General features: G+C 46.7%; 2 non-coding genes across 2 annotated transcripts; one reads left to right on the top strand and one right to left on the bottom strand.

Moving 5' to 3' along the window:
- The first annotated feature begins 27169 nt into the window (after positions 1-27169).
- On the top strand, positions 27170-27358 carry LOC119432089 (U2 spliceosomal RNA). The gene has a single exon (XR_005188145.1). It is a non-coding gene; the product is annotated as a U2 spliceosomal RNA (small nuclear RNA).
- An 11348-nt stretch (positions 27359-38706) lies between these two features.
- On the bottom strand, positions 38707-38778 carry Trnat-cgu (transfer RNA threonine (anticodon CGU)). The gene has a single exon. It is a non-coding gene; the product is annotated as a tRNA-Thr (tRNA).
- Between the last annotated feature and the right edge of the window lie 33311 nt (positions 38779-72089).

Raw genomic sequence — 72089 nt, 5'->3', positions numbered from 1 at the left:
CGACATGCACTCATTTCCACTCACAGTCACTGGCACTCACTCGAACTCACACTCACACTCGCACTCACACTCGCTCACACACTCACACTCACTCGCACTCACACTCACTCGCACTCACTCGCACTCACCTCCACTCACACTCACTGACACTCACTCGCACTCACCTGCACTCACTCACTGGCACTCACTCGCACTCGCACTTACCTCCACTCACACTCACAGGCACTCACTCGCACTTGCACTCACCTGCACTCACATTCACTGGCACTCACTCGCACTCGTACTCACCTGCACTCACACTCACTGGCACTCACTCGCACTCGCACTCACCTCCACTCACACTCACTGGCACTCACTCGCACTCACCTGCACTCAGACTCACTGGCCTATGCTACCATGCCTTGGTAGCATACGCCTCACCCTGTCCACAGCCAATACCGAGGCCATGCTGGTTCATCCACTGGCCTCAGCTCGATGCTACACAAAGCAGCTGAAGATTGCTGGCCGTGCCCTGCCTTGGAAGCAAATGGTGATGTTACCTGGGGCTCGCCATTGACCACCGGCTCACGTGGATTCCTGTAGCCAAGGCTGCCACTAGCAAGGTGCGCCGGGTGCGGGGAGCTGTCAGCAAGCTGCAGCAGCATGGCCGTGGCTGCTCCACAAAGGAGGCGCTGCGGCTGAACTAGGCCGCAGCAACGTCTGTGCTCTTGTATGCCCTTCCACTGGTCAACCTCACACCGGCCAGGAGAGAGCTGCTGGAGAGTGCTGGAGAGTCTGCAGAGAGGTGCTATTAGGAGCATCCTGGTGCTCCCAAAGCATTCACCGGTCGCTGCAACACTGGCAGAGGCTGGTGAATGGCCGCTCTCGCTGAGGATGCTCGAACGCGCCCTGGGGCACATTGACCGTCTTCATCGTGCTCCGGATGGCAGAGGCCTGCTGGCTAGACTTCGCAGCCAGCCGTCCTCACGGATGGGAGGTCTGTGCCTGCTGTACGTGCAGGTGATCACGGACTCCCCTGTGACAATCGCGCTGCCTCCACCACTCCATCGACCAGCGGATGTCCCCCTCTCGCTAAATGAAGCGACTAAACGACAGACACCAGTTGCTGAGCACTGCAACAGGCTGCAGCATGCAAAGTACACAAGGAGCTGGAAGGAAGTCTGCTGGTCTACACAGATGGATCAGTCCTGGCGAACGGATCGGCCACTGCAGCCTGCACCATCCCGGCTAGCGCGGTGAACAGACAATGCCGGATCCCTTTCGCCGCGAGCTCAACCGTGGCAGAATTAGCGGGGCTCCACCTAGCCGCCGATGTGCTGGCTGAGGACCCTCCTGGGCAACCGGTGGCAGTGCTCTGCGATTCAAACTCGCGCTCCAGAGCCTCATCAACCACCGCCGATCACGGCTTACGGGGGCCTTGCTCAGCTCGAAGTTCCCTGTATTGACTGCCGCCGGGCTCACCATCTCGTTTCACTGGCTACCTTCCCATGTGGGAATAGCCGGTAATGAAGAAGCGGACACCCTCGCCAAAACCGCCCACCATCCTGAAGTGCCGCACACTCGAGCAGTCGCTTCCTCTGATTTTTCGAGGCAGCGCCTGAAGAAACTGCTCGCAACCGTTCACCCGGATGCCAGAGTGGGAAAGGGCAAGGGTCCCAGGCTACTTCCAGAGGGTGGCCTTACCAGGAGGGAACACGCAACGTTGCTAAGTTGCTTCGACTGCGCGTGGGCTGTATCTGGACGGCGGCGCGGCTGCACGCCAAGGGATGCTCCGGCTCACGGGCCTGCGAACGTTGCACCGACCCCGAGACCCTCGACCACCTTCTCTGTGCTTGCCCAGCACTGGCACAGGACCGCTCAAGGGTTTTACCTGCCTACAGGCAACAGGGTCTACCTGCTACGACAACCAGCGACCTCCTGTTCACGTCGCCTCCCCACCTCCGAGCCACTTCGGAGAGCCACTAACTCCAAGTGGCATAGCCACTTGGAGTTAGTGGAGTCGAACGGGATCACCACCCATCGCTAAGCGCTCGCCCCCGCAGGCCATCGCCTTCATCACCGGCCTCCTCCATGATCGGATGAGAGTACTGCTGCTTCTCGTTCTCTTCCCTTCCTCACATCTTTATCTCCCACTTCCCCTTCCCCTGAAGCTGCGCCATGTTCCCTATTGGGCAGCAGAAATAGGCGTCATTTTCCTTAATAAACCACTACTACTACTATTCTGCGCCGTGCGTTTGCTCCCATATATTGTATATGGCCAATGAAATTTTTTTTTTCTACTGTCGGACGCGACGATCGAAAGGTGAGCCCTGCACAGCTTCGCTGTAAAATGTCGGAGGCAGGACCAGGACGAAGGCTGCGCTCCGCTACCACTCTGCTCGCCACTGAAATTGAACCACAGAAAACCTGATGGAATGAACTCCGACAGAAGCCATCGTCGAAGAAAGAACTTGACTGTCAAGAACGGGGACAGTTGGTTGCTCAATTATGACCAAGCTTCGTACGACACCAAAAGGTGCCAAATAAGGCAAACAGTTAGCGCTTGTGAGTGGATTTTCTTTGTGCTTTCTTGCTCTTCTAACTAACGACGACTTTCGAAATTGCCCAAGAAAACGCCGAGCTTCTGTCGAATTGACACAAAAAAATAATCCTCGTCCATTGGTTCCCCGGCATCTTTTAAACGTTTTTGTATCTGCATTCGGTATTGTTTCTCGTGGGGAATCTGTGCACTGTTTTGACAGTGTACCAGCGCGCAAGAGCGGAACGTGTTCGTGAATATGCGTTTTGCGTGCTCCATTAATATATACGCTGTCGTTTGCAATTTTTCTTGCTTGCGTTCTTTTTTTTACAATTTCAACTTGCGCAACGGGGAGTAGTCCTGCATGCTCGTCCCATTATTTAATTTCTTGGGAAGTATTTAGGTTTTTTGAGAAGTATTGTTGTGTCTTGGGAAGTATTCGTTTGCTGTGTCAACGCCATGGTGGTGATTTACAGACCGTTCATCTTCATCAAACTTGTCTACGTATGTACCGCCAAAATATAAGCTCGACAGCTGCTTTAATGGCTTCATGTAGTTTTGCAGCGAAGCTGTATACGAGTACCCTCAAGTCCATTTGTCGTGTCCGTGGGCAAACATGTGGTCCCATCCCGGAGGTAGTTCAGTACAGGGCCGGCCTGCGGCGGAGGTGAAGAAGGCTTCAAGCACTCCGCCCCTAATCATTACGATAAACAATACAAATAAACAAAATAAATAAATCAGAATTTCCTTGTATTTTTCTTCTGTGTGCGTCCACAATAAAAAAGATAAGCGTGGGCCGATGTCGGAGATAGCGCAATACCAGGCCGGCTTTCGGTGGAGGTGAAGCAGGCTTCAAGCACTCCGCCCCTAATAATTATAATGAAAAATACAAAAAATGAAATTATAAACCAGGATTTTCATGTATTTTTGAGCGTGTGGGTCCCCATAAAATATTTTCGCAGTTTCACCCGAAAGGCGAAGCATCAATTTCGATAGCAAATTAGTAGGAAGCTATACGGTGTAAGGATAGTACTGTTATTGTGATAGCAATGATATCGACACTCCAAAGCGGATTTCTGCCGTCGTCGTTACCGCCGCCATCGCGGTGAGGTTCCGTATGACGTCAACGGCGATGAAACCGTCGCCGCGCTCCGGACGCTGTATGTGAGAGTGAAACGGCGCGAGGGACGCGCGCTTTCACGGGGAGCGAACGCACGTCGGAGAGCAAACGCGCGTTCTGCGCCGTGCTCCCAGGAGAGCTGCAGAATTAAGCGTCTCTTTCCTCCTTTATAATCACCATATGAAGAGAGCAAACGCGACTTCTTTCGTCGCGCGAAAGGCCGTGGGGGGACGGTAGGGAGGGAGGGGAGGCGACGTTTACCTGCGGCACCAAATACGTATTTATATAAAAAAAAATCACAGCATATCCACGAAGTGAATGATGATGAGTGGGGAAGCACCGGGGGATCATTCGGATAAACCACAGCTACGGACGAGAGATAAAGAGAGCGCGCGTCTGGAACGAACGCCCTTGTGCAATGCAGCGCCCCTAGCTACGGACGAGAAAGAGAGCGCGCGTCGGGAACGAACGCCCTTGTGCAATGCAGCGCACCTAGCTACGGACGAGAGAGAAAAACGCCGGAAGCGTTCTCCGGAGCCGGAAGCGGAACCGGAAGTGGAAACGGAAGCGGAAGTCGGCTTCCGGTTATACTATACATATACATATATATGTATATATGCGTATACATACATGCATAGCGGTCTCCATGCCAACCAGAGCTACGGACTTCTAGTGAACATTTCATAAAACTACATGCGGCGTCTCTTTCACGTACGGACACACAACGCCATCTATTGAGCAATTCATAAAGTAGATGTGGCTACATACTACTACTACTACTACTACTACTACTACTACTACTACTACTACGACAGAGGAGGGAACGACCCACACCCTAAGGAGCTTCGTCCCTAAAACGTTGCGAAGGGAGAAGGTGGGTAAGATTTCCGACGCCGCTCGACGAGTGTCCCATTCCGATCTCGTAGAAAACCTCCGAGCCGCCCCCAGAGGCACCGGCAGCAGTTACCAACGCCGCGCGCGTTCGGTGCGAACGCGCGCGGTACCTCATCACATTTCCTAGCGCATCACGAGTAATGCGATGCGCCAGCATGTACATGTAGCGCATCACCCCTGGTGCGCTGGTGGTGGCACACGCACATCGAACGCAAAGCAGCGGTTGCAGACGCTTCCGGCGTCACACCACGATGCAGCTCAGCGAGCGCCCAGCAGATCCACAGCAAATTGCGTTCCCTATAATTCCTAATGCGATGCGATCGCGTTTACATGCACTGCGAAAGTTGACTTACGCATTTCAATCCACCCCTGCTTGGCGCATTATAGTGACGCGCTTTCCTAGCTCATTAGCCCTGTTTACATGGATGCGATGCGCTAGCAAGTTGATGTGATGCGATGCGATGCGCCAGTTGTCGCATTCATGTAAACGCGGCTATAGAGTTACGCCGATTGCATCGCCCCGGCTCGGCTTCGTCGCAGTTGTTGATGTCCCAGATTCCCGGACTTGAGCTCTTTCAGTGGTCATTGATTCCACCCAGGAAAGTTCCAGCCAATTGGTGAACTTTCTTGGTGAAATTCTTGGTGAAATTGGGAATTGGTGAAATTGGTGAAGGCTTCTTGGTGAACTCCTATGGGCGCACCGGTGCCTTACTGGGGGCTTGCCGAGTTTGTTGGCATACTTGGCAGGCAGCTACCACGCGTTCGATGTGACTGTCGATGCCCGGTCACCACACTGTGCTGCGTGCAAGACCTTTCATCTGTACTATCCCGGTTGTGTTGTGTGTAATGTGTCCAGAACTGAACACGACAGTTCAATCAGAGTTCAAGAGTGAAAGTTCGATGAGGTTAGCGATGAGCTCCGTGCTGATGGTAAATCTCGCACGAGACAGAGATGACCTCGCTCACGGTCAACTTCTTTAGGGTAGGACCGTGAGCAGATGATTACCAGCAATTTGGGACATCGCCGAACAGCGCCTCTAGCGGCCGCCTCTGAAAAAATGCTCGCTTTCTATGGTAGACCGTAGTTTTTCCCAAATAACTAATCATAGAAGCCATCTTTCAAAATATTCCCGTAGAAATAGGCTCTTGGCGCTTAGCCCGACGTCTCATCTCAGCGGTACCATTTGTTACGGCAAAAAACCCGTTCCGAATTGCGAGCGAAGTTTGAAGTATGGGAGTCTATGGAAAAGGCCAAATTTTGGAGGCTGTTTTGGCCAGTAAAAAGCAATTTGCGATGAACCTATTGCATCAATTTACGTATTCCCGGCTACTTATCAGCTTCAATAACTTCTTTCGTTTCTTCTACTGTACCAAGGTCTTCCTAAAAGATAGCTGGCTGGTTTCGTGAACATGCGAACATGCTTCCGAACTTCTCTTGCACTTTAGGTGTAATGTATTTTACACAATAACTCCAGATGACGTGTTTTTAAAGTTCATTTCATTCTTAAGGCGAATATGTATGAAGGCATTACTAAGAAATATTTTGCCTCATCAGTTATGTCATGGGTAAGGCGTGTTTGTGCGACTCTTGTGCAGCTTGAAACGTACCACAAAAATAAATTGTGTCCAGCGTTTCCGAAGCCCGGCAAAGCTCCATACCTGCCCAACCTCAGACCGATTTCCCTTACATCCTGTGTAGGAAAGGTAGCGGAACACGTAATTCACAATCGCATTACTAAGCAAGTCGAACGGAGCGGTCTCCTGCCCTACAACATGGTGGGCTTCAGACCAGGCCTCTCGACACAAGATGCAATGAAACTATTCGAGACTGAAATCATAGACCAAGATACGAGAGACCTGCGGGTCATTCTCAGGCTTGACCTAGAGAAGGCCTTCGACAGCATATCACACCGACGTATTCTGGAATCCATCTCGGATCTTAACTTAGGACAAGCCTTTCACGGTTACGTAAGATCATTCCTGGAGAACCGCAAAGCCGCGTAAAGCTTAGAGACCACAAATCAGAAGGGTATTCACTCGGACCCAAAGGCACGCCTCAGGGGACAGTGCTATCGCCCTTGTTGTTCAACCTAGCCTTCAGGCAACTGTCGGTATCCCTGTCGGGGATCCAAAGAGTTCTACACACAATATACGCCGATGACATCACCATCCGTTGCACCGGCGGCAGCGAAAGGGAAATGGAATCGAGCCTACAAGAAGCAGTCGAACGTACTGAAACCTTCCTCGATGGCACAGGCCTACGATGCTCGACAAACAAGTCTGAGCTACTTCTCCACAGACCGGTCAGCAAAGGTGATAAACCCAGGGGTTGGAAGCCCCTGGCCGAAGTCGACATAGAACTACACACCAAAAGCGGGGCAAGCATTCCTAGGGTCGACACCCTAAAGGTGCTGGGAATGTTCATCGAGTCTACCGGAGGTAACATCATGACGCTCAGAAAAATTACGACCAAGACCGAGTGTATGATTGAATTATTGAATAGAATCTCCAACAAGAGAAGCGGTCTAAAGGAGGACAATCTCCTACGGCTATTCCACGCATTCTTAATGAGTCACTTAATTTACGTGGCTGCAATGCACAAGTGGTATGCTTTTGAAAGGCACAAGCTTGACAGGCTCACCCGTAAAAGCATCAAAAGAGTGATAGGAGTACCAATAAACGCCAACACGGGCCGCCTTCTTCAACTAGGTGTACATAATACTCTCAACGAAATCATCGAAGCTCAGGAAACGGTTCAAGTATCACGACTCTCTAGCACCCCTGCGGGGAGGCAGATTCTCTTGGTCTTAGGATTCGGCTCCATTGTAGCGATGGAACGTACATGTAAAATGTCAGATTACCTACGGGACAACATTATGGTTGCTCCTTTTCCCAAAAACGTGCATCCACAACACAATGAAATCAGGCGGAAAGTTAGGGCTGTGGCATTGCTCCGGAGAATAAAAGCCTGGCCTCACACGGTCACTTTCTTTGACGCGGCCCAGTGCACACATCGGACTTCGTCGCAACGGTAGTTAATCACGACGGACACGTCACTTGTGCGGCCTCCATCAGAGACAGCATGCCGGCTAGGGCACAGCAGGCTGCGATCGCTTTGGCACTTCTCGACGATGACAGAGCTGAAATATTTACTGACACAAGGGCGGCGGTTTGGGCATTTGCCTCTGGTACCATCGCCGAGGAAGCTCATCGAATTCTCAAAGGCAAAGTCATCCAGCCACATACAATCACATGGTTCCCGGCACATCTCGAACCCCAACTCGACTCCCTCCCCAACCTCAATGACATCGCATACGTCTAAGCTCGCGAACTAACCCTCCGTGCTGATGCCACTGCGCGTCGAGGCTCCATCGATTCTAGGCTCGTCGAGTTCCTTGGCACTCTCTCCACATTTAACGAGGTTACCAAGCACTACTACCTTGGTAGGAGACTATACCCTCCCCCACACGGCACACTAACCAGACTTCTAGCTGTCACACTATGCATGCTTCATACGGGATCATATCCCAACCTGAATATATTTCACTACATCAATCCAGACTACTTTAGTCCAAACTGCCCTAGCTGCGGAATACGTAGTACTTTAGACCACATGCTCTGGGGATGCCCCTCGTTACAGAGGGGCCCGCATCGATGCACTGCAGAGGAGTGGAGCTCTGCTTTTCGGAGCTCCGACCAGTCACGCCAATTTTGAGCTGTCCAGAGAGCCCACGATGCGGTGCTGGACTCGGTCTCCCCGTCCCAACGTGGGTGCGGCCCGCGGCTTCGTCGCCTCCCTGAGACGGGGCAACGGAGCTTCTCAGGACCTTCATTAAAGTTCTTTGTCTGTCTGTCTGTCTGTCTGTCTGTTTGTCTGTCTGTCTGTCTGTCTGTCTGTCTGTCTGTCTGTCTGTCTGTCTGTCTGTCTGTCTGTCTGTCTGTCTGTCTGTCTGTCTGTCTGTCTGTCTGTCTGTGTCCAGCGTGTGCAATTAAAAGACACAGAAATAGAACAGTTGGCTGCAGCCCCAAACGTAGTATTCTTACAAAGGAATACCGTTGAAGCTATTTTACGTAGTATATTTGCATTATATGAAAGCAGGACTTTTGCGTACCGGGTCTTCGGTGCAAATGAAGGCTGTCGGAATTATTGCACAAACTTGTTTGCTTAGTACAAGCCGGTACCTTGAAACGGAAACAATCTATCCTCAATATGCAGCGCACGTGTCTTATCACTTGAACAATTCCCATATACCTTCACGAAATTCCAGAAATACTAAAGGTCTTCATATCCTTTTACCACGACGTACGCAGAGAAGTTTTGGAAATTATACGAAAAGACACCGGGACGTGTTAATGTAGCCTGTCGAGCAAAAATAGAGAACGATTCCTATCACAGACCACACCCTTTTTGAGTTATTCCCACAAAGTTGTGCAAGACATTGTTTTCGGCTACAATCACCAAAGTTGCTATAGCATTCTGCTGGTCTGTTCTTGACTAACTCTATTGCTGAATCAGGTCGCAGCACCATGATATAGTTACTGGTGCAATTCTTCAGTAATTTTCTGAGAATATTCTCCGTCTTCTTCTTCTTTCTGGGGTTTTTCGTACAAAACCTGTTCTGACTATAAGGCACGTCGTAGTGGAGGGCTCCGGTAAAATTTTGGACCACCTGGGGTTCTTTAACATGCACTACATCGCAAGAACATCGGCGTTTTTGCATTTCGCCTCCATCTAAATGCGGCCGGCGTGGCCGGGATTGGATGCGGCGATCTCGTGCTCAGTAGCGCAACAAGAAGAGAATATTCTCCTACCCTAAATTTAACGTGTTTGAGCAATTGCAGAAACATGAGAAAGGACCGTGAGGGTTTGCAGAAATGTTTCCTTATTAGAATCGTTTATGACCCATATCAGTACGCGGTGGGTTTGTCATGATCACGCCAGCGTCCACTGACACCATTTATTACTTTGACTACTGCTTGTAACTAAATATACAAAAGCGTTGTTCCTTGTGCGTGTGTAGCACAATGGCAGTTGAACCTTTCACATGGTCCCACTAAGCCACACCTTCCCTTTTCTGCCATGGTGCCACAGGACATGTCAATTTCACCCCTGAATTTAACCCTTTCAATTTCCTAGAAAGCATACGGACGTATACACAAGACGAACAGGTGAAGTTTTGAAGTAGTCCTGAGATTTGAGTAAAATTTCATAAGCAGTGTTATTATCCTTTATTTGTTTGCACACGAGGGGTGCCTGAAAAGTTCGCAGCCCACCCGTGAAATATTTTGCAATGCAATATGTTATTGAGTTATTTGAGTGGTCTCCTGAGCAATCTGGATTTATTTTGATTTGATTGGTTTCGGGTACAGCGGCAGTACAGCGGCAGTACAGCAAAGTGTGAAGCTGAAATATGAAAAGGCAGAAATTCGCAAAGCGAGCAGTCTATAAATACGTTATAAAAAAAGGGCTGATACCACAATAAAGTCACAAGGACATGCTGTGGACATTAAGGGACAATGCTCCTTCTTATGCTATGGTGAAAAGTGGATTGCCGATTCCAAGCGAGGCCAGACATCAATTGAAGACTCTGCGCGCAGTGGTCGTCCCTCAACAGTATGCACAGATGAAAATGTCCAAATCATGTAAGACATTGTAATGACTGATTGACGTATCACACAGCGGCACATTGCGGAATGTGTGGGCATATCAGTGGAGAGGTTTGGCCGTAACCTAACACATCTCCTTAACATGCACAAAGTTTCTGCACGATATGTGCCCATACTTTTGACATTAGAGAACAAACGTCTGAGAGAACTTCACTCTGCATAAAACCTGCAACTGTTTGAAGCTGATAATAGTCTTTTTCTGCAAAAATTCTTTACAATGGATGAAACTTGGGTGCATCACTTTTGTCCTGAGTCAAAAGAAGAAGCCTCGAAACAATGGAAACACCCAACCTCCACCCGCCCCACAAAGGCAAAGGTGGCAAGGTTATGGCATGAGCATTCCGGGCTCGCAAGGTTATCATTGTCCTGGAATTCCCTTCGAAAGGTCAAACCATCAACGGGGAATACTATGCAGCTCAAATTCTTCGTCTGAGGTCGGCAAATAAGAAAAAGGTCGAGGGATTCTCCGGAAAGGGGTGCTGTTTCACCAGGACAATGTGCCAGTTCACACATCGGCTGTTGCGATGGCTGCAATTCACTCCTGTGGTTTCCAACTGCTTTAGCACCCGCCCTATTCACCTGATTTCGCTCCCTCGGACTACCACCTATTCCCACAGATGAAAAAGCACCTTGGTGGAAGTCGTTTTCCTTCTGATGAAGCCGTCATGGACATCGTAAAATACTTTTTTGGAAGTGCAGGAGGAAATGTTCTACCAAAGTGGAATAATGAAACTCCAAGAGTGATGACATACATGTGTAGCCCTCAAGGGAGACTATGTCGTGAACTGACTGCAAAATTTTGACCCACGGTCACTACGTTCGGGTCAGGCCACGAACTTTTCAGGCGCCCCTCGTATGTACTACACCGCACTGGTGATAAGAATGACGTACTACATAAAAGTTGAGTTCTTATACTTAATACATCATGCCTGATACCCGCCGCGGTGGCTCAGTTAGCTAAGGCGTTGCGCTGCTGACCACGAGGTCGCGGGATCGAACTCCGGCCGCGGCGGCCGCATTTCGATGGAGGCGAAATGAAAAAACGCCCGTGTGCTTGCCTTGTAGTGCACGTTAAGGAACCCCAGGTGGTCAACATAATCCGGAGCTCTCCACTACGGCGTGCCTCATAATCAGAACGCGTTTTGGCATGTGAAACCCCAGAAAGAAGACGAAGAATCATGTCTGAGACGGCTGTCCTGAAAATTAACCAGGAGTAAGCACTGCATAATGTAGCATTAAAAAAACATTTGTGTGCAGAATAAAGAAAATATAGGTGTTCAATGGCACAGTTGCCGTCAAAAGTTTACGCGGCCGAGGTTCTACGTATAAGTTCATTTTCAACGCAGCTACGTGCGCAGCCAGTAAAATTATGCAAAACTTTTGTTTACTCTAGACCAGTATACGCAGTAAATCCGAATACCACGATGCATGCCTAAGGTGTAGAAATATAAATATGTTTTCAGCTTCCGGCATCCGAAAGCTTTTGACGCTGACTATACGTTCCGAAGGCGAGGCTGCTTTTTAGCTTATAGGTGATGGCAAGCGCCGAGCTCTTGATGATGGAATAGTGGAACGTAGAATTGTAGAACTTGTGCAAGGTCAGGCGACTTCACGACGCAAACCAAGCGATAGGAACTCAGTATTTTTTTAATAACACTGATGATAAATGAATAGTCAGAGTAAATTAATGGTACTGTCCGATTCTGGACAGACTCGAGTAATGCATACGTTCTATATCACTGAAGGTTCCATACTAATTCGCTACTGCGCATTCCCATTCAAATTTTGGCCTGTCTTACGCCTACGGAGTCTTTAGCAATGAGAAGAGGTAGGCAATTCCTTTTTGGATGTAGTCGAGGCCATGGTAGATGTGATTAGTAAAGCGGTATATGTGAGTAGGCTGCCTGGGATGATTACATGAAGTACGCCAACATACCTACGTTAAGTAACGGTGAAAATTACAGTCCTTTATTGTATGTGTACATACGTATATATATATATATATATATATATATATATATATATATATATCAAGTTTATCTGAGAGTGTTTCTGCTAAAACGTTAAATTTATATCAGGATTGATTAGCTTTTGTTAAGCTGTTGGGACAAAAACCGTGTACGAAGTTCTATTGTGGTTTAAATTACAACGTTATCAGCGCTTTCAAACGAAAGTGACTATACAAGTCCATCTTTCTCGGGCGTACATTTAACTTAGGTACCATCGCCTGACTCATGCCCTTTATAATGGTAAATCTGCCCCGATGACGTAAGTTACGTTGGGGAACAAAAATAAATACCCTTTCTAAAGAATGAACCATCACAGCTTCCCGACAAAGCGCGGTACGTTGGCGCAAGTCGTCATTTGTGATCAGGATAAGAACGACAGCCCGTCGTTAAAGATGGCTTTTCACTCCCCAGTCTTTATATTTTTATCAAGGACGCAACTAACCCGCAGAAAGGTAATCCCGACCTTGGCATGATGCTTGCGACCTTTCTGGTTCCGGACAAGCGCGTTCTTTGGGTAAATCTGAGGCGCTTGGCATAGAAAGGCTTAAACCTTTAAACAGCGAAAGGCTTTTACGGTCACTTCGGTAGCTGCACGGAAAGCGCGGACAATCAGTCCACTTTCAGCACACGCGCTCTGATCCAAGACACATATTTGTGAGAAAGGGGCTCCTATACTACCCTTAGCGAGAAATGTATCCACAAGTTACACCTCATTATCCCGATGTATTTATGAGCCGCACTCTGCTGCCTGTTCTCCGTATTATGACAAAAATATAGTTTCTGCAGTGTCAGTACCTAAACGTAAAACAGAAAATTGAAGTCATCACATCAACTCTCATATATCATAAATTGCAAGAAACTGTACTGAAACTGTACTTCATAATACTCGCAATGCAAACTTTGATGCATGTGAATCATTTCAATTTCCTATCTGTTCCAGGGCAGAAATATACTCTTCAGATGATATACACAGTTTATTTAGCAAAATTTGATAAGAATTTTGTCCTTTAACATGTGCTCCTATTCGTCATGCACATTTCTCTCTATCAAATATATGGTCTAAACATCACTAAGTCGAATCGTGAATCATTTAAAACTTAAACTGGCTTCTCCACATGTACGGGAAATGCCGTAGGCATTTGAGAATTTAATTATACACAATCATTTGTTTGCATAAGCTTCCTGACTATAGACATGTAATGAAAAGCTCGAATGTATTGCACGGCTTTGAATTTTCGCAGCAAATTCATCCACTGCACTTATAAAACAATGCACTTTTTTTTAGTGAATGAGTCCAAAAATACATATCAACTTATTTAACATAGCGACATAAGTTTCAAGAGCTCGTTGATTAGCTTGTCATTTGAGCAAAGAAGACGAGAGACGTTCGTGCACAGAAAAAATAAGAGGCTAAGAGCGACAACTGTTGTTATTTCAGAAGGAAAAACTGAGTTTAGCTATGCAGTGTTAAACTATGTAGCTTTAAATAACGCGCATATTTTATAGGTCGCCGGACAGGGATCTTTAGAGATAGCTGGGAGAGGCCTTCGTCCTGCCAAGGGCATAAAAATAGGCTGATAATGGTGATGATGATGATGAAACATTGCAGGAGGTGATCGACCCTCATGCAAGAAATATTTTTCACAGTTTAATAATTTATTTATGTGCGCCGTGAGCACTCGAAGGCACTACGGAAGGGAGTGGGTTTAGCAGGCTAAACAGATAACGCAATAATAAAATGTAACTTTCTATTCATATAGTTTTAGCTGGTGGTAAGTGGAAAAAAAAACTTCAGTGCCCACCAGGAAGGCAGCTTTACAATTATACCATATTACTTAACATTTCAAAGAATTATAAGCATAAGTAATTAACAAATAATTAACTTTCGTTTATTAGTACTCTATAGGATTTCTTTGGGGCGGCGATTCCATTCAAGGGCGGTGCGAGGCCAGAAAGAGCTTAAACAAGTTAATGTGGCTAAATCTGATACGTATTTTGTACAGCTTATCATTACGATGCTATATATGTTGTGACGGGGATACAGTCGGACCCGGATATATCAAACCAACTTATAACGAATTATTCTGTATATCGAACAGCTGTAAAATCCCTTTGAAAATCCTATCGCTGGTGCACGCGTATATCGAACGCCCGTTCATCAGCACATTCGATATATCGGACGCGGCGCCAGGAAGAAGACCTCATAGTGCAATTATTTGTGCACTTTGAGGTGTTCTGGCACCTGGGAGAAGAGAATGTGCAGTCAGGTTGAGCCCCGTGTAGCTGTTCGTCTAGCCCGCATGCTACCTCGAACGTCAACATTTCTTCTATCCGATTTTAGAGGCATCGTCGTGTGGGTTGAGTGCCTATTCGTGAGTTAATTTTCCGCAAGCGATGACAGCTGCAAGTGTAAAGAAAACAGCCAGCTTGGACTTTGCAATGAAGTTGAAAGTGATCCAGCAATATTTTTTTGCGGGTAAATAAAGTGTGCTTGCTTTTTTTCCCCCGAGTTGCGTGCAGTAAGTTAGCGGCTCTCGGACGCACCAATCGGTAAGCCACCGTTTGCAAGGGCCTAATATTTTATATATCGAATTACCTATAAACGAATTTTTGTGATACCCTTCAGATTTGATACATTCGCATTCTACTGTATTACTTCAGGGGTTACAAATTCAAGTTTAGTTTTATTTGAGGTTAGAGTAGCTATTCGATCATAAGTTGAACATATAAAACGAGTGGAGTAATTTTGCGTTCTAGTGAGGTAATAAATATAATAGAATTTCACACGTTGGATACATACAAAAATTTTCCTCCTATTAGCGTTTTCAATAGTAGTAACTTGAGAGAGGATGGTGGCATATTATAAATCTAGCGGAGCAAATAACCCAACGTTCGATCCGCATTGCTACTAATGTCGATATATCAGGTGAGTTTAGCGGCAATAGGTTGACCAGGTAAGATTAACGGTATAATGAACACGTAAATACCTTTATGAATATACAGCCTCGAACTCCATGTTGTTAAGTAAGTACGTCGAATAGCTGTTTTGAAGGGGAGTTGCTCCGTGTTGGGACCGATTTTTGTTTCTTTTTTAATTTGAAAACATTGTATGCCCCATTACGCGAAAATCCGACGTTGTAGTGGGCGGCATGACCAAATGACGGTACCAAAAATGGCTGACGGCAAAGAGTGAAAAAAACGCGTCAAAAATGCTCGAATTGGCGACAAATCTAGCAGGGAGGTTCCTGTAAACAGCGTCACCAAGCTGCGATTCTTCCAGCCAGCACCGCCGTGGTCATCAACGCCCCCCTTGCTCACTTTGGCAGCGGCGGCGGCAGAAAGCGCACGCATCAAAACGCTCTTTTTCTACTCGTTGCAGGTTGGTCTTTTTAACTTGTCCTAGTCCTCTCAGGCGTACTTTAATCTGCTGCCGCTCCCTGCCAAAGTGCTGCATGCTTGACTGTTGTGGTGGTGTCCGTTTTTGAGCTTGAAAATGTCGGTATCTGATAAGTGCATGAAAACTGTGTCTGACAGCCGCCTTGTCATGAAATGCTCGGTATGCGATAAATCGTATCACCTTGGGCAAATGTTCAGGTGTTACGGAAGCGGCGGCTAAGAATAAGACAGAAGCATTCTTTGCCACGTGGAACTGTCCTCAGTGTTACTCATCCCGTTTGAGAGGCTCAGGCAACGACCGAACTGACGGTGACATTTTTGCAGTGCTAATTGCTATCCAAGCTAACTACAGAAGATGGAAAGCCTCCCAGAGAAAGTAGACAACATTGAGAAGTCGATTACGTTGATGTCGGACAAGTATGATGAGGTGTTGAATGTCATGTCGCGACATGACAGCATAACTGAAAGAGCTGCGGAAACGCGTTGAGGCTGTTGAATCCCGCAGTGACACTGAGGAAGTTGAAGTCCTGAAAAGGACTGTTAATGACTTGGAGTATAGAAGCCGCAGGCAAAATATAGTTATTCATGGCGTCACAGAATCCCAAAATGAGGACTTGCTTTGCAAAGTCAATGAGGTTGCCCAGTCTGTTGGCCTACCGGACCTACTTCCAAGTGATGTTTCCGCTATGCACAGACTTCCCTGTATACCAAACAAAACCCCAGCTATCATAGTACGCTTTGTTCGCCAGGATATGCGAGACAATTGGCTGCAGAAAAATAAGGACCTAAGAAAACTGAAATCTAAAGTAGCAGTAACAGAAAACCTGACTCTGTTAAACCGGCAGCTACTGCAAACTGCCAAAAAATGGGTGGAGCATTCTGGGTATCAGTATGTGTGGTGTCGAAATGGCAAGGTTCTAGTGAGAAAGAAAACTGGAGAAACTGCACATCTGATTCAAAGCAATGAGGACTTGAGAACGCTAGCCGAGTAAAGTGCTCCCTTTAGAAATGGCTTGTAAGAGTATGACTGAGATAAACTTCACGCCTGACGACCTAAACAAGCTATTGGCTGGTGGTTCTGACTGCTTATCTTTGCTGAATATAAATGCCCAGTCAATCCGTGGAAAACTTGATATTTTTCACGTGTTCCTACAAAAATTCACATTTGACTTCACGGGAATTATGTTAACAGAAACGTGCATTTCTAATGACTCTGAGTGTTTTAGTTTGCCTGGTTATAGTTCATTTTTTCTCAATCGTGTAAATAGACGTGGAGGTGGTGTGTGTTTGTTCGCAACAGTTTGCACTGCGAATATGTTGATCGATTCAATATTCTTACTGCTGATTATGAGGGGTTGTGTTTGTCAAATAACAAATTCCTATTCATTGTGGTGTATCGTCCGCCGCAAGGTTGTGTCCAATCATTTTTTCATTATCTAGAGGAAATTTTTCAGTTTGCGAATGTTAATAATTACCATGTACTACTCGGTGGTGACTTTAATATCGATATTAAGGAGACGTGAAATAGAACTAATGAATTATTTGTTCTTCTTGAATCGTATCTTCTGACTAATGTAGTGAATGTTCCCACCCGTGTCACACCTACATCAGAAACAGTTCTTGATCTTCTGATCACTAATATGGCAACTGAAGTTTTGTCCACCGGTGTTTTAAACTATGCATTAAGTGACCACCTTCCTGTGTTTTTAGTGTGTAAAGTTCCTGCTTTAAACACATAGTGCAAAAAAAACATCCTTTATGACGACACAGCTTATCAACTCTGAATCACTTGGGTCATTTAGGGCTGCCATCATAGATAAAAACTGGGAGCCAGTACTCGAGCAAACAGAAGTAGGTGAGGCGTTTAACACATTCCTGGATATATTCATTTCTGTATGTCGAGATAAGATTCCCTACAAATGTGCCAAACCTCCCGAAAAAAGCTAGGAAGCCCTGGATGACACCAGCCATCCTTCATATGATCTCTTATAAAAATAAACTATTTCAGAAATTTTTACAAAGCCGTGATCCAGGTGACTTTGCAGCCTTCAAAGCGTACCGCAATAAGGTGACTTCTGCCTTGAGAAAGGTTAAGGATGATTACCATATCTGTATGTTCAATGCCACATCCGACCAAAGTCAAGTCTAGGCTAAGCTTAATCGCCTACTTCATAAAACTTCGAATAAAACACCTGAAGCTCTCGAAATCGACGGAACTCAGTATAGCGGTGCTCATTTAGCCGACAAATTTAATGATTATTTTACTACATTAGTTAACTGTTCACATGATCCTAGTGCGCTACATTATATTAACAATCACGTGTGCGACTCCATCGTATTATTGCCTACAAGCAATGAAGAAGTACTCACAGTATTTAAGAATATGAAAAAAAAGCAGGAGCGAAGATGTATTTGGCTTAAAATTGTTACCGGTTCTTCATGTACTTGATGTCATATCCACAATTCTAACTCATATATTTAATTTGTCACTTAGCTCCGGAGTTTTTGCATCAGCGATGAAAAAAGCGAAAGTTATTGTTATTTATAAAAGTGGTCCTAAAAACGTGCTCAGCAATTACAGGCCAGTGTCGATCCTTCCGATCTTTTACAAAGGGCTGGGGAAGATAATTTTCATTCGCCTCAACAGTTTTTTAAAAAGAAACAATGTTATATCATCTAAGCAGTTCGGCTTTAGCGAAAACTTATCAACAGAAATAGCCCTACTTAAACAGATGGAATTAATATTAAATTATATTGAACGCAAAGTACTTACCCTTGGTGTATTCGTAGACTTCTCGAAAGCCTTCGACCGGATACATCACATCACTCTGATTAAGAAGCTCTCAATGTATGGTGTCCACGACGTAACGCTTAATCTACTTTCCAGCTACTTGACTGATCGCACTCAGTCAGTTCACCTAGGAAATTTTCGCTCCCAGTGGAAATCAATTAGCCACGGGGTCCCACAAGGAAGCATACTTTGGCCCTTACTGTTTAATATCTACATAAATGATTTGGTCGAAATAAATAATGAGGCTGATTATATTGTTTTCGCTGATGACACAAGCATATTTCTTTCAGGACCGGATGCAGGTTATTTAATTCGTAAGGGTAATGATGTACTTGCAAAACTTCACGCGTGGTCGAGAAGAAATGCATTAGCAATTAACACAGTAAAATCTAAAGCCGTTATATTCAGACCAAAAAATATGCACTTTATGACTGACCTCAGCTTAACCCTTGGTGAAAACGCTATAGCAATAGTGAGTACCGTGAAAACACTAGGTGTTTACTTTAATGAATTCATGTTGTGGAACAATGACGTTGATTTGATAACCACCAAGCTAGCTCGAGTTGTAGGACTATTAAGAAAATTTCAACAGACATTAACAATTAAAGTAAAGATGATAATATATCATGCTCTTTTCACATCGCATATTAACTACTGTCATTTAGTGTGGGGAACCACTACCATTACTTGTAAAAACAAACTTCTAATATTGCAGAAAGCTGCGATGAGAGCTATACTGAATGTACCTTTTACATCACATGTAAGTTCCCTATTTCAAAATACCGCATTATGGAAGTAAAAAAAATATATGAATTCCGTATTCTTAAGTCCTATAAAATGCAGGTAAAACAAAACAATATGTTGCTTAGACATCGCAAACTTACATGAAAATCCCGAAAATTACCCAACACGATGTCATGAACACTGGCACGTTCCACACCCGCGCACAAATTATGAATTCCAAACACTCAGTTATGTATTACCATATATTTTAAATAAGTTAAAATTACGCAGGGAAAATATAACCACTTCTTCTTATTCTTTTAAAAGCATACGAGAACTTTTTTTTTCTGATACAATATAATATTGTTAGAGAAATTGCGCAAATATCAAATGTCTCGTATGGTTGTATTTCTACTTTTGTTGCCGCACTGTACTGCTTTATTCAGTTTTTTTTTTCTTTTTTTGACGACATTGTAATTATTTGCTGTATACCAATGTACTCGGTGCTTTCTGCCCTGCACTGCCAAACACAATAGGGATATGGGAGCTTTGTCAAGCTACTTTTTAGCGGCTTTTACTCCCATACACCTCAAACATGTTGTATGTAAACATGTTCGAAATAAATTCAATTCAATTTAGAAAAAAGTAAATTATACTCTTTAAAAATACAGAAATTTTTATCTGGTAAGCAATCGAACCCGGGCCTCCGCGGCGTGAGTCGAGCACGCTCCCCCGACGCCACAGCGGCTCTTTTTTTCTTCTTTATTGCATGGCAATATGAGAAGTTATATGCGGCTCCACGGATGTGATTCACTAAAACTGCGCCTAGTCAACACCACCAAGATAATTAATCTAGTTGGTATTGGCATAGTGCGTGCGTCATTGCCCACGTCACGTCGAAGCCATCTGGCTGACTAAAGGTGTGATCTACTGCGTGCGTCGTTAGGCACATGACAGCGCAGCCATTGGGTATAGAAGGTGGTGTCAGGTCATGAGAGTATAAAATGACTAAATGAAATAAAATGTATTAATGTCCAATTAAACGCCGCGGAACGGTCCTTCGAGTTATGAACTCGTGGGCAAGCGATTGCGTTCATTCGCTTGGCGCTAGAACACGGGGAAGAGCTTGCGCGGACACGGAACGTGCGGAAAAAACATTTCACCAAACGGACTATATCGCTTTCTTACCCCCCTCGTAAGCACCCTTAAAGGGCTCTGCCAAATTCTTTGTTTTGTTTTTATTAACAATGTATGGGATGTTATCGAAACAGAGACAGCATTTCTGTGGATGAGTGTGTACTGTGCGCAAGAGCATCTAATGAGGCAGTGTTTTTATTGGCGGCCGACTGAAGGGGAGATGCTCCCCAGAAACATTTCTTTTTAACTAATGATGCTGAACCACTGCCTTGATGTTCACGGCCAAACTCAAGAGAGAGTTTTGCCGTGAACATCAAGGCAGTGGTTTTGGCGCGTGCAGTCGGAGCTGGACACAATCAACTTGTGCGATTTTGTGCCATTCTTGGTTTGCCAAAACCGATGCACCATAAATCGTTCACCGGCCATAACCAACCAAAAAACAAAAAAACCTGCAAGTGGTTGTGATGCTTGAGTCCCTTATAAATACCTTTCGTATACTCTTAAGCTGCATACTCCGTCGGCGCGAAGTGCTGTGCAAGTACTGGATGCTCTCAATCCAGTGCTTGCAAGTCACGAGTAAGCCCCATGGCTCACCCACAGCTCCTAGTCGCGCAACGACCACTGGCCCTTGGTTCATGTCAGATGTCTTCAACGCACATCAGAAGGTATGGTGGGACTTGACTCTGGCGCCATGGTGCTTCGCTGCACACACAATGCTCACTCTCTTCCTCTTTTCCTCTTTTTATTCCCCCTTTCCCTTACCCCTTGTCAAGGGTAGCAAACCGGACATTCGTCTGGTTGACCTCCCTGCCTTTCCTCTCTCTCTTGTCCTGACTGACGTGTGTGCTCCGCCGTTAGCGTCGTCTGCCGGAGCTGCACGCCGCGACGAATATGTCGACGAGACAACGGACGTGAAACACGCAGCATTGTTGCAACGCAACTCCAAAAATGACGCGAGTCCTTTCCGCTTTTTGGGTAACTCGCGGATGGAGAGTTCGCACCGTCCGCATGCTGGACATGCCGCGGCACTCATCAGTATGTTCACGACGCTGATCTCGCAGATAAAGGTGCTCGCCATCTCTTCGCCGCTCCTATCTCCATTCTCGAAGATCCTTAGCTTTTTCTCCAATGTGCTGACGAATTTGTCTACGCTGTCGATGAATCTTGATCGCCGGGCCGGCTCCGAACCGTCGGAAGCGTCGTCGTCACCGAGGTTAGGCTTCGCTGCTGCGGACGTCTCCGTTGCAAGCCGCTTGAACTTGCGACGGGTTGATTTGAACTTGTGCTTTGTCCGATACTTTCGAGATGGAAAATCACGTTCTTTCGTGGCATCCATCAAAATGAGAAGCAGAAAATGCGTGAAAGCCTGGGAACATGTTGAGACAGCTGTGCATCGCAAGAAGAGCAGACGACTTGAAGACGACCTGTAGTCGTGTTGCGCACTGGCAGCCGATTGCGTGGCCGGAATCACACCACGGGATTTAAATATTCACTGAAAGCACTTGGATATCGCGGAGAAATGGTGTTTTTCAATTATTATCATTATTACTTCCCGGGGAAATTATGATGCGGGAAAGCTGCTCTTGGAGAGAAAAAGCTTAGGCCCACCTTGCACCAGCCCAATGGCGTGCGACACCGCGGTTTGACGCATCACGCGCTTAAAAATGTGTCATATCTGTGCCCTTTCTTGCCACCTCGAGTGCTTTAACCGAGTTTATTAAACTTTTCCCGGTCATTTCTGGCTCTGATTTCTTTATATGTGAAATAGGAGAGATCAATGTTGCTGAAACAACCAAAAACACAAAACCTATATCTCTAAAGAAATTCCCCGTTCTTCGACCCGCGTCTCCCCTGAAACGCGTATAAATATGGTGTGTCACTAATAGCCTGCCCCTAAACATAAATAACTATGTAGACATTAGCTTCACCAGAAAAATATAACAAAATCAGATGTAAGTGTTTGTTAAGTGGCCAAAAAATAATTCATCAGTGAAATATTTAGGCCTTATGCTGTCAGGATGGTTCTTCGTAATAACATGTTAATACCTGTAATTAGAAATGCAGGGAGTGCCCTTCACATCTTGCAACAACGTTTAAAACATGTACGTATTAACGTAAAAGAATCAGCGTATCAAACACGTTTTACTAATGTTTAAGTAGGCATGCCCTGTATGGGATCCGTTTTCTGATGTGCATATTAATGCATCATTGGCTGCGCGTTAAAGAAACCCAGGTGGTCTAAATTAATCCGGAGTCCTCCCCCCCCCCCCCCTACGGCGTGCCTCACATTCAGATCGTGGTTCTGGCACGTATAAAACCCAAGAATAAATTGTTTTTGCATATTAATGCACTTGCAAATATCCAATTCGTCGCGACACTGTTCGTCCTGGGAAATACAACCGCTTTCTATGTGTAAGAGGGGAAAAGAACTTGACTGGATCCTTTTGGCTTGAACAGGGAAGCAGGTTACGCCGCGGCCAGCCATGTCATCTCACCTTTGAATCTCATATAGCCATTCAGATGTACAGTGGTGGAACTCGAGCTAATAATTTAGGCGCGAATGTAAATTTAAATACGCTGGTCTACTGGCTTTCAGGAATACCAGAATACAGGGCCACTAGAAGCTTTTTGCATTAAAAAGAAATTGGTGACCCGCAAGGCTAACGGTCATCCTATTTTCACACGGAACATGCTATTTTTATTGCTTTATTCGGCTTCATTTTAATGTCAGTTTTTCAGCCGACAATTTAGGCATTCTTGTTTGGAAATATATCCAAATTTGGACTGTCTCAGTCAAACTTGTAAATTTGTTTCAATACAGTGCAGGCAACGTAGGTATTTTTTTCTCTGTCAGAATAAAACATGGCCTGCTTGTTTATTCACGTAAATTCGCAGACAACGCACCTAGTGCTACAAAAACATATGCAAGGCTGCGAATGCGAGGGTTGAGCCATTTAACGAGTGGAAGCAGCATTCAAAATAAAAATTTACTCAGACAATACAATGTTCTGCATTTCTGTTTTGTTTTTCACACCCATCTCACCAATGTTGAGAAATTTTGCAGCATCCGCATGAATTTAAAGCATTTATCTAAGAACAATGGACACTTGAAAACCCCAATTTAATTATATGGGCTAATTGTGCAACAAACTACGGCAGAATAGTCAACTCGCTTGAAAATATTACGAAGAAAAATAATGAAACCAGTAGTGAGTTGGCCTATGCCTTAACACACAAAAACATTGTAAATGAACTTTTCAGAATTTATTTGCTACAACTTTATGTAAGTACTCTAAGAACTTCTTGAAACATTTAATTTTTGTTTTCCATTAAAATGATCACGCTGGAAATCTACATATTTTTGTGCAGCAACAAAATATTGCAGCCTACTCTGCCTCTAGGCACGTCTTGCGCTCTAGAAAAATGTAACGAGCTGTACCAAAACTAACCTCCTTGACTCCCGTTAAGGATAGCTTGGATAGTGAGATCAATCCCATAGTTTCCAATTTCTTTAGCGCGATTGCAATGAATATATTGTTCTAACTACTTGTCAGTTTGATTCGACTTTTTGATGTCTAGCAACTCTTTGCCTTTCGTTTGCTTTTTGTCTTTCGCCGCTATTTCCACCCATCCAAATGCGCATTCCCTTGTTAATAGGTGGCGCCGCTGTCGAAATCACACCGCTACCTCCATCAAACTTCAGGTCATGCGTCACACGCCTGAGCACGATCATCACTAGGAATTCGAGGCTGTTAATAAGCTGGGAACAACGTGGACCAGAATTTCTTAGGGTCGCAAAGACGAAATAATTCCGGCAGATCACATGTTAAGATGACTATCGAAGTTAATGCGATTAACATTCACACAATGTAGCGAACAAGAAGCGACACACCGTGTTAGCTAGGACACCTTTGTTTAGAATCCGTAGTGTTTCTCCTGATGTTTCAAGTAATTCGTCTATATGCGGCTATACACTGTCTCCCTGATTGACCCGCTTTGTTATGACCATCACTCGCGAAGTCTATCTCACGACGGTAGGACGAGGACCGCAGGCTGACGGCGCATGCAGTGACGACGATGGAATTATGAAGAATGAATGATGTCGATAGAATTAGGAAGGCATATAAGGACGACGGCATAACGACGATTGGATGATTCTGAAGTGATGGCGATAAATAATTGCGACGCAATTACAATACCATGACGACTGTTGCCTTATGTTGATTGATTGACGATAGCACAATAATAGCGGAATGAAATAGCAATTATGCTGATGGAACGTAAGGTGGTATGACGGCCACAGTATTTAGTAATTGTTAGCCAACCATACACGCTTCTGAATAACATCCCTGCCTTCTCCCTCTCCTTTCTCCTCTTCCTTCCCAAGCCGCTTTACAAACATGTCCTCTGCCTTTGAACCCAGTACGCCGGTGCTCTAGCTCATTAGGCCACGATCACATGCTTACAAACATATCTTACCAACAAGTCTATTATTCAAGCTCGAACTTAAAGGGAACATTGAGCTTGGGGGCTGCTATCGAAATACATGGGAAATCGGCAATCGTTTCTCAGAGCAACCACTGCACCAAATCTGATGAGTTATGTTGAATTTAGAAACAAAAGTTAAAGTGTAGTGATTTCAGAAAGGCATATTTTATTTGGGCTGTCTACATTTTATACGTAAAATTTTAAAGAATTGCAAAATTTCGAAAAAGAAAACTTGACGTACAGACCTCTGTACCTCAGCAACTAAAACAATATCGGAATTCTGTAAACTGCACCCAATAATACATCCAAAGCGGTAGCAATCATATATCTTGCACCACCCTGAAATACACCACTAAGTTGTGAATCTTGCATTTTCAAAACCCTTCGAAACATAACAAATTCGCATAAGTTTTAAGGTATAGCAAAAAAATTTCTCTTTGGATGCTCCAACGGGTGCAGTTTATACAAATGCCATACTTGTTTTTCATGGCTGAGTTGCTGATTTGTAAACTTCATGTTTCTTTTCTTGTTTCCAAGTTTACCAACATCCTGCAATTCTTCTAAAACATTACACTAGCTAAACGAAAGCTTCATTTGCTGCAGTCTCTGCAATTTAGCTTTCACTCTTAAATTCATCAAATTTCATTCAAATTGGTTCAGCGGTTTTCTCATAAAAACATTCCTGCGTTTTACGTGTATTTGAGTACCCGGCATCGAAGACACGCCCAAGCCAAAGCTTCCTCTTGAACAATGGATCACGCCAGTTCTATAGGAAATCCATGAAATAGAACCCTGACGTATACGCAAGATCGTGGTCACAGTGGTGCACAAATAAAAAGTCCACTCAAGAAACAAACTATTCAGCGGAAGCTTCGCGGTAGCCCTTATCTGGGCCACACATCTCTCCGGAATGCGGGACGGAATGCGGATGGTCAGGTGTCCAGCAAAACCGTCGATTCATTGTCAGTAGAGCAAATAGCTGGCCGTCTTCGAGATAACGCTGATATACAAGGACACTCGTTTCCAAGTGCCGAGCTGAAGCGACAGTCTTGTGTGCTTCTTTTTATTGTGTTTTCTTCAGTTGTGCGTCATGGAACACATCACAGCGGGAATTTCGAATTCTTTAAGGTCGATACGCCACGTGGTGGCAGAAAAAGGAAACTGAACAAAATGTCTCAAATTCCTGGCTATGCTTGCGCATGCTGAAGTCATTTTTAGGGTCCCAACAGCCCACCGCACCAACAATGATAGCGTCAATAGTCTCTCGCTAGTACCGCTGTACCAGATGTTCTCACACCGGCTCGTATTTGGTGACATTGGCGCTGCAGGCGTCCAATGCGTCCGGTCGTTTATCAAAAAGAAAAAATACATCGATGACAACCGCCTCTTCTCCGCGCGCTATGACGAGCTCTGGTCGGAACTTAGCCCAAAAGGCCGACCCGCGTCGTTCATGTCTACGTTCGCACCGACCTCTCTTTGTCGGCTTTCCAAGCGATTGCGTATCTTGTTTTCTTTCCTTCCGCTCTCCCGTGGTGGCGGTGCCATCGAAACTCCACGCGTGTCTAGTTTCTCCGGCATCGCGGGGCGGCAGTTGCAAGCTCGTCTCTGTTCCTGCCGTTGCTCTTCTTAGGCACTTTGCGCCTCGGTAGTCCGGGCTATACGTGAATATGATGGAATCAATAGAATAACAACAGATGTTATGGGAGAATGTGTGTAGGTACATATCGTCACGATAACCACCGATCAAGACAAATGCGTTCGTACCTTTCTTCCAAATTTGACGTCACCTCTGTGTCGTGTGCTAAACAGCTTTGCTGGTCATCGACCTTTACAGAGTGCAATGGCTGATTTTTAACCTTTTGTTTTTGCCATTGGGAGTTTTCAACAGTGCACCGGGAATGAAGAAGCGATAGGGCTATCGCAACCGTCCGTCGGTCGCATCATTGCAGCCGTCGCAAAGGCCATTACGGTAGTAGGTAAAGAAAAAAATTTACTGCCATTCCACTCTGTCAAGGTGGATGACCAGTGAAGCTGTGTATGTGATGATTGACCGTTGCTCCGCTGAAACGTTCAAAGTTCGCGGGATCGGGGTCGCATGGACTGTACGCATTTCTTTCTGCCTCGCGGTCCCAGCAGGCAGCACGCTGACTTAGCGTCCGCGGCCCGCTCATCTCGGCGGTCTCTTTCCGCAGCCGCCGTGCTCGTTCCCTGTTCTGTTCACGCCGTCGTTCGTGATATGTACGCTGTTCTTGTTCAGACCGTACAACACGCGGTATACCGATTACACAGTCAGAGCAGAACTGAGTAAAAAAGCCTACATAGAGCACGACGTCAGGCGACAGAAGACACTCAGATTAGTAGGCACTAGTTTGAATACGCGAGATGGCGTACACGTGTATGGTGCGAACGTGGCCGACTTTGGTCATGTTGCGAACATGGTCGACGTTGGTCAAAGTATAGTAGCTCTTCTTATCAGCTTAATATCCTATACAAGCTCTAGTTGGACCAAAGACATTAAATTTATTTTTGCAAGTTGGCGGAGTGCTTGAAGCCTGCTGCACCACCCCCGCGGGGCGGCCAGGTATAGCACTATTATCAGGATCGGCAAACGTAATTTGCCTACGGACATAGATGTCCTGAAAACTAGCCGTATATTGCTTCGCTGTAAAAGGATGAATGACATTCCCTTCCACCGCGCAGGAGAAAACTGCATTCAAAGAAGGCTTTCTGGACCGCCCAAGATTCTCGAAGTGTGGGATGTGTGGACGGAACTGTTATAGCGATCGTCCGCCATAAGAAACTCAGCTCCGGCGAAAGCAAATTGTAATGGAGCCGCAAAAGTTACAACGGCTTTCCGCCTGGACGCCACTCGTTGACTGATGTACTCGCGATGCTAGGTTCCACTCTTTCTCCGAGTGACGTAAGAGCAAGAACGAACCCGCTGTGGGGTCAAGCAGTACCGTTTCCTCGTCTTCTCACTTCGTCTTTTCTATCTTTCGCCCTCCCCCAATGTATGCGAGCTGCGAGCGAAGTGGGGCAAGGCTGCCATTCACTTATTTCGTGACTGCGTCGGTTCTACCCATTCAATGCCTCCTCTTCTTAGCTGCGCTCTACCCTTCTATCCACCTCCCCTCTGTTGTTAAATGAAATATAACTATGGGGTTTTGCGTGCCAAAACCACCATCTGATTATGAGGCACGCTGTAATGGTGGACTCCGGAATAATTTGGCTCACCTCGGGTTCTTTCACGTGCACCTAAATCTAAGTATACGGGTGTTTTCTGCATTGCGCCTCCATCGAAATGCGGCCGCCGCTGCCAGGATTCGATCCGGCGACCTCGTGCTCAGCAACCCATCACCATAACGAGCTCTGTTGTTAGTACAAAGGTAAGCGTTGCAGTTTTAGAATGCTTTTGCTGGATGTCACGGATAATTACAGTTGCAGAGAGAATACGCCAAGGAAGCTCCATAGGGAATTGGGATGACGCGAGCGATGCAAAGTTCCAAGCGAGTTTCTTTCCTCGTCTTAGTTCTCTGCCACGCTCCTGCCATGTTTATGCACCATCTAAATCATCTGCCGACGCGGCATGCATGACAGCAGCAGCATCAGCGGCGGTGGCGTGAAGTTTGTTGAAGCTATCAATTCGTGATTTTGCAGTAGTCAATTTTGAGTCAAGTAATAATAGTGCAGCATAGTAAAATTGTTAACTCAACTAATGTAGCTGTTTACGCTTCTTGGTAAAACGCACTGGTGAAGTACAGCGCAGATGTACAAAAGGACAGAAGAAACAAGGCAACACCCAAGCGTTCAGTCCATGTGAGCGGAGTCTAGCTGCGAACAGATACTGCAACCGCAAGAAGTCTTCCGCGCTTCCGCGACGTCGCACGCATTGTATGAAATAGAATATAGTACTTCAGCAAGATTATGCTGATAATCACCTCGAAATGGTGTGAGAGTTTGCTTGTACAGTTTTTCCGTCTTTGAAGTATAAGTTGCTCAGAATGCTATACATCTGTCAACAAATTAATAGACCTTTACATTTTATGTATAGGTTTATAATTTATTTAACTATAATTTATTAAATTGGTATTTTAGTAAACCTATACAACGATTTATGTCAACGAATGCTTAAACCTATATACATTTTGAATTTTAAATAAAGAAATCGTTAGATCGACTTCAAAATCTATGAGAATTCTTTCAGCACACTAACACTTTGCTTTCTTTTAGATTTGAAGGCAGGGTCTTCCCGGGCGAGCTACCACCACATTTCCCCATCGCGTATGTGTGTTTACAAATTTGGTACCTGGCTTCTTTCTTTGGCCGATTCGGAAAATAGTTTAGTTTAAAAATGTAACAAATGGGACGATGATGAGTAATGCCGATGAGTTATATGGTATTGTGAGAGCATCGCTGTATAAGATGGACAAAACTGCGGTTGCATGCACGCGGAAGGTTAGAGGGTCTGCAAAGACGCGGAGTGTGTTTGGATGCAAAAAAAAAAAACATTGATGCGAACGAGACGGTCGCCAACGCTTGACTCAATCGGATCGGTGGTGAAGCCAGGATGATGATGATGATTGAACTTTATTGCGAGTCGACTAAATTCTTTGGTCTCTTTTCTTGCGTCTGGCCTCCTCGAGAAAGTCCAGTAAGCCATATGACCTGGAGGGGTATTCTGTAACTGACCACCCAGCGGACATGTCTACTACAACGAAGCTGTCTATGGCTAGGTTTCCGTGTTTTTTTCGTGTCCGTCAGCAAATCTGCGTAAGCAAAAAGTCAGCTACTGAATTTAATCCAAAATCGCTTCATTCTGTGGCAAAGCTTAGACGTCTCATCTCTTGGATATGTATTTGCAGTAGATACGTCACCAACAGGCTCAATTTTCAAGATCAGTCAACACTCAGGTAGATGATAAGGGTTTCTGAAAAATTTGCCGCTGTACGACCCGCGTCGTTCATGTGTACGCTCTTGCTGACCCATCTTGTCGTCGTTCGAAACGTTCCCGGCGTGGAGGCCCCGTAGCGCGTGTCTAGTCTCCTCCGGCTCCCCAAGGCGCCGGCAGTCTTCCACGCGACGTATGCCACCGATAAAGACCGCCCATAAAAATAAAAGTGAGTGTGTGCACTTCGGGGTGGCCGTCCTCACCGCTCAAGAGAAATAAAATTTGCTCATACCTTTGACATATATTCTGTGTCACCTCTATGTCATCTGCTAAACTGCTTGGCTGGTTATTCATCTTCACAGCAGTGGAATATTGCGTGACTTTTTTGTTTGACTGCAGCAGAATTTATGATTGGCTGCAAGCGCCTCTGTCCTTCTCAGCCGTACCCCAACTTAGCCAATCAAAACTTAAGCATCAGACGAAATGGACATGTTCGCTAGGTGGATACTTACAGAAAACCCCTTCACGGGTATGTGTGCTTCGAAACTGAGATTCTAGCTCTTTCATGCGTCGATTACCAGGATAGTTCATTTTAAAACTGTGACAAAACTGATGATGGTGATGATGATGAGAGTGATGAGTTACAGGTAATCCTGAGAGCCACGCTGATGATGCTGACGTTGATTTTAATGATGATGGTAGTAATGGCAATGGCGATGATTCTGATAACGATAACTGATTACAAAAAGTTGGAAGTCATTTCAAACACTAGCGGACGTCGATGACACGTTGTCATTCCGCGAGTGCCTCGCAGCATACTATACGCTGCATACACACCTTTCTCACTCTCATTTCACCCAGGAAGACGTTATCTTCAACGTCTTCGAGTAGACGTTGAATCGCCTTCCGACCTTTAAGGGCGAATCTCTTTAGGGTGTGGGTCTGTCCCTCCTCTGTAGTAGTAGTAGTACTAGAAGTAGTAGTAGTAGTAGTAGTAGTAGTAGTAGTCGTAGTAGGTAGCCACGTCTACTTTTATGAAAAAAAAAACGTTGTCGCAGTTTCACCTGAAAGGCGAAGCATCAATTGCGATAGCAAATTTGTAGAGAGCTATACGGAGTAATGATATTAGCTTTATCAGCTGTATAAACTTGGACATGCAGCAGCACCGGCAACACGCAGAACTGTTGTCGACGCCGCTGGCGTTTTTCCCGCGTTCGCTCAAAATGCGTGCGGCGTTGGTGACTGTTGCCGGAGCCTCTGATATAAATAGGCACTTGGTGCCGCAGCTAAACGTGGCTACCTACTACTACTACATACTACAGAGGAGGGACAGACCCACACCCTAAGGAGCTTCGCCCCTAAAAAAAAAAAAAAAATTCGGAAAGTTGTGTCCGTAGCGCGGAATCGAACCAGAGACCCCTCGCGTCCGAACGCGCGGCGCTAGCCACTACGCCACGAAGCGCATATGGACACACGCACCACGATGACAATAAATACCCAACATTAACGAAAGACTGCGCGTTTCTAACGCGTTTGTGCTAGCGCGTTACGGCCCGTGTAAGAAGCTGATGTAAGACGCTGTAGCCTCTCCACCTTACCCCCGTATTCATAAACGCTCCTCGACTTGAACTTGACTTACCACCGCCTTGGGCAGCGCGTTCGAAGCGCGTTGAAGGCGGTGGCAAGTCAAGTTCAAGTCGAGGAGCGCCTATGAATACGGGGGTTATACTCTCTCAGTAGTCATGTGATGGCGTCGGCAAACGCGGTGCACGTTCCGGCTTGTGGGCATTTGTAAACGGCTGCGTAAGACGCTGTGGCCTCTCCCCCTTACTAGAGAGTACTGCACGTTTCTAACGCGTTTGTGCTAGCGTCCCCTTAAGCGGGATATGGTGCAATTATAATGAAGGGCGCTGTTATAAAATAGGAATGACGTCACATATGGCGCGTGTCATTGGTGGAAGTCAATCGTTCGATTTAGTGCGGCGAGACTGGGCGAATTACACGGAAGATTCACGGTTTACCGATGATTCCCTCCGGAGCTTCGCCCACTCATCATCGTTCACCCCGTGGATATGCGGTGTTTTTTTATATTTATCTTTTGCTCGTTCTTTTACTTTTTCAAAGCTGACTGGGTAATCCTGTTTTATAATTACATTTATGATGTTTTGTTTAACTTTTATGTTTCTTTTTCTTGTTCTTAATACCATTTGGTGCTTAGCTTAGCCACGCCAGTGGGTGTGTCCCATCTTTAGAGGAAATTCTGAGCCGCTATCTTTGCACGAGGACCACGCGCCCGGTCGCATCGGGTTTTCCGTGCCCGCACAAGAAAAAAGGCTCTCCAATCTGCCAGTGTTCCTTTCACTGCAACGTTCCTCGTTTGGGCTGAGTACTATTCAATTTTCTACTTCTTCATTGTTGTTCGTCCTTCCCTCCACGAGTCCTTTTTTCCGCAGGGCCGTTGTGCGCTAGCCAGGTTGGCTTCTGTTGCTTTTCTTCATTCTTTCACGCGGGCGCCATCGCTCTGGCTAGCTTGCGTTCATTTACTTGAGAATTGCCGTTCGAGCTTCGCGATATTTGTATTGATATGTATAACATTTTTTGCGTGCTGACTTCTACTGTATACCCTTAACCTTAATGCCCACTAATTGAAGGGTTATTTCGATGCAGAATCCGAAGACGCCAGAGCTGAATGCTTGCCAAGGTTGCTACTACCACCTCGGGCCCAACGTCACCGAGGGTCACCGATTAGGCACTGGTGGAATTGCGCGCTCTGCGCCAGCCGAGACCTCTACTAAAGCATCCTCGAGTTCCTTATCAGCTGAGAAAGCGGTGAGCCACTTTGCACCGTCATTCTTGGTTCGTGGGAAAGCGCATTTTGCTGTATTGACCGAACTGAGCTGTACAGAGACGCATTTAAAGTGAACAGTAGTAACAATAATAATAAGAAGAGAAACAGTTCCAGTGATATGCTACTTGTTTAGTGGGACAAAGAACGACCAATTTTATCAATTTGTAACAACAAAATTATTATTTATTTTTGTCCGAGAGAATTATAACACTCAAACTTATTTGACAATTTCTATTTCATCTCAAGAGTACGCGAGTTTTGAGAATGTAGGATCTTAGTAGTGGGTTCACTGGTTTTGCTGCGACTCCCGCAGTTGACGTACACTTCCTCACCTACTAAGTTCGCTAGGAGAGTTCTTACAAACTGAGGGAACACAGCAGAAGTGCATGATTTTATTTTTGCTATAGCGCGAGCGAAATGTATAGGTACGCACCTATAATTGCCGCGGAATACTTTGGATGGAGACTGGCTGCATTTCAACTTATCATCCGTCTAAATATTACAATAAGAGGATACAGAATTAGCGATCAAAGGCAAGGCAGACCGAGGGTACGGAGCACGTTTCCTGAAGAGTCGTGAGTAGACTATTAGGGTCACTTCACACGATGTTAATTGAATTATGGGGTTTTACGTGCCAAAACCAGTTCTGATTATGAGGCACGCCGTAGTGGGGGACTCCGGAAATTTGGACCACCTGGGGTTCTTTAACGTGCACCTAAATGTAAGTACACGGGTGTTTTCGCATTTCGCCCCCATCAAAATGCGGCCGCCGTGGCCGGGATTCGATCCCGCGACCTCGTGCTCAGCAGCCCAACACCATAGCCAACACGATGTTATATATATATATATATTGTGAGCGCTAACTGTGCAGTTCATCATCGTCTTCATGTGTATATACCCATCCTCATAATCATCATCATTTTGTCGGGTTGGTGTTCGTGGGCTGTCTCGCGCTGTGTGTCATTAGAAGAGCTCTGCCTTTGTCCCGGGCGTCGTCTCACAAGTGGTGGAGCGTGCGTTGATATACCCGTCCTCTTGCTCTACCGGTCACCCCTGGAGCTCCGCTCTGGTCGGCGATTGTGCACGCCAACACCAGTCATGGCACAAACCACCGCATCCTCCGCTTCTACCACCTCAGCTCCGCCAGCTGGGCCTTTTTGGTCCGTCACCGCACCGCAACGCGACCCTAAGGTCTTTTCTGGCCTTCCCGGCGAGGACGTGGAAGACTGGCTTGATCAGTACGACAGGGTGAGCGCTTGCAACCATTGGGACGAGTCAAACAAGCTCCGCAACGTTGCCTTCTACCTGAGGCAGGTCGCCCAAACTTGATTTTTCAACCATGAGCGTGACTTCCCTGATTGGCCAGCATTTACTGCGCAGCTGCGACAGATATTTGGCACATCTGCTGGGTGCTCCGAAGTAGCGAAACAGAAGCTCGCTACCCGCATCCAGGGGAGCCGAAGAGTCCTATACCTCTTACATTGAAGACGTTCTGACCCTCTGCCGTCGCGCTCAGAGTGACATGCCCGAAGGGGAACGTATCCGCCATATCCTGAAGGGCATCAACTCCGTTGCCTTTAACGCTCTTGTAGTCCAGAGCCCCACTTCGGTTAATGACATCATCACGACATGCCAACGCCTTGCCACGATCTGCGCCTTTCGTCTTCCACGCGCCTCCTGCGACGCTCACCTTACCGACAACGACGAGTTGCGAGTGCTCATCCGCATCAGTGTGCGAGAGGAGCTTCACGGCCATGGCACAGCCAACACCACCATTGCGTCTCTGCGCGCTCCTCCGCCCAATTTGCGCGAGATCATCAAAGAAGAACTGGCATCCATGCCAAGTGTAACACTTGCCCGGTCCCCTGCGCCTGTTTGTGCACCTACTTACGCCGAGATTGCTTCGCGGCCTGCGGTCCCTGTTCCATCTGCACCTGCCACCGTTGTCTGCGACCACCTGGCCTCGATGGCAGCGAAGGCCCCTATGCAACCATACGACTCTACCTGGCGCCCTTCCCGCCCAGTATGTTTCTACTGTGGCATACGTGGTCATATCTCTCGTTTCTGCCGCCGGCGCCAGCATGATGAACGACGTGGCTATTCCGCCTATGAGAGAGACTATGTGCCCAGATCGGACGCCTACGTTCCAGGACCCTATATATCCTCGTCACGTCGCTCGCCCTCACCTCCGTTGTCCCAAGACATGTCCCGGTCTTCTCGCTCACCCCGTCGTCGTTCCTCGTCTCCGTTCCGCCGTACTTCATCGCCCCTGCGCCCTGCCTCCACTTCTTTCGACAACCATGCGGAAAACTAGACGCTGCAGTTTTTGGAGGAGAAACTGCTTGTTTGCGAAATGTCCCAATTCCTCCTGCTCGCCCGACTAATTCACTCGCTGTTTGTGTGGAAGGTGTTTCCGTCGACGCTCTTATTGACACTGGCGCCGCCATTTCTGTTATTCATCGCGCATTATGCTACCGCCTACGAAAAGTGCAAACTCCGTATGTTGGTCCGGTCTTATGTGGCGCCAATGACAGTCCGATTTACCCTACCGGACAGTGTACTCCTCGTGTCCTCATCGACGGAACTCGCCATCATATACAGTTTACTGTGCTTCCGTCGTGCGCTCATCCGATCATCTTAGGCTGGGATTTCTTGTCAGCTGCATCTGCTGTCATTTCGTGCGGACAACCCCAAATACATATTACGGACACCGAGCTCCGTGACGCTGCCGATTCCTCGCCGCCCCACCTTGTCACAGCGGCAGATTTTGTTCTTCCACCCGGCCAAGCCCGCATTCTCACCATTAGATCTAGCGACAATATCGACGGCGACGCAGTGGTTTCCCCTTCTCAGCGCTGCATTTTTCGGGGAATCGCCATCGCTTCTTGTCTAGTGCGTTTCTCACGCGGCTGCGCCAGTCTGACCGCCTACAACACGACGTCAGAGCCACTTCTGCTGCCGGAGGGGTCCACTGTTGCCATGCTTATCGACGCAGCACCAGTATGTGTCGTCACTGCTTCGCCTGCTTCCTCCTTCGCCGAGTGTACGCCCACGGACGGTTCACCCAGTGCTCTCAGGGCCACTGTGAGTTCAGATCTGAGCCCAACTCAGACTGATGCCTTGCTGAGCATCTTAAGGAAACACCAACCTTGCTTTGACGTGTGTTCGGATGGCTTGGGTAAAACAACCGTGGCCGCTCATCACATCGAAACCGATGGATCCCGCGTCATTCGTTGACGCCCTTACCGTGTATCGTCTGCTGAACGGAAAGTTATAGAAGACCAAGTCAACGACATGCTCACACGGAACGTTATAAGGCCTTCAGCAAGCCCTTGGTCGCCTCCAGTTGTCCTAGTTAAAAAAAGGACGGTTCGGTACGCTTTTGCGTCGATTATAGGGCACTAAACAAAATTACCCGTAAGGACGTATATCCTATGCCCCGTATTCACGATGCTTTGGATACCTTACAAGGTGCCGAATACTTTTCGAGCCTCGACTTGCGTTCTGGATACTGGCAGATCCCGATGCATGAGCCCGACAAAGAGAAGACGGCGCTTGCAACACCTGATGGTCTTTTCGAATTCAACGTAATGCCTTTTGGTCTGTGTGATGCGCCTGCCACATTTGAACGAATGATCGACACCGTACTACGCGGCCTCAAATGGAAAACCTGCCTATGTTACCTGGACGACATTGTCATCTTTTCGTCCAGCTTCTCTCAGCACCTAGAACGTTTAGACGACGTTCTCACGTGTCTAGCCAAGGCCGGTCTCCAGCTCAATAGTAAGAAGTGTCGATTTGCGAGCCGCAGCATTAAAGTATTAGGTCACGTGGTCAGCAAGCACGGCATTGAGCCAGATCCCGACAAGGTCGCTGCTGTACAGCATTTCCCAACACCATCTATACCTAAAGACCTTCACAGCTTTCTCGGATTAGCGTCGTACTTCCGCCGCTTTGTCCGTGGCTTCGCGACTATCGCAGCTCCTCTTCATAAACTCCTGAACATGACCACACCCTTTACTTGGATGGATGAATGTGAAGCAGCCTTTCAGACCCTCAAGCGATGCCTCACATCAGGACCAGTGCTTCGTCACTTTGATCCCACAGCCTCTACTATCCTCCACACTGACGCAAGTGGGCATGGAATAGGCGCTGTCCTGCTGCAGCGGAACCACTCGTCTGAAGAGCAAGTCGTGGCCTACGCGAGTCGTACTCTTTCTCCTGCTGAGCTAAACTATGCTATCAACGAACAAGAATGCCTCGCCATCGTATGGTCCATACAAAAGTTTCGCCCCTATTTATATGGCCGCCAATTCACAATTGTGACTGACCACCATGCTCTGTGTTGGTTGTCCTCCCTGAAGAATTTGTCCGGACGCCTCGGCCGTTGGGTTCTGCGTTTGCAGGAGTGCGACTACACTGTCACATATAGGTCTGGCAGGCAACATCAAGATGCTGACGCTTTGTCTCGTTGCCCGCTGTCGCTAAATGCCCCTGTCTCACCTTCCCTCTGTTCGGCACCGCCCAGCCAACCGACCACAACCATGGCCCTGGTACGGTTCGTGTCCTCGGTCGACATTCTGCCTCCGAAGACCTCGCCTCCCTCCAACGTGCAGATACGTACTGCCGCACAATTATCGACCGGCTCACTGGCTTATCCCGTCCTCCCAACAGCCGCTTAAGACGACAACTGGCACGGTTTAAACTTCATGATGGCTCATTATTGCGGCAAGTTTACCACCCTACCGGTCACCGATGGGTCCCAGTCGTCCCTCGCTCACTTCGACTGCAAATTTTGCAAGCTTTTCACGACGACGCAACGGCTGGCCATTTAGGATTTCATAAAACCTACGACCGCATTAAGACTCGCTGTTTCTGGCCTGGCCTGTCTACTAGTGTTGCCAAGTACGTCAGTTCGTGTGCGTCATGCCAACATCGAAAACGTTAGACCTCTCTTCCCGCCTGCCCTTTACAACCATTGCCGTGCCCGTCCGTTCCCTTTGAATTCGTGGGCATCGACTTATACGGACCCCTGCCGCTTGCACCCGCGGGTCACCGCTGGATTGTCACCGCCGTGGACCAGCTCACTCGCTACGCTGAGACGGCAGCTCTTGCTTCTGGTGCGGCCTCTGAGGTCGCCGAGTTTGTCCTGCAAGCCATTATCTTGCGCCACGGTGCGCCTCGTGTTCTTCTAAGTGACCGTGGCAAGACATTTCTTTCCCATGTTCTTGCTGAAGTCCTGCAAGCCTCAAACACCATTCATAAGACCACCTCTGCGTACCATCCCCAGACCAATGGTCTTACCGAGCGTTTCCATCGAACTCTGTCCGACATGATCTCCATGTATGTGAAACCCGACCACACAAACTGGGACACTATACTTCCTTTCGTCACGTTTGCATATAATACCGCCGTTCAACGCACAACAAACTACAGCCCCTTTTTCCTCGTGTACGGCCGTGCACCGTCTTTTGTTTTGGACACCACCTTTCTTTCTACGCCTTCTGTTCCATCCACATCTCTACCAGAGGAGTTCGCCGCCCGCGTCGCCCACTGCCGCGAAATTGCGTGCGCCCATACCGCGACCATTCAGGACAAGAGGAAAGTCCGTTGTGATGCGACCCGTCGTGTCATTTCGTTCCGCCCAGGCGACGAAGTGCTCCTGTGGACACCTGTTCGAGTGCCAGGGCTCTGTGAAAAATTTCTTCGCAGGTATCGCGGCCCATATACCGTGCTTGAAAGAACATCTGCCGTGAACTATCGCGTAGCTCCTGTTACCTCGGTTACTGACCGCCGTTGCCGCAGCACTGAAATTGTTCACGTCTCTCGCCTGAAGCCGTATCTTCGGCGTTCCGACCGTTTCTGACTCGCTGCCTTACCGGCCGCTTTCGTGAGGGGGGGAGTTAGTGTGAGCGCTAACTGTGCAGTTCATCATCGTCTGCATGTGTATATTCCCATCCTCATAATCATGATTTTGTCGGGTTGGTGTTCAGTGGGCTGTCTCGCGCTGTGTGTCAATAGAAGAGCTCTGCCTTCGTCCCGGGCGTCGTCTCACAATATATATATATATATATATATATATATATATACATATATATATACATCGTATCATCAGAAGCCAACAAACATTAACACCAAGGACAACATAGGGGAAGTTACTTGTACTTTACTAATTAAATTAAAGAAATGATAAATTAATGTAAATCTAAATGGATGAAAAAACAACTGTCCGCAGGTGGGGAACGAACCCACGTCTTCGCATTACGCGTGCGATGCTCTCACCATTGAGCTACCGCGGAACCGTTTTCCCGTCCACTTTCTTAGGTATTTAGCTTTACAACTAGAACTAACCCTGGGAGTGTTAGCCAGCGCCACCACTCCAAACCTAGGGGCGGATGTGGAACATCCTTTCTGCCGCAGGCGTCACGAGCAAGTGATCTTTTTAGGTGATGGCAACGGGTCAATAAACCCACATATGCTACCTGCTAAAGGCATCAATGTTGCCGGATTCGAGACCCTCGTTATGTATTGAACGAGAAGAAAGAGAACCGAGGGGCCCGAATTTATTATTCATATCATAAGAAGCCAACAAACACCAACACCAAGGACAACATAGGGGAAATTACTTGTACTTTACTAATTAAATTAAAGAAATGATAAATTATTGGAAATCTAAATGCATGAAAAAACTAGTTGTTTTTGCGTCGTACAGCAACCGCAACAAGGTGCGGTTGCTGTACGACGCAATGCCGAAGATCCTCCGCCGCCATCGAAGAATATTCGCGAATCATCACGACGAGATATCATCACGCCGCCTGGAAAGCCTTCACGACAACACTTCTCCGCATAAAGACGACCTTCCGACGCGACGTAGTAGCAGCAGAGTAAGCCGACGCAGCCGTGATCCGGCGCCACGACCTAAGCGTAACGCCACACGACGGTCTACTGACCTAGACGTACTAATTGATGGCCATAACGTCACCGCTCTCGTCGACACTGGAGCTGACTTTTCCGTCTTCGGTGGCGCGTTCGCCGCCCAGTTGAAGAAGAAGGTGAAGACTGCCTGGCAAGGACCCGATATCCGGACAGCGGGAGGCCACCTAATAACGCCGGCTGGAATATGCACAGCGCAAGTCACGGTAAACAACCACACTTACCCGGGGAGCTTCGTAATCCTGCAGCAGTGCTCCAGGGATGTCATCCTAGGCATGGACTTTCTAAACCAACACAGTGCAGTCATCGACTTAAGGTCCATGTCGATAACGCTTTAAAAGCATAACGCGATACCACCGGATACAAACATCAGTTACCATGCCTTGAATGTGCTAGAAGAACGAGTCACCGTTCCGCCTCGCTCCAGCATATTAATTTCCGTCGGTACCGAAGTGCCTGCAGACATGGAGGGCGTCATCGAGGGCGATCATCACTTATTGCTCGACCGTGAAATTTGCGTCGCAAGAGGCATAGCTGAGCTACGTGAAGGGAAAGCAATAGTGATGCTCACGAACTTCAGCCACGAATGCAAGCACATTAACAAAGGCACCACGGTCGCCTACATAAACGAAATAGTACAAGCCAGCAATGCTTTCGCCTTCACGGATTCTAGTGCACCTGCAACGACGACCGTAGTACCTGAACCGACTTTCGACGTCAACCGGAACCTTCCCAGGCACAAGAAAGAACAGCTAAAAGCTCTGCTCCTGCAATACAAGGACTGCTTCTCGTCGTCGTCAAAAGTTCGACAAACCCCTGTCACCAAGCACCGCATCATAACCGCCGAATATGTCCGCCCAAGCCCTCAGAGCCCGTACCGAGTTTGGGCGCGCGAACGCAAGGCCATAAGGCAAGAAGTCGATGAAATGCTACGCGACGACATCATCCAGCCGTCCAAGAGTCCATGGGCGTCCCTCGTGGTGTTAGTGGAGAAGAAGGATGGAACCCTACGTTCCAGCGTCGATTATCGTCGCCTCAACAAGATCACGAAGAAGGACGTATACCCCCTCCCACAGATTGACGACGCCTTGGATCGACTGTACAACGCAAAGTATTATTCGTCGATGGACCTCAAAACCGGCTACTGGCAAATTGAAGTCGACGAGAGGGACCGGGAGAAGACTGCCTTTATAACACAAGACGGACTGTTCGACTTCAAGGTCATGCCGTTTGGTCTTTGCTCGGCACATGCGACTTTCCAACGTGTCATGGATACCGTACTGGCAGGCTTGAAGTGGCAGACTTGCCTCGTCTACTTGGACGACGTCGTTGTGCTTGCCTTAAGTTTCGAAGAACAACTCCGGCGCCTTGCAACAGTCCTTCAAGCAATCAAGGCCTCCGGAGTAACGTTGAAGCCAAAAAAGTACCGTTTCGCATATGAGGAGCTTTTGTTTTTGCGACACGTAATCAACAAGTCCGGAGTACGCCCTGACCCTCAGAAAACTGCGACCATCTCCAACTTTCCTCCGCCCGCTGAGAAGAAGGCCGTGCGTAGATTTCTTGGACTGTGCGCCTATTACAGGCGCTTCGTTAAGAATTTTTCACAGATCGCTGAGCCACTGACGTATCTCACGAAGGCCGACGTCGAGTTCAAGTGGGAGACGCCGCAAGTCGAAGCATTTGAAGAACTGAAGCGACGCCTGCAATCGCCGCCAATACTTGCGCATTTCGACGAAAACGCCGATACCGAAGTCCACACCGACGCAATCAGCGTAGGACTCTGCGCCGTTCTTGTGCAGAGGACTAACGGACTAGAAAGGGTTGTAAGTTACGCTAGCCGGTCACTATCGAAGGCGGAAGCAAATTATCCCACAACAGAAAAGGAGTGCCTCGCCATCATCTGGGCTACATCAGAGTTTCGCCCCTACCTCTATGGCAGGCCCTCTAAAGTCGTGAGCGACCACCACGCCTTGTGTTGGCTAGCTAACTTGAAGGATCCTTCAGGTCGTCTCGCACGATGGAGTCTGAGACTTCAAGCATTCGATATTACCGTCGTTTACAAGTCTGGGCGAAAGCACTCTGACGCCGACTGCTTGTCTCGCGCCCCCACCGAACCGCCACCACATGACGACCAGGATGACGACACTTTCTTGGGATCCATAAGTTCCGATGAATTCGCCGAACAACAGCGAGCCGACCCGGAACTAAGGAGCCTTGTAGACTACCTGGAAGGCAAGACCGTCATTGTGCCCAAGCTGTTCAGGCGAGGATTGGCGTCGTTTTTCTTGCAAAACGACATTCTCCTAAAGAAGAACTTCTCGCCTCTCCGAGCCAACTACCTACTCGTGGTACCCTCAGCATTGCGTCCAGAGGTTCTGGAAGCTCTCCATGATGACCCAACGGCAGGACACCTCGGCTTTTCCCGCACACTCGCGAGGAAACAAGAAAAATACTACTGGTCTCGCCTCTCTGCCGACGTCGCCCATTACGTAAGGACATGCCGAGACTGTCAGCGACGCGAAACACCACCGACACGACCAGCCGGACTTCTACAGCCAATCGAACCACCTCGCCGACCGTTCCAGCAGATCGGAATGGACTTACTGGGGCCTTTTCCGACGTCGACGTCCTGGAATAAATGGATCGTCGTAGCTACGGACTACTCACCCGCTACGCGGAAACAAAAAATGGCAGCATATCCACGGGGTGAATGATGATGAGTGGGCGAAGCTCCGGAGGGAATCATCGGATCTCCCGCTTAAGGGGACGCTAGCACAAACGCGTTAGAAACGTGCAGTACTCTCTAGTAAGGGGGAGCGGCCACAGCGTCTTACGCAGCCATTTACACATGCCGGAACGTGCACCACGTTTGCCGACGCCATCACATGACTGCTGAGAGAGTATACCCCCCGTATTCATAAACGCTCCTCGACTATAAACGCTCCTCGACGTGCGCGCCCGACGTGCGGGCGCGCACGTCGGGGTCCCTTCTTCGAGCGCGAGCCGCCGCCGCCCTGCGCGCACGCCGCTCAGCAGCCTTGTCCATCTTCCGCCGACCCTCTGAACGCGCGCGCGCCAAAACGGCGCGTTTATTGTGTTACAGAGCACTCCCTGGCGTACGGCGCCGCCGAACACGCGATCGTCGTCGCGCGATCGTCTCTCTGCTTCCGTACGTGTGACGTCATTCCTGTTTTCATAAAACTAACCTTTTATTTTTTCATACTACAAGTAACGCCCTCTAGTATCGTAACATCTTGCATTTTTCAGCGTATATGCATTGGTTATATAGTACAAGTACCACCCTCTACGGCCAGTTCAAGCACGCGTTCGCTACGCGGACGCTGGCGGTTCACTCCATTTATATATACGTGCGAGCGAGCGAACGGGAGAGTGGGGCGCAGGGAGGAGAGAGAGCGAACGGCGAGAGAAGGAGCGGCGAAGCACTGCACCACGGTGGAAGAATATTTACACCGTGCACTGCAGCTACCCTCTCCTACACTCTCTCCACACACGCGGGAGCTTCGCCGAGCTCCCGCGATGCGAGCCCCCTCACACGCCAGAGTGCGCTCTTCCTCTCCACTCACTCTCCGCTACTCCGGAGGCGGTTACCTACGACGGGACGCTCGGGCCACGCCATAAGGAGCTTCGCCCCTAAAAGTCTTGCCCAAAGGCAGTGCCGCCGAGGTAGCCCGATTCTTCGTTGAGAACATCCTCCTGCCTGGGATGAGGACTTCGGTGCCCCAGAAGTCCTCATCCCCGACAGAGGTACAGCCTTTACGGCAGAACTAACTCAAGCCATCCTGCGATACAGCCAGACAAGCCATCGCCGGACCCCCGCCTACCACCCGCAGACAAATGGCCTCACCGAGCGCCTAAATAAGACCATCGCTGGCATGCTGGCAATGTACGTCGACGTCGAACACAAGACGTGGGATGACATCCTTCCGTACGTGACCTTCGCGTACAATACGGATGTGCAAGAAACGACGCACATGGCGCCGTTCCCCCTGGTCTACGGTAGGAACCCGGCAACGACGCTTGACGCCATGCTACCGGACGTCACCGACGAAAAAAATGTCGACGTTGCCACCTATTTGCAGCGTGCCGAAGAAGGTCGACAGCTCGCCCACCTGCGCATCAAGAACCAGCAGAGGACCGACAGCCGACACTACCTTCTTAGACGATGCTACGTCGAGTACCATCCCGGCGACCGTGTTTGGGTCTGGACTCCGATACGCCGACGAGGACTTAGCGAGAAACTGTTACGTCGCTATTTCGTACCCTATAAGACCACCTGACGTATTGGCACACTGGACTATGAGGTCGTGCCAGACGGCATTTCGTAATCACAGCGACGCCGCGCACGACCTGAAGTCATCCACGTGGTGCGTCTTAAGCCTTTCTACGCATGCTGACGAACTTAGGTACTTTGTTTATTACGCGTGGTTTTGTTTTCGCTTTCACATTTGTTTGTAGCATCGGGACGATGCTTTTTAAGGGGAGGGTAATAACACGTATACATGTTTATCTTTCACCGGTGGCCGCTTTCCACCGGCTAACAAATGTTAAACGTTATCGCTCGGCGCTGGACGCGCCTGTATCGGAAGTTTCTAGAACGTTATCGATGCTTCTTTCCGTTGCCTGTTTTCAGCGACGCTTATTTATCTGATTGTATGACCGACGCGAATTGTCTAGAACTTTCTGGAAGACACTGCGGGTACCAGGGATTAATCTGGAACATTCGATGACTCATGTATAAAAGCCGGCGCGTTTCACCGCCGATCAGATTTTCGACGATCGCCGACTGTGTTCGCCGCTTTAGTTGTGCTTCGAGTGTAGCTTGCTTTTGGGGGCACAGGTTCGCCCAATAAAGATTCAGTTTCGTCATACACAGTTTTACGACTGTTTACTTCAGCGTCACTACCACGTCACAATATCTCACGCGGTAAATCATTAACATATAGCGTAGTGGTTTACTGGGCGAGTCCAACAAACAGGCGGTAGCTCGGAACAGTATGCAGGGAGAACAAGATGGTGGTGTTCGAACGCCGATCCGGTGCCTTCTGCTCATGATGATGATCGCTGAGCCCGGTATGTCATTCTCTTCATTTCTTCATTATAATTGCCTCCGTCGAGAAAGGTGGAGCCATCCTGGCAATCTATAGGTAGGGACAAGAGGGTCGAAGTACGGCATGAGGCGGTCTACGTGAACATTATCACGTCCACGTCGACGACGGTCGCCAGGCGGCGTAAGAGCTTCAATGACGTAGTTTACGGGGGACGCACGCTCGACGACGCTGTAGGGACCATGCTAATTTGATAATAGTTTGGATGACAAGCCAGGATGTTACATAAAGCCACACAAGTATTTCAACAGCGAATGTTGCGACAGGAGAGTGGTCGTCATTGCTGGCGTTTTTCTGGCGTTGTTGTCGGCAATCTTCAGCGTAACGGGCGACTTCCGACACGGGCATGCACTCTAAGGCATCTGGTGTGTACGGCAGCAAGATGTCTATAGTGTGCGATGGCTCGCGACCGTACCACGTCCAGCAATCTGGGACATCGACTACTGCGGTGAAGCCGACCCTGGGGCGATGGGGTCTGCGTAACTCTATGGGCAGCATTTTTTAAAAATCGATTGCTAAGCAATGGCTTGTTTTTCGCGATTTGCACTTTAGGCACTCAATCCTGACAATTTTCTCATGGTATATGTCGAGTGTAGTTTAATTCGCGGGCTGGATTTTTTCCTGGGGCACTTTTGTAGACCCATTTAAAATGCATGGGGTGATTTTTTAAATGTCATTTGCCGCACAGTAAAAACTCATCCGCTAATTACACTCTAGTAGCACATACTGTAGGTTTCTCTATATATGTAGGCCCGGTTTGGTTTTATTTCGCTGGCTGAATTGTTTTCCTGGGGCTCTTTTGTTTGGCTACTATGCGGCAAAGCATCTCTACAGGGGCAATAGATTGGTCTGCCGTTGAATTGATGGGAAAGAGGTTGTGGACCATGTTCAAAACGGACACGAATGTGCAGCTGTGATGCATATTTGCGCCCTGGCGTATAAAAAAAAACGATGATGGTGTCAGATTCCGCAGAAAGGAGCGGGCCAAATGACTATATTGAGTGGCATCGAAGCACGAGGCCCGGCTGCGCGTGCCCCTTTTTCTCAAGTTTCGGCGCATGATAAAGTGTTTCATTTGGTATTTAGAAGATAAAGTATTTAGAGAGATTTACAAATAGGCAAATTTTTGACACACAAGGACATCGCCAAATAGGGCACTTGTTACGTTTGTTTACTTGATAGTGCAATGTGCCGACAATGCCAAGGTTTGAATATTATCACTGTAAAAAAAAATTGAAAGGGAAAACTCATGATCTATAGAACGTGTGACGGAAGGAAATAAATAGGAAAAGAGAGTCTCCGTGTTGCAGCAAAAAACAGCAGCTTCGTCTCTATTAATAAACGATGCCGTTTTAAGTTTAAATCCATAAGCATTTCTATGCCTACAAAATGAGAAAATTATCCGTCCGTCACGTAAGGCGAATGCAATGGCTCATAACCACACAAGGCGGAGGCTACAAGCGCTCAGCGAAGTGAAGCGAACAGCGCATAGATTCATTTGTATGACCCATACAATAGACAGAGCAGCACATGTTTCAATGAAGAACAAGTTCAAAACAAGCATCCAAACCATGAATAAAACATTGCATGGCCCCCCTCAGCAATTGTAGTGGTGGCTTTGCAACAGCTTAGCTGGACATCCAGGTTGATAACGACTGATAATAGTTGATAAGGGTCGGATCGTGTCCGATAAGGTTGATAACAACCGATGAGGGTTAATAAGGGTTTATGCTGGTCGAATGAAATTTCATAACATTGATAATGACACCGGGCTGCGTGGCGATTAGCAAGCAGCACAATGCTTGCGCATACTTACAGAACTCCCAGAGGAGTTTCTGCGTGATTTCTGTTTTCAGTTCGGAAGTATAATTGAAATCATGCATGCCTGTTAAGTGTACGCAAATCTCGCACGTTATATAAACGCGAAGGTAAGGTTGTGAAGGTTTGAGAAAGTTTTCCCACACGATTGCTGTGAGCCACGCGATTGCTTAGCTGCACAAATAGGTAATCGCTTGACAATAATTCTCGGACTCCCGCCTTGTCGGGACTATTTCCTCTCGTAAGGTGATTGTTACAATGTCCTCGTAGCGCAACAAAACACTGGTCGGACAGTCGTTCGGACATGACTAACCTGATTCCGGAATTTTAAGTTCTGTCGGGCCAAAACACTTGGAAATACGAAGAAAATATACAATGAGTTTGTTTCTCCACAAAATCAGTAGTACTGTGGTGAAACACGCTTCTAGTTTATGGCACCGTTGTTTCCCGTGCACAAGTTTTTAAAATTATTTTGAAGGCAATTATATGTACACCCCAGGCGCATTTACACCGACGTCATCCGCGCCGCCTTCGCTGCCGCCGCGAGGTTCCGTGTAAAATCCAAGTGTAATAACATCGCGGCCGGTTGCCATATGTTGCCGGTGCGAGTGAAAGCGTGCGAGATATAGCCGAGAAGCCTGGTGGCTCAATCTCGAAGGTAATGAAAAGTGGTGCACAACAATGCCTCAAGCAAGCACGTCTCGCTGTGTATTGTGTGTATTGTGCACGCAAGGTAATGTTTAACATCAGCTCACCGCTTTCGCATTGCACTAAATGCTGACGAAATAAACATTCACTGTTAACATCACCGCGTACTATCGTCAGTCAAAGCAAGTAGCGCAGAAAGCTTCGCTTACATTTATTCCCACACTGCGTCGGATCCACATAAGTTTATTGCGATCGCAAATATATGGACACTCCAGGCACATTTCCGCCGTCGTCGTCGACGTGATGTTCCGTATAAAGTCCAAGTGCGTTAACATCGTGGCCGCGAGCCGTATGGTGTGGGTGAAAGTGAAAGCGTGAGAGGGTAGCTGAGAATGGTTGCTGGGTCTCGCGCGCGTAAGGGAGGAAGGCGGGGAGAAAGCGCTCCGTCTTCCATCGCGCAAAAGGCCGCAGGGAAGGTGGGGGACGTTTTACTCCGGTGGCGGCTTCGTATGACGCGGCTGAGCGCGGCCGCGTGGCCTCGATCTTGAAAGCGATCTGCGCTGGGTACAAATTCTAGGCGGGCTGACGGCTGGGACCCTATAACGTAAGACTATTCCAATCTGATTTCGTTCCAATCTCCTGATGTCAAATTTACGTAACCGCCAACGCAAGCATCGGGCGGTGACTCGCAGCGTTGTTTGAGAAGGCTAACGCACTCCTATTTTATAGGAGGTCAGTGTTGTTTGCTTTCAAAAGGAATAGCATTGCCTAACTTGACACATATTTCTTACCTGATTGGCTGACCAAGGGCGAGGAGCACGCAGAAGTGGAGATGGTAAGGTGGGGCTGGGCTAGCGCCGTGAAAGTAGATAACCTGATGAGGAGGGTGTTGCCGGCGCCTGCGTTTGCCCTGCTTCTTCTTACTTAGCTTTCGGTGTCTGCTAGAAAATCACGCCGGCGTGAAATGGAAAGGTAACAATGCAGCTAAAACGAATCTTCAGTGAAGAAAATTTGACATAGCGGTGTCGTTTACGTGCCGAAAGGGCTTGACAACCATATAATGCCACGCAAAATTTTTAATATAGGCAAATAATTCCATTCTCCACGGTAGCTCCGACTAGCCAGTGCCCGAGGGATCGGCGGGTACCCACCTTCTATTCATGTCGGAAAGGGGCAGTGTCCGGCTTTTAAGAAGAAAATTAAGTTTTGATCGGCGTGATAATGCATCTTTAATGCGTACACGCCACTTTGACTCCGTGATTTTTTACGGTTTTTGGACGTCAGGTGACAGACAGGCGAAGGCGGCGCAGCTCGAAAACTTTTGACCAATTGCAGAGGGCGGAGGGTAAAAAGGCATACAATCGAGAAACAATATTTTTCTGTTGTTCGGTCTCACATGCATAATTAGTGTGCACACGTCATAGCAGAGTAAGTAGTTTTCGCTGTTTTTTAACGGCGGAGCTGTTTAAGCCGAGCGTTAGTCCGTAACTTGCGAACAGAAATTGTCGGCCGATCCTGGCGGTAGTGCAGAAAGGCTCCAAGCGCAATGGCACATACCTCTGTGCACTAGCGAAGCTGAGCCTGGGTAAGCCTAGCTAAGCATGGTTGGGACTACTTAAGCTTAGTCAGTCACCGATAGACAATCGATAGTCAACGAGTAGCTAATGGATAATCGATCAATGACCAATAAATTCCGGAAAATGCTGGGTATGACTTGGTAGTGCTTAACCTAGCCCAAAAGCCAGGCAAAGCTAGGTGCCCATTAGCTCCGCTTTCTCTTGTATTGCGCTTCCCGCGCAAGCTACGGTAATATTTTTTCTTTACGTTGCGTGACAGACAGGTGAAGTTGGGCAATCATGGAGGCCTGATTGCAGAAATCGAATAGCAGCAGTTTGAAATAGCTTTTCTTTAAAGCGCCCCTGATGCCTTCGTGTGCGGTGTGTTCTCGGCGCAATTAGTTCGCGTTGAAGCTAGAAGTAGCACGATTCGCTCGGTGTTGCTGCCGCTCTCCCCCACGCCATTGTTTTGTCAGCGAGTGTGCGCGCTTATCGAGGGAGATGTGTTCGTGTGTGATTGTTTGCGCGTGACAACGTGCAGGTTTAGTTAGTAAGCGGATGTTTACAGCAGTTTATGCAGCTCATAAAACGACTTACCTTATTTTGCACAGCTGTCTAATAAATTTCTGTCGCAATCAGTGATTCGCCTGTCGGGCGAAATTGACTTTATTAGTATTATTATTATTGTAGCTAATATAATATAACTTTTTCCGCTCAAGCCAGGAGCAATACACATTCAAGTTTTGAATTCAGGCGCATTTATGTCTTATTGTGACTGAGTGCCGATAATTTTTTTTTTCGAGCAAATGAGGCACAGCGTGTCGTTTACAAAAAGCAGCTTGGTGTCTGCCCACGGAGTAAAATAAGACAGGAGCGCCGACTCCGCCGCCGCGCAACGCATTCGCTCGGGACAAAACGTGCAACGCAAATTATACATCTCGTAGCGCCATCTGTCGAGGGGCGTGGAAAACACTCAACAGCTTGCTTCCATGTGCGCATGCGTTGAGTGGCGGAGACCGGCGGAGACCGGCGGCGCAGAACGGGCAGCGCGGCACCCGCTGAGCGTGTCGTCTGCTACAAACGTGGACCGTCGGCCGTCTCAATTTGACAGCAATCAAACACAAAAAATATATGCGCACAAATAATAAAGCGCAAGTACTACAGTCGTCAGGGCGTGCGCGGAGCAGACGACAAAACGGATAGGCAAGCAGGCGCCGCGAGAGAGTCCCCGCGCCTTTCTCCTCTCCGCTGCCGAGTTTTTCTTAATTCGTAGCGCCGTCTGGCGAACACGCTGTGAAGCAGGAGCCGGCGTTGCAGAATGTGTCCCTTCCAGACGAGCGGAGTCGGCGCTCCTGTCTTATCTTACTCCGTGTGTCTGCCACTGCGGATACGGTGGCATAGACATGTTGTAAATCCGGTTTTCTATTGGATGGCGCAGATCACCACGCAGAAAGAGAATTTCGGGTGGTGGGTCGATTGCTTGTTGGGGAAATGGATATATTCTCTCGCGCAAGCAGTAACTTTACAAGTGAATCCAAAGAGCAAGTGCCCAAAAATGGTGGCATTAGGTAGTGTGCGCTCTTTCCCGTCTCTTGTTTTCTTCCTGTTTGTTTTGGGCAGCGTCTCAATATATTAACATACCGTCACTACCTCGTTCGACGGAAACACCTAAACATTTTTGCAGCAGGTAGAGCCATCTGCGTTCGGCGTTCTTGGAAGTTGTCCTCTGCCGAGGTGATCAACAAGCTCAGTGCTACTTCATCTTTATTTTCCTTTTAATAAACGTGCGACACTTAACGGTAGTGCGCGAAGACGAGTATTACAAGCTTCTGCGCTGTAGTCGTTTTCTGTTGAAAGTTACAGGGGGCTACACTCTCTTGCGGCCGAGACATTGACTGCCAGAGTATGCTCATTTATCGGACAATGCCAGGGCTACTACTTTGTTTTCTCGCCGAAAAACCCCCCTTGTCGGTCAACTAACAGTCACAACCTTACCACAAACAATACAAATTGGCTTTGTGCTTTTGAAAAGCGGATAGGACCGTTTAACAACTCTCTGTCTTTGGATCTCAGCACTTGCTTTTTTTCTAGCCCAAGCTGCGCTAGAAAAAAGTCGGCAGAATAATATTTTCTGGTTACAATAAGCGTTCTCAATATGCAGTTTTTAAAATTTTCGCCAGTATTTGCCTTTTCCCGCAATGCGACGTGTGTGGCGGCGTTGTGTAGAGCTTCGGGCAAAAAACGGTCAAATACGATATTCAGCAGCTGATTGATGCACCCTCGTTAAATGCTAAAAGCTTTTTGAGTGGCATGACACCATTCAGACACCCTTATGATGTCATTTTCTTCGCACATATAAGATTTGGGCTCTCCAAATCCATGTTTAATGGTGTAAGTGCTGCATAGATTTGCTTCTAGGACACACTAAGTTCGACAATCTTATTGTTAACAGGTGATTCAAGGGTGACGCAAGGCGACAACTGTTGCATATGACGGCGTGCATGTAACTAGGACATGAATAGAATAACATGCCTTTAGTGAACCAAGAACCAATATGCAGGCCATGCAGTAAAACTTTAATGTAGGAACACATTTTTAGCATTGTTCGCAGAACTGAACGCTTGAAGACTGTGTATATTTGCGGCGGCACGTATATGTCTTATTGCTGCTTCGCCCACTTTTGTTATTAGCCTACGTAACACCATGACTAAACTTCGCCTAATTGCACGCACATTTTAGCCTTCTTGAAAAGGGAACCAGGACGATTCATTCACTGGAACAGCCTTTCATTTATTTATCGCACAGTCCCATATTCGCTCGTGGAGGATTATAGCAGGGAGGATGTATACACGCAAGTTAACACTATAAGAAGTGATAACCAAACGAAACAAGATCTATAATAGATAAACAAAGCACAGGGCGCTCACAAAACAGAGGCCGAATTCACAAAGCTTTTCGATCGTAAGTGCTGCACCACGATTGGCTTACACCTACTTCTGCGAACAGTTTTAGCGTAAGAATGTTTTTGTGAATCCGGCCCAGCATACAGTAGTTACAATGAGCCTAAAAGAAACAGATATTGAAATGAAAGGCGTGTAAAATTGTTATACATTACCAGGAATTTGGTGATAATGATGATGATGATTTTTGGCATCCCCTTTAAAACGGGGCGGCGACAAATGGTCACCTAGCCTGCTTGACTTAATCAGGTATACTATACATGTTTTTTATCTAGCATTTTTGTATACCTCTCACTAATCTTTTTTTTATTTTTTCAAACATTTACCTTGTACCAATACCTATCATTTTAAGAAATCAGGTGGTATCCATCTTTTCCCTGCTTTTTTTCCACCAGTACTCTAATCGTCTCTTGCCTATCTCTACAGCTGATCTGTTATGTTTCCTTCCACTTTAAACCCAAGTGTTTCTGGGACTTGCACGTTGCCTACGATTATCGCTGGGTGGATCTCGTCGCGTTCCACTAGGATGTGCTGAGTGGTCGCTGGATCTTTACTGCAGCATACACATGCCTCATCTAGTTCCGAATATTTACGCCGTTATGCTTTGGTCATTAGCCAACCGACTCGAGCCTCAAATAGCAATGCACTGCCCTTTGTGTTATCCGTACAGATTTTCTCTTCTAATTTCTTTCTTCTCATTCTTGTAAATCTCCATTATCCTTTTTTGTTTCCATTCTTTTCATCCAATTCACGGTCTCTATTTCTCTCACTTTCTTTCTGATGACTCGTGGTTGTCTATTTACAGTTTCGATTATCCTGTACTTGATTGCCCATTTCCTTGACTTCTTCCTCCATTCTGTGTGGACGCTTTTCATGTACAGATACTTGTGCACTTTAGCCGCCCATTTATTTTCATCCATGTTCCCGAGCCTTTCTTAAAAATTAATTTTGCTCTGTGCTTCTCTGACTTCAAAAGAGGCCCAACCCATGTCACCCTGCACTGGCTCATTTGTGGTATTACCGTGGGCTCCCAAGCCAACCGGCCCACTGATCTTTGGTTAGCTTCCAAACCCGACAATGCATCCGCGATTTTAAGCATAGAATGGCATTTGCGAATGTTAGCGCTGGCACCATTACTCCTTTCTAGATTACACGCACCAGCTCATACTTATTGTGGCCCCACAGTGCTCAGTATTTCATTATTGCTGCATTCCGCTTCCCCTTTATTTTCAGATTATCTTGGTGGTTGCTTGAGTAATTCTTTCCTTCGTTTATGTGTACGCCGAGGTGCTTATATTGCTTCACCATGGGTATTACTTGCTGCTGAATTGACGATCATAATTCCTTATTTCTTTGTGCTAAACTTAAGGCCTAGATTTGTCGCTGCATTGCCACAGATATTCGCAAGTATCTGTAAATCTTTTTTATTGCCCGCTAGTAGCACAATGTCGCTGAACAGCGCCTCTAGTGACCACCTCTGAAAACATAGGCGTTTTCTACGGGAGAGCATCGTTTTTCCCAAATAAATAATCATCGAAGCCATCTTTCAAAATATTCCCGTGGAAATAGGCTCTAGGTGCTTAGCCCGACATCTCATGCAAGCGGTACCATTACTTACGGCAGAAAACCCGTTCCAAAATGTGGGCAAACTTTTAAGCATGGGAGTCTATAAAAAAGGCAACATTTGGGCGGCTTTTTTAGCCAGTAAAAAATAATTTGCAATAAACCTATTGCGTTGATTGACGTATTCCTGGGGATTTATCAACTTCAATGACTCAGCTTTCAGCTAGTTGCAGCAGCAGCAGCTCTTGAAATGGCAAAGAAGTCGTTCCAAAATAGCAGTTTTCATAATAAGGTCACGGAATTTATTGTGGTACATATAAACGGAATTTATTGTGGTACATATATAAACCTAGTTTTTGCCTACAGCAGCGCTTCGAAGGGGTAGCCGAGCATTTCGAGCGACCACAGATCAAAATCACTGATACCACGATCGCGAGTTCGCAGGTTCGAAGCCAGCTGCACCGCGATTCTTTCTATAACTTTGTCGCTGCTTAGTTTGGCTGTTTTCAGCCAGATGGCATATTCCGAAATGCAGGCCATTTAGTTACGGTTCTTGTTCGTTTCTTTCTACTGTACCAACGTCTTCCTAAGAAAATAGCTGGCTGGTTTTGAGAACATGCTAACGCGCTTCCAAACTTCTTTTTCACTTTAGGTATAATGTATTTTAGAGAATAAACCCAGGTAACGTGTTTGAAAGTTCATTTCTTTTTTAAGACGAATATTTATCAAGACATTACTAAGGAATATTTTTGCCTTTTAAGCTATTTCATGGGAAAGGCGTGTTTGTGCGACTCTTGTGCGGCTTGAAACGTACCACAAAAATAAATAGCGTCCAGTGTGTGCAATTAGAAGAGACAGAAGCAGAAAAGTTGGCTGCAGCCCCAGACGTAGTATTTTTACAAAGGAATACAGTTGAAGCTATTTGACTGAATATATTTGCATTATATCAAAGCATAATTTTTGCGTACGTGATCTTCGGCGCAAATGAAGGCTGTCGGAATTATTGCACAAGCTTGTTTGATGATGATGTATGGTGTTTAATGGCGCAAGGGCCAGGTATGGCCAAAGAGCGCCAGGACAGTGTTCATGAGTTGACTATGCAGCAATCAATTGCGAAAGGTAGATGCGTCATGGCTGCAAAAGGGCCTAAAAAACAATCGCTGTAAAATGCGTAAAATATATATATGCAATAAAATTATGGCAAGGGCAATGCGGTGCACTATGAACACGAAAGAACAAATTGCAAGATAATGTATATAAACGAAAATATATTACACATAAAACTTTAAAAAAAGCACTACTGCATTGACAGACCTACTGCATTGACAGAGAGGATGCGCTACGAAACTATTGGGCAAATAAGATGCAATACTACATTGCTCAGAAAATCCAGGACAGCTTTGGTGTGAAACAGAGGTTCGTCGCCAAGAAACACAGCAGGATGGAGAGGGAGGCGGTATTGGTACGCTAGAGAAAAGTGCCTTTTTCTCTCTCTTTCGGCTTGCCTGCACTCCATGAGGACGTGGAGCACGGTAAGCCTCTCTCCACATCTACCACAGGTTGGCGGGTCATTTCCCTTTAAGAGAAAATTGTGGGTGCCATATGTATGTTCTATTCTCAGACGAGAGAATAGGACATTAGTTCTTCGTATTTTCGTAACGGGATGCCAGGGACCTATCTGTGGCTTAGCTAAGTGGAGCTTATTGTTCGTTTCGGCGTCCCACGAGCGCTGCCAGTGGTTTCGAAGTTTCTTTCTCAAGTAGGGTTCACATCTGTTGAAGGAACATCAACTGTATTATTAGTATCGTGCGATATAGCTGATGTGGCCATTTGGTCTGCTCGCACATTACCCTCAATGCCTCTATGACCCGGCACCCAGCATATAATGATATAATGAGATTAAGGGCTTCAATCATGTGACTGCATATCCGGAAACATGCGCCCATCGCCATCGTTTAGCAAGCTTGCATTATTATTTGAGAATCAGATTTCGAGAACTGAAGCGACAAAAGGGCATTTTTGCTTTTTTAATACGCCCGGTGAAGCCGCACGACAATTCGATCGGACGAAAAGTTGGACGAGGAAAAGATAGACGGAAGCAGGGGGGTGGGGGGCGAAGGGCGCTCTTTCGACATTCTGCACCCGCTTTCTCGAAGTGGGGCTGAGCCTCTAAACGCCTATCAATAGCAGCAATACTGCTGATTCACAGTGGACCAGCTGGCCGCTCGTCTTATACGCGCGGCGGTTATCAGGTCAGCCATTCCTGATTCGCGCTCGTCCATGCTCGATGGTGAAAGCTGTTGGCGTGGTCCTGATTTTTTCTTTTATTGTTAAAACGTGTATTCTGTTATGGTCCAGTGCACTACGTGCGTCATCGCGCGAATTGCGAATCTTAAAGGTCCGTACGCCACGTGGTGTAAAAGCTGTGAACTAAAGGCGATATCCAGAATTGCTGGGGTTGAGAAGGAAGAAGGGGGGAAACCCGGTTGTGACTTGCGTAGCGGTGTTATACACGTATGTCGCAAATGGAAGAACCAGGTCCCAGTTTGTGTGATCAGATGCACTATGTGTCGCAAGCATGTCGCCCAGTGTCCTGTTAAACCGCTCAGCCAGAACGTTCGTCTGAGGGTGGTTGGCAGTCCTATGTACAATATTGCACTGGTGGCGAAGTGCTCGAATTACATCGGAGAGAAATACGTGGCCACGGTCACTGATAAGTTAGCGAGGAAGACCATGTCGAAGCACAAAGCGATTGAGGATGAAAGAGGCGACGTCCTGTGCTGTCGCCCTCGGAAGAGCAGCGGTTTCGGCGTACCGTGTAAGGTGGTCGACAGCAACGATAGCCCATCGATTTCCCGCCGTGGTCAAAGGCAAAGGTCCATAAAGGTCAATTCCAACGCGGTCGAATGGCCGATCTGGGCGCGGAAGGGGCTGTAATGAACCTGTGGCAGGATGCGGTGGTTTTTTTCGTCGCTTACACTCATGGCAGCTGCAAATGAACTTGTGGACAAAGCGAAACATTCCGCGCCAGTAGTACTTTTTCCGTGAGCGTTCATAGGTCTTGAATACACCACCGTGTGCACACTGCGGGTCGGAGTGAAAGGACGCGCAGATTGTAGAGCGCAGCGTTCCGGGGGATAACTAGGAGCCATATTCTTCCATCTGGCGACTAGTTGCACCGTTACAAGAGACCCTCACGAATGCTGAATTGGGAAGCTTGGCGTCGCAGTGTTCGAGTGGTCGAAAGGATGGGTGCCTCGGATAAAACGTCAAGAAGCAAAGCGATCCATGGATCGTGGCGTTGTGCAGAGGATACGGTGGCGACGTCAAGAGCTGACAATGGGTGGTCTATAGTGGATATGGATGCGGTTTCGGTGAATAGTGGTGATTGCGACAGTGCATCAGCATCGGCATACTTGCGCCCGGAACGATATATAACGCGAATGTCAAACTCGAAGTTGTAGAGACAAGCGGGCAAGGCGACCTAACGGACCCTTCAGCGAAGACAACCAACATAATGGACGATGGTCCGTAACTACATCAAACGTGCGGCCATATAAGTGTGGACGGAACTTCACAAGAGCCCAGAATATTGCCAAGCATTTTTTCTCGGTGACGCTACAGTTTGACTCAGCCTTGGTGAGCGTTCTGCTGGCGTATGCGATGACATACTCTGCGAACCCATGCTTTCGTTGTGCGAGAGCAGCACCGAGGTCGACACCGCTGGCGTATGTGTGAAGCTCATTGGCGGCCGTAGGATCATAGTGGCGCAGTATAGGTGGTGACGTAAGAAGACGGCGAAGGGTGGACAAGGCTTAGTCACACTCAGAAGACCATGATGAAAGATTGGTGGCGCTGCCTAAGAGTTGGGTCAAAGGCGCAATTACGGAGGCGAAGTTGCGCACAAACCGGCGAAAGTAGGAGCATAATCCTACGAAGCTTCGTACCTGCTTTAGAGTCGTTGGTTTGGGGAAGTCGATGACGGCACGTAGTTTAGCCGGGTGCGGAAGTACACCATCCTTTGATACGACGTGACCGACAATTGTAAGTTTTCGCGAAGCAAAGTGGTACTTCTTGAGATTCAGTTGGAGCTGAGCGTTCTTCAGAAACGTCAGGACATGGTTGAGGCGTTCGAGATGGGTCGCGAAATCTGACGCATAGACAACAATGTGTAGCAGAGACATATGTTTCACCTCAAACCCCGCAAAACCGAGTTGATCATGCGCTGCAAGGTGGCAGGCGCCTTGCAGAGGCCGAAGGGCATGACATTGAACTAATATAGACCGTCAGGCATGACAAAGGCTGTCTTTGAACGGTCGGCCTCTGCTAAAGGCACCTGCGAATACCCGGAACGTCAATCTAATGATAAAAAAAACTCGGTTCCTTGTAAGCAATCAAGGGCGTCATCAATTCTGGGTAATGGGTACACGTCTTTCCGGGTGACCTTGTTTGGACGCCGGTAATCCACGCAGAAACGAACCGATCCATCGTTTTTTTTAACGAGAACCACAGGGGATGCCCACGGACTTTATAAGGGCGAATAACGTCGCGTTTAAGCATATTGTCAACCTGGTAGGTAATGACGTGGTGGAGACACGGTACGGACGTTGTCGCACTGGCGAGTTGGAGCCGGTGTCGATGTAGTGAACAATGGTAGACGTTCGGCCAAGGGCACTTTGGGCAACACTGAAAGAGTCGCGGAACTGGTAGAGCAGCTGGAGAAGAGCAGAGTGTTCAAATGCCGACAGTCCGTCTGCGATCGATGAATTGAATAGCTCGGCAGCTGGTACATCAGAAGGGTTAAGATCATTGACGGTATCGAGGCCGCGTCATGATGAATTTTGCTGCACGGCAAAAATTTGGTCGATATCAATGGGTTGCACACATCCAAGGGATTCACCTTTAAGTAGTTTGATGGGATACGAAAGAGGATTTGTGAGGCAGAGAGCGCTTGTTCCATTCGCAATAGAGAAGGTCAGTGGCTTCCGACTTTGAAGTAGGCGTGATGGTTCAAAGAATGCAGCTTCATCACATATGCTGTTGCGGAACACGGGGAGCAAAACAGCTGCTGTCGGCGGAATTTCTGTCTTTTCTGTTACGACTAGTTTGTGTGCGGCTTCAGGAGCGTGGTTGTAGGGCTGGTCACACAAAGGGAAGAGCTCAAATACAGATCTGGCACAATCAATAACAGCGTGATTAAACAATAGAAAGTTCCAGTGAAGTATGATGTCGTGCGAGCAGGATGGAAGGACGATAAACTCAACAATGTTGTGCTTTTTAGCGATGATAAGTCGGACAGTGCAGGGGGCTATACGCGGAACAGGGCGCTGTACGTAAAGGCTTCATCTCAAGAGGCGTGGCCACTTTTCGAAGCTTTCGGCAAAGTTTTGCATCTATAACAGAAACGGCAGCACCGGTATCGACAAGGGCATATGCCTGTGTGCCTTCTACAAAAACTTAGACAATATTGGACGGCAAAGTTCGAGGACTTGAGCATTTCGACCGCGCGGTTCTTGCCTCATGCACTGCGGCGGCTAGTTTCCCTCATTTTCAGGGGCTGGTCGACTAAAGTCCCTATATATGAAAAGTACCGCCATCCTATGATCAACGCCGCTTCTCTCTCCTGTGTCTCCGATTGGACGATGATAGCGCGCGCTTTCTCGTCTTTACATATTTTTCACCTGAGAGCCATGTTGAAAGTCACTCTGCGCAGCCGCAGTCATCGGCGGCGGCCGCGGTGCGCGCGCGGCCTGAAAGCTTCAACGTGGAATTTCTAGGGGCGCCACCGCCGACTTGCTTTGGCAAGCAAAAAGTAAAGAAAAAAAATTACTCCATCTCCCGCTAAAGGGAACCATGTGTGGATGCGAAGCAGCGGGGAGATGGTTAGCTTGAGCGGGAGATGGTTTTGCGGCTGAGTCGGGGCTGCAGCATACGACAAACCATAGAACGGCGAGGGGTGTTGTATCTGCTGCCGCTTCACCACCTCAGCGTAACTAAGAGGCGCGGCGACAGGGTACTGCTGAATGGGCACCGGCATGGCCTCGGAAATCTGTTCTTGAAGGACATGTGGAAGCATGGGAGCCAACGGGATTGGTTGCTGCAGCTGCTGCTGTGGGAGCTCCTGACGCTGAGGAAACGGCAGGAGAGACAACTGACGGGCCACCTCCTCACGCGCAGTCCTTCATTTGTGCGAGAAGGTATCACTCGTCAGGCACAACGTCCAATGCAGCGAGTGGTTGGTTGCACGTCTGAGAAGAACGTCGGGTGAGAGACACAGTGCCAGGAGACTTCGCAAGAAGCATTTTAAAGACATCCACGTAGACACCCTTCAAAGTATACTGTATTTTGGCACTTTTGCTCATTCAGGCATCGTTTATGTCCTCAATATAGGCGGTAAAAGTTTCATTTGGTTTCTGTGCCCGTGTGCGCTGCCATTTCTCGGCGCGTAACTTCCGCACGGCAGGGCGACCGAAAACGGTAGGTATTGCCTCCTTGAAAGCAGACCAGTTCTCAAATTCAGATGCGTGGTTCGGATATCACAGCTTCGCCACGCCAGCCAGGTAAAATTTGCGGTACTCAACTTAGCAGTTTCATCCCACTTGTTGGGTCCACTAACTTTTTTGTAGGAGGACAGCCAGTCCTCGACGTCCTGGTCTTCCGTGCCCTAAAATACCGGGGGGTCTCACTGGCGAACCGGGCCGGGGCAAACGGTGGCCGGGAGAGGTGGCGGCGGTTGGGTAGCGTCCGCTGGCATGGTCGAGTGCAGCGTGCGGGACCGGAGTTCCAGGGTGCCGGTGATGGGCGTACCCAGCACGATCCACCAAATGTAAAGAGGTTTATTGGGCGAGTGCCAGAAACAGACGGTAGTTCGGAACAGTACGCAAGAACAAGATGGTGGTTCCAACGCCGATCTTGTGCATTCTGCTCATGTTGATGATCGCTGAGCCCGGGATGTCATTCTCATCATTTCTTCACTTTAATAGTTAGAAAAGAAGAGGGCTGAGGACCGATCCTTGAGGGACGCCTCGTGACACATTCATCACCGAAGAATTGATCGAGGTAAATCTTACGAATTGAGAGCGGTGAGACAAAAAAACTCTCTTATCCAAGCTAAATGGTAGCTTGTACAGTAGTTTTAAGTGAAGTACGGTGTCGAGAGTTTTCGAAAAATCTATGAATATAGCGTCAATTTGAAACCCCTTATCCAGGTTAGAAGCTATGTCATGCGTGAACTCGACAAGTTGTGTTAATGTGCTATATCCGCAACTCAGGTGTGGAAATTAGAACTGATCAGCAACACAGCTCAGTCTGCTTACACATTTCTCGGCAGGCCCAGCCACACATGCATTAGAACAAGTGGGCTTGTGTCACGAGAGTATAATATAAGAAGTCACAGTGTGAACAAAGCAATCGTTGTTTGGTATAAATGTGAATAAACGAAGATGTTCTCCCTATAGCAAGCTTCACTTTGAGTAACAAATCCTGCAAGAAAATAAAAATATGATGCATGATTCTTCTACGAAAGGAAATTATTCGAAAGTTCCTTTTTTGCCTCCCTCCCCCTCCTCGTGCATTGATGGCAGTCAGGTTAAGTAAACTAGGCCAGACAGCCACGTAGTGTAAGCAAAGGTGGTCACACACATTGTGGGCGAATTATGATACCGAAGGACGAGATGCATATTTACAGTCGTTTTAGTATGTTTTGTAATGCTGGCCATCCTGCAGGCACTGCATTCATAAGCCCAGCAGCATTACCCAATCAGGCTAACTAATAAGTGTCCCCAGCAGCACAACTCGGCATTTCTATCAGCAGCCTTTCATTACACTTTGACAATTATCATCCTACGGCTTGAGCCCAATTTTTGTCAACATAATACAAGCTTTATGCATCTGCACAAGCTGAATGTACAAGGGCACTTCAAAAAGTACCACAATAGCTTCCTACGCGATTTCGCCTTGAAAATAACACTGGCAAGTTCAGTACCATGTGTACAACAAATCAAATGGCTCTGGAATCAAGTAAGCATCCCCTTTTCCTGCACGGAAATATCACCAACAATACTACTGACATATAGGAATTTTTAGACAAAAACACCAAGCACAAGAGCTGAAACTTGGGCACGTTCGAACCAGTTCATTTTGATGGTGGTCATAGCACACACATGCCAAAACAATAAGCGACCGACAGACAGTGAAAAATAACTGTCTTCTTTCGTACTCTGTGAGTCCCTTAGTTCCTTGGAATGTGTGTGCTGTGAATGCCACCATCTGCCTGCACATTATCTCTTTAGTAAGTGTGCACTGCGAATACCATGGCCAGGAACAGAGAGACCAGATAGTGCTACATCAGGTAAAGAACAGGAAACATGCCCTCCGATACGGCGCAACTTTAAGGAACTTAACTTTCAACCAACATCCTAAGCCTGGCATTGGGCTTAAAAAGCTCACCCAAATGGATGTGCATGTAACAGTCGGCTTTTACAGAAAATACCGTTGCATTTATTCTATTTCGGCAACCTGGTGGCAATGCAGTATTGTGAAAAGCTGGTATCACTGAAAACGAGCTTAATTTTTGTGTACTGGATAAGCAGACAGAACAAAGATCAGGCTTGACATAAATCTGCCAGTCAACACAGAAAATATTTCCTTGATTGTTGAGGTTAGATTAAATCCTAAATTGTTCTTGCGATCAGATTGAATCTAATCCTGTTCCCATGAGCAAGGTCGAAGCCGATGCGTTTGCCCAGGCCCTGAACAGTACTAAGAAGTTTGAAAATGGCCTTGCCGCGCTATTAACAGAATTAAAAAGTAGTGCTGAAAAGCAGGCTGCTGCTCATGACGAAATCAAGCAACTAAATGCTAGAGTGGCGACATTAGAAAATTCTATAGCATTACCGAGCATTGCGGAAACCAGGACAAATGCTGATGCTGCCCGAATCGTGTCGACCCAGATGACGGCTATTACATCCAAATGTAATAACACGGAAAATAAACTTCGGCGTTTTAAGCAAGTTTTTTTCGGCTTATATGGTGATCCCAAGGAGGAATGGGTAGCGTCCGAACAGCACGTAATCACATTTTGCTCAGACAAGCTGGGCGTTACACTATACAGCTCAACAATTTGAGCCCGTGCACCGACTTGGTAGATTTGTTGCCGCAAAACGAAGGCCTGTCATCGTCAAGCTAACTTTTTTTCACAGATAAAGAGGGCATTTTGCCTTGAGGACCGAGTCATAAGGGGACTGGGTTCTCAGTGCGAAAAGATTTTCGCTGGAAACTCGGCAGAACAGACAGAAGCAAATTGAATTCGTTAAAGCACAAAATTACCCATTTAAGCTTTCGTGGACACCCTACACATCGGCTCTGTAACATAGATCATGTTACAGAGCTGATCGTGTTATGAAGGCATTGCTAAAGCTGTGGTCGAGTTAAACAAATAACTGCGTCAAAGTACGTGTGCTATATCTAATCTAACACCAAAGCCAGTTCGTAATGTTCCTTTTTTATTAGTGTCATTTGCTAACACACGTAGCCTGATGTCAAAGCGTGATCTCATTTCAAGTAATCTCAATGATGCTGACTCGGATGTTGTCGCTTTCACTGAGACTTGGCTGTATCCCGCAGTATCTGACAATGATATTACTGCCTTAACAAGTACAGTATATATAGGTGTGATCACACTTACAAAAGAGGAGGCGGTGTCTTGTTACGCATAAGGAAAATGTCTCCCGTCATTCCGTGTGGGCACTAATTCCAATATTGAAGTTTTCTGGGTTGCCTTCATGGTATTTTCTATCAAGATACTGATCCGCCGTTGTTACCGTTAACCAGATTCCAACAGCTGTTTTAGTGATCAGCTAAGCATAGACAAGGCATCTGAGCACTTTCCTGATGACATTACCTACCTATTTGGTGACTTCATCTTTCCATTATTTGACTGTGACAGGGTATGCAACATGTCGACTGAATTCATTAACTTGACCCTTACTATAACCTCTCCCAGACTATCGCAGCCAACCCGGGGCTCTAACATGCCAGACCTTATACTTACAGACAATCCTGAAACACTAGTTCACATAGAACATTTCGAGCTTTCGACGATGAGGTTCCGTTGAAGCCATAGACCTCGGGAACCTTCGCTCGCTGCTGCTGGCGTGCTCGCTTACGCCACTGTTTTGACAGCGGTTGTGTGCGGTCATCGAGTGTGATGTATTCATGTTTGCTTGTGGGCGCTGACACCATGGTTGGTAATTCAGTTAGTAAGCGAAATTGCCCAAGTTTATGCAGCTGATAAACCTATGGTCCTTACTCCGTACAGCTTTCTACTAATTTGCTATCGCAATTGATGCTTCGCCTTTCGGGTGATGCTGCAACATTTTTTCATAGTGAGTGTTCAACGCTTTTTAATTGTTTTTTCACGTCCGTATTCACAAGTGAGGATAGCTCAAATGCTTTGTACATGATTCCGACTACGATTACATGGCACCGATCAACATTTATGTAGAGGGCATTGCTTCGCTAATAAACGACCTTAAAGTGTCTTCTTCTTGTGGCATTGATGGAATAAATTCTGTTTCAAGCATCATCCCGATTCATATATTCAGGCAGTCCCTTATGTCTGGTATGCTACCCTTCGAGTGGAAGATCGCAAAAGTTGTACCGATTTAGAAAAAAGTCACAGGCCTGCGCGGCACATGCAGCACAGTCACAGCGTAAGCTCGTGGGGCGGGTCAAGAGTATCTCCAATTTGGGCGCCACGCACAAAAGGGTCTTCGCAGTAGTCTCTTCGCCTCATTCTGATGAGAACAATCTGAACTGTCCGCTCGGCGTCGACGGCGAGCTGTGGCTTGTGATGATCTCTGCACAGCAGTCTGCTGAGCCCGATCAAGCCTTACAACTGCAAATTGCATGTCGGGCACGCGTTTGCAGGCACCTTAATTAGATAGCACCACCATACTGGCGGAGGCACGGGTCGTCTGCGCCTGCACGCGTGCCTAGGAGCGTTTATCCTTTTCCGCTGCCCGATAGCAAGCGCTTGCCTGGCTCAGTGGTAGAGTATCGGGCTCCAACGTAGCTGGCGCGGGTTCTATCCCGTTGGGAACCGGGTACTTTTTTCGCATTTCCGGTGATAGCAGTTACGGCGGCAGACACCATCGCGAACCGAAACACCCATTGGAAGGAGCCCATAACAGCTTACGCTGTAAAATGGAAGTAAAACGGCATGTGAAAATTACAGGCCCAACTCGCTTACCTGCATTTGCTGCGAACTGCTCGAACACGTAATTGCTTCGCATATTTATAATCATCTCGAATCTAACAGCTTTTTCTTGCGCAGTCAACACGGTTTCAGAGAAAGCTTTTCGTTCAAGACACTGCTACTCGAATTTACATCCGATATCCACCTTACCACGAATCACTGCTTACAGAGCGACTGCTTATTCCTGGACTTTTCCAAAGCGTTTGATCGTGCTGCACATTGCCGCCTCATATCGAAACATCTTGTGTTAAAATTGGACTCATGTACATTGTCATGGCTACAAAAATGTCTAATGGAGAGCAACTACATATGTTAATGACTTCGATTCACCCAAATCTAACGTTACTTCTGGTGCTCCACAAGGAAGCGTCCTTGGGCCCATGTTGTTTTTAATCTATATAAATGACCTGCCTAAGCACATGTCGTCTTGCATACGAATACTCGCCGATGATTGCATGATCTACCACCCAAATAAACAAAAGTTTTGATTATTTAACGCTCCAACGAGACCTAGATATTGTGAACATGCATGATGAGCCATGTGAACATACATAGCTCATGAAACTGAACGTGTCAAAGTGTAATAAAACAATGTCCTTCACCCGTAAACCTGTTAATTCGAAGTTCATCTACCACATTAACAAATATGCCTGACTGCACAATTTAAGTATCTTGGCGTGCACCTTACACCTAACGAGCACATTACTTGTGTCTCCACCAATGCATTCAAATCATGGGGTTCTTGCGCCGGAACTAGTGCAGTGTACCATGTGCCTTTCGTAAACTGGCTTATTAAACATTCGCGCGACCCCAACTTGAATAATAATCTCCCATTTGGTCAACACATCATAAATACCTAATTGACGCATTGGAAGTATTTCAGGATAGGGCAAGTTGTTTCATCACTCAAAATTACAGTTACCAGTCTAGTATAACACAGGTCAAATGCGAAATAACGTTGCAGTCGTTAAGTACTCGCCTTGATATAGCAATGATGTCCTTATTCCATAAATGTATTCACTCTGAATATCGCTACTGTGTTTGAAACACCACGTCTTCACGTCGCGCAGATTGCACAATAATTTCAGCTATGCCTGCGTATATGGCGCGACGCAAGCATTTACGTTTGCACCACTGCCTGGCGTCAACCGTCTCTGGCACAGCCTTCCGGAAATAATTGCGTCGCTTCATAAATCATGACGCCTTTTGCTGTAATTTTACGAAACATATTTTTCACACTGATCGCAGTCACTTAGTTCATGGTTACTTACAATCCGAATGCGTTTTCAATGCATTGTCACGCGTTGTGCCTGTGTTGTGTTTTCGTCCGTTTCGCTCTTTTAATATTACGCAAGGTATAAAGTCTTTGCAACTATTTAACGTGTAGTGTAAGCTTTTTTTTCACTCGCTGTTTTTAGGCAATGCTTATTGGTTCATATCTTTTTATTCTTTATTTTTTAAAGATCTGTCTGTTCTTTGTTATATGCAAATTGCTTCGTTTTGCGCCAATGTTTGATTGATATCTTTTAACATACTGTATTGTATTGTAACATACGCCTCCCTCATCCTATGCATCTTCGTAGGCCTGCGAGATCTTTCTAAATAAATAAAAATGAACAAAAAACATTGCTGACAAATTCCCGACACACTATATTTTTTGGAGAAGACAGTGCTTTTCTACTGCAATCGTTTAACAGAGCTCCAGTGATTACATCATGTAATTTTTGGAGGACATTTCAAGCAGATCCTATTTATGGCTTCCTAGGGACTTGGGAAATGAGCGAGTGCAGTGACATCTCTGAGCACCTCAAGGACAATACTCGTGATTACATGGCAACACAAACTGCTGACATGCAAGATAACTTTCGGGCTGCGTTGTGTCATGCCACATCATTCAGACAAACCTTTAAAGGGACACTAAAGAGGAAAATGTTTTTTTTTGAGCTGCATTATTAAATTACTTTTCTGCAACACTATAAAAACTACAGTTACCGAAAGAGGAGGCTTGATATGCCAGAAAATACGCACAAACGAAATCCAGGTGGTGAAACCACAATAAAATTCCCGCACCTCCTCGCTTTCTACTAAGACCTAGTTAATTTGTTTTTGGCAAAAATTGACTATATTGCATTCCTAAAGAGTCTAGAACTGAACTTAGCAATTTTTTAGCCAGTGTACTGAGCCGCAACAGCCAAAATAGAAGAAAATACTCTTGAAGGCATGATGTCCGCGTCATACCAGTGGTGATGTATCGGCGCAAAATTTGGCAGAAAATGCATCTTTCACCGTCACTTTATTTCCAATAAATTAGCTCTCATCTCCACGCTGGTAGTGCTTTAGAAGATTGAATGTTGACTTGAGACTTCAAACACTTTAAGGCCACCTTTCGTGGCTTTTCTTCCGACGTCTCTTTAGGGACGCGAATCAATAAACAGCGCCACAAAAATTGAACAAAAGTGTAATCCATAACTTTGACTACTAAGAGAAATAAAACTACGAACACAGAATATAAGGAGGCACCTATGTTAGGAATTAAATGCAGTGTGTAGAAAGAATACTTGATGCGTGTCAACTGATTCAGTGTCTCTTTAGTGTTCGTTTAAAGCCGAACCTGTGAGTTGATTTATTGAGATATGTGTCCGGAGTCACCTTGTACACATTCAAAACACTTATCTTTGGCCTCGCGTGAAATCACGCAAATGAAACTGAATAACAGGAGTCACTGTAAAAGGGAGAAATGAATGGGATTGACCTAGCCTGTCGTATCTGAACAGACTTAATAGAAAAGTGGCCTGATGGCCTAAATGAAAAAAAAATTAAAATAAGATCACACTTTGGGCGGGTATCACAATACGATAGAACCTAAAAATCTTAACAAGGGCTGATTCTGTCTGTGCTTATCCCAAAAGCTTGCCAGTGACGTACGCCCCTTTGCAATAATGCGGTCTTATGCCGAAGGGGCATAGGCTAAACGTTAGGTAGCCACACATATTTTAACATTCAAATTGAAGTGCATTATGACTTTTGTCTGCCGGTTTTAATAGTGTGTCGCTATTGCTATAACACTCTATGATCTAATTATTGTAGCACAGCATAGCTTGAGCATGTATCTGCCTAAAACACTTTTCTTAGGTGAGAAATTATTGTTTGTGGTAGTCTTTCGGGGAGCAGCTTATGCATTAGTCACAAGAAAAACCTTGTTTCCCTGAGAATTTCAGACAGTTTCATATTTCAAATTGTCCATTGTAGAATGCAGGCAAGGTACAGCATGGCTTCGAGGGCACCACTAACTAGTGGAACACACATCAGCCAAGTTGCGCAGTCAACATCATAACCAAGCCTGTAGAACTTGTGCATATTAGCAAGTTTACAGAATATTAAGGAGAATTTGAGAGAGATGGTCCTGATTATAAGAGAAGCAATACCAGAGTTCATGCTCTATCCCATGTCATATGCAGAAGGTCAAAACATAGCGAGCTTTGGGTTACACTCTCACTTGCGAGCACTGCACCAGGCTGACTGACATGCGTAACCAGCAGTTTATGATACCGTGCAATCAAACCTGCAATTTATGTGACATCACAGACCAGCTTCAAGCTTGATACTACGCTGCACTTGGGGCGTATTATGAACTGGCTAAATTTAAATGTTATGCTTCATGGTTTGTTACTAGCTTCAGGAGTTTACTTATTCATTTATAAACATAACTCATAGTCCCCCAGTTGTAGTATTGCATGAGGCGGTAGGAAGAACATTGTGAACAAAAAACATACAAATACAATAAAACAAGTCAAATAAAACACACAAAAAACAAATAATATACTGTCAGCAGCTACCTTGTACAAACAAAGCGAGTAGAAACGTTTCCATGCTGGTCGTGCTTTAGAAGATTGAATGCTCACTTGAGACTACAAACACTTTTGGGCCACATTTTGTGGCTTTTTCTTCCGACGTTCCTTTGGGAATGGGAATCAATAAACAGCGCACAGAAAGGAGAGAAAAAGTGTAATTTATGATTTTTGACTACTTAGAGAAATAAAACTAGGAACATAGAATTTGGGCAGGCACGTATGTTAAGGATTAAGTGCTTTAATACTTGCAATAACTTGCACTGCCCTTCTGCTTTTGTCGGGCAACTCATAACAAGACATAAAAGAATATGTGCGCCCCAATACACAGTTCCTCAAAAAATATGTCCCTATAAAGTCAGTAGGAAGCATATCATGCAAATCTACTCAAGCCCCGATTATATGTAACTCAGAGGAGGCTACTTAGATAAATTGAATGAAGGTAGGCCATATTTTAAAATATATAGTTCAAGTAGTACTTGAATCTTATATTGAAACTCGAAATTATGAATATGGCATCAAAAGCAAAGGTGTTGTACATTATTCCAAACCTGCCACCTTGTGAACTTCATATTTTGCAAAAACCTTACACACAATCCTGTGTTGGGAACACAGCATGCATTTTCTTAAAGCTTGCTCTCAGCACATACACTCTTCGATACACACATTATTAACAGTTAACTTGGAACAGCAGAAAATGGCAACATTGTTTTTATACCAGTGTGTTTTAAATCCGAATGCATTTCTTAGTCGGGGCATGTCAGGCGTCTGTCGGTGTCCGCGCGCCGCCAGGTGTTATCTCTCCGCTCTCACTCCCTCTCCCATAGCAACATCTGCAGGCGCGCGCGCTTATCCTCGCCCCTAGCAACCGGAGCAATTGGTGCGGGCGGAGTAGCGGATAGTGAGTAGAGAGGTGGAGCGCGCTCTTGCGTGCGAGGGCGCTCGCATCGCGGGAACTCGGCGGAGCTCCCGCGTGTGTAGAGAGAGTGTAGGAGAGGGTAGGTGGTGTGCTTCGCCGTTCGCTCTCTCTCCTCCCCGCGCCCCACTCTCCCGTTCGCTCGCTCGCACGTATAGACGGTTTTCAGCAGCGGCGCACGGGCGCGGCCATGTTTGATCACGTGATTGCGCCGGCATGACTGGCCTTGGGTTGAAGGCCAGCGAAGGAGCCGTACTGCTGTAGTCGTGGGCGACGGTGCGGCAAGCGGCGTTGTTTCGGGTCCACCGATGGACAGCGGCTGGATCGCCGACACAAAGCTCTGGCCCATGATTCAACGATCATGTAAGTGAGCCATTGTTTGTCATTTTAACGTTGTATGTGCTCGCGCCGGAGCGCTCTGGCGCTCGATCATCGTGCATGCGCGTCGCTCGTTCGCGCCGAGCGATTCGAGCTCATGGAGGCTTCTTGTGCGGCGTTCACGTCAGTTCGCTAGTTCTTTTTCTTTTTGTGGTTAGTGCGGTGTACTTAAGCTACGATCTGAGCTGTTTGAAGTGGTTGCCCAGCCTCTCGCGCTTTGCTTGACGGCCTCGAATGTGTATGCTTGAGCGCCGAGTGAAAAATCCGTGTCCGCTTGTGTGTTGACGTCTCGCTCGCTGGTATTTTAGCTTCCCACATACGTTGAGGTAAGCGTTTGCCTCGATACTGGTGCACTGATCTCTGCAGAATTCACCAGTGCGGCGGGCACGCAATAGTTTCGCGTAGTTGACTTCGGAGCGGCAGATTGTGTTTGTTGGATGTACTCACTGAATGCCCCCGAACGGGTGTTGTTTCATAGTAAAACCCCTGTCACACGGGCACGTTCGATCGCAATTGAGCCTCGATCCGAATCCAGTCGGTCGTGATCCACAAATCGTAATCGAAGTGTCCGATTTCGATCGGAGACCGACGTAAGCAGCTTCTAGCTCAATGTGACAGAAAACGAGGTACAACGAAAAAAGAGATCCGAAGAAATAACCCTCTAAAAAGGCCGTTTTATTTTTTATGCGCGTATAATTTTGAAAATCTGTGTGCTGCGTCGACGCCTTGCACGTAGTTCTGAGATTTGCAGACGATCAGAATCGGCGGACGTGGCACGTCGTTTACCTAAAATACCGAATGAAAAAGTAATTTTTCTGAAAATTGATTTGTACGTACCTTTATACCTATTAGGCACGTTTATTATTTGCTTCGGACTTAGTTACACTTAAAGCGTTAGAGCCCAAACAACACGATCCTGATCCTTGGACTGTTTAGTAGCGATCATTTTCGATTGCGATCGAAAGTCCGAGCCGGAACGACGCTCGATCGCGATCGAAAGTGACCATGTGACAGGGGCATAACTTTGGCTAGCTGTAACTCAAGCGTTTTATAAATGAGAGCTCCCGTTTCAACTTTTCAAACTCTTCATAGGAGAGCAGCACCAGCTTAGTAATCAAATATGTATTAATTATTGAAACTCCAGAACTATAATTTATAAATCCAAACGATCAGTTTAATATCAGACTGTATCTATCGTGTTAATTTAGTTCTTTCAAACATCTGCAGATGTCTTGAGGAGCAAATAAAAAATCAGCTTCCTTTCATTGCCTTTTTTATTTTTTCATTCCCGCAGTACATACAAATGTTTCTACCCTATTTCAGTTGTCTACGACTACATACATGGTCAAGGCAATCGACCAAGATGGGAAGCCTTCACAGGACTACAGGGAGTTTGCAGACGGCATCAACCTTTTTCACAGTGGCAATGTTGGGAAAGCTTTGTGTCAATCCAAGGATGGCATCTGTAGCATAAAGCTGTGTTCCAAGCTGCAGTGTTGGGTAGGGATAGTCCTTGGTTGGACGCCTATCAACAAAGTGAATAGAACATACCTGAAAGAAAAGGGTGATTCATGTAATATTTACAATGGTTTGCTTTTATTTGGACGTAAGAATAAAGAAGTCCACATAAATAAAAAGCACGCACATGGGTAACGCATGCAGTTCTTATTGCAAACTGCCACAAATGTGACAAAAAAGGCAATAGCAATGTGCTGCCAAGGTCTTTTCCATAATCACAAATAATGTCATAATTTCATAGTGTCAAATAATGCCACAATTTCGCGATGTCAAAAGAGGCGATGAAAATTAAAGTAAATAATATATATATTCAGCATGCGCTTTGGGGAAACATTGAAAGACACAAGGCAGAAGGAAACGCAGCTAATCAAATAATGTCAAACTGGTGAGTTTGAAAATATTTACTTTTACTTTCATGGTTTCTCTTGACATCACGAAATTGTGACATTATTGTATATCACTTTACGATAAACACGCAACCAACGCTTCTAGCGTTGTTTGAAACAATAATTTTGTGCTACAGCGTCAACACAGCTAGCTTTCGGGCACCTGTTGCTGGCCACAAACAACGCCAGATCTACGTTCTGATCACACCGTGAATCCGATACAGCAGCGAAACCAACATATGTAAAATTAGACGCGCAGGCAGGAATTCGTCAATCTTAACGATTTAAAAATGCGATTCAGATAGCATTTTTTCAATCTTTTCTGCAGGAGTTCTCACCGCGACAACTAGTACGCCTTAATTGGCACCGATCCCGGCACGTTACGCACGTGGCGTGTAATTTCGCTTAAGGATAAACATCACTGATAGCAGGTGACTGTTCCAATACGATATCGCTAATGCTTGTGTTCTGCCACTGATACACCGCACGGTGACCTTAATGTACAGCAAGCGCAAGATGGGAAAAGTTTATACACCATTCCGCAAGCCGAGCGCGTTCGCTTATTCGGTACTATGATCTGCCACTTACTCTTGCCGATGTGCCTTAATTGAAGTTCTTTCTTGTAGGTTCGCTATCCAGCATTGTCAGGTGAGCTTGTCTTTCTCTCCTTGAGGAAATCGGTGCATGGAAAACGGCATCGGGC

This window comes from Dermacentor silvarum, chromosome 10 (assembly GCF_013339745.2).
Source record: "Dermacentor silvarum isolate Dsil-2018 chromosome 10, BIME_Dsil_1.4, whole genome shotgun sequence".
In the NCBI taxonomy this organism is placed as follows: domain Eukaryota; kingdom Metazoa; phylum Arthropoda; class Arachnida; order Ixodida; family Ixodidae; genus Dermacentor; species Dermacentor silvarum.
This window is presented reverse-complemented; position numbering and strand designations above follow the sequence as displayed.